General features: G+C 39.8%; 3 protein-coding genes and 1 long non-coding RNA gene across 4 annotated transcripts in view; 2 read left to right on the plus strand and 2 right to left on the minus strand.

The window, feature by feature from the left end:
* The window catches only part of LOC110773003 (FKBP-like peptidyl-prolyl cis-trans isomerase family protein), a 6,365-nt gene extending 2,813 nt beyond the window's left edge, over positions 1-3,552 (minus strand). The window contains exons 1-4 of the mRNA XM_021977493.2: positions 3,467-3,552; positions 2,201-2,481; positions 956-1,039; positions 1-7 (exon numbers count right to left, since the gene is read on the minus strand). The exon at positions 1-7 is cut by the window's left edge and continues 43 nt beyond it. Coding sequence (XP_021833185.1) covers positions 1-7; positions 956-1,039; positions 2,201-2,481; positions 3,467-3,503 — 409 coding nt within the window. The 5' untranslated portion in view covers positions 3,504-3,552. The remainder of the gene's footprint in view (positions 8-955; positions 1,040-2,200; positions 2,482-3,466) is intronic.
* A 9,891-nt stretch (positions 3,553-13,443) lies between these two features.
* Positions 13,444-20,358, plus strand: PTAC4 (plastid transcriptionally active 4). Its single transcript, XM_021977495.2, has 11 exons — positions 13,444-13,698; positions 14,817-14,941; positions 15,046-15,156; positions 15,566-15,630; positions 15,713-15,794; positions 16,068-16,142; positions 17,185-17,255; positions 17,380-17,462; positions 18,927-18,991; positions 19,405-19,479; positions 19,955-20,358. Exons 1-11 carry the CDS (start codon positions 13,560-13,562, stop codon positions 20,072-20,074), a joined length of 1,011 nt encoding a protein of 336 aa, XP_021833187.1. The 5' UTR covers positions 13,444-13,559; the 3' UTR covers positions 20,075-20,358.
* Positions 20,359-30,416: 10,058 nt separating this feature from the next.
* Positions 30,417-32,645, minus strand: LOC148297564 (uncharacterized). The gene is made up of 3 exons (XR_015834386.1): positions 32,356-32,645; positions 31,904-32,009; positions 30,417-30,736 (listed from the first exon to the last, which is right to left on the minus strand). It is a non-coding gene; the product is annotated as an uncharacterized LOC148297564 (long non-coding RNA).
* A 16,902-nt stretch (positions 32,646-49,547) lies between these two features.
* Positions 49,548-50,162, plus strand: LOC148297565 (uncharacterized). The gene has a single exon (XM_088247569.1). It carries the CDS (start codon positions 49,548-49,550, stop codon positions 50,160-50,162), a length of 615 nt encoding a protein of 204 aa, XP_088103695.1.
* The last annotated feature ends 21,927 nt before the right edge of the window (positions 50,163-72,089 follow it).

Below are 72,089 nucleotides of genomic sequence, written 5' to 3' on the forward strand. Positions count from 1 at the left end.
CCGCCACCTACACAAAAATTATACAAACTTTGTCACCGTATGAGAGTCAAAAACACAATAAACAATGTACATCTAATTACAAGTAGATAAATGTCTGTATAGAATTCTATCCCTCCCTCTCTCTCTCTGTGATAGAACCACCCACTATTTCCATATAGCTAAACCATAATATTAGCTAATTCACCTGGAGTGATATCAAGCTAGCTTGGTTCAGTCAAGCAAACAACACATATACGGAGATTAAGAAAGTATGAGGAAGGCTTATTCTCAGTAAGGAGATGCCACAAATTTGACGTAAAATATACATTGATACCATATCTAGGAAACCAGAAAGTAAAAGGAAGTAGAAAATTTATATTTGAACTTCTGGTACCCAAGACCTGTGGCTGCAGAGGCAATAAGTACTTATGAATTGTGATTATCTTAAGGACTGCTAAGAAGTGCATTTTACGGAGATTCACAAAGAAGCAGAGATGATGGTACAAGAGCCAATATCAAATATAGAAAATAACCTTTAAATTCTATTAACAATCAAGTGCTTGTTTGTGTCAGAGAAAACAAAAATCCAACATATTCCGAAAACTAGTTCTCCCAATATGGATTTCCCACCTGGATTTGCGGTTGGTTTAGGTGGTGAGAAAGTCAGTAAACTAAAGAAGGCTCTGTATGGCTTAAGCAATCTCCTAGAGCTTGGTTTGGGAGATTTACTTAGTCTATGGAGAAATTCGGAAAGAGCAATTCTGATCATACATTGTTCTTAAAGCACAAGGAAGGTAAAGTAATTGCTTTAATAGAAATAGGAAGTTTTTATTAGTAGAATTTTGTGTGTCAACTTTTCAACTTCTATGAGGTTCATTTGTTTCCTAGTTTGTATATCATTGTAGTCCCTTCGATACCTCCTAGATGGAGAAGAACCAACATTCAGAAATTTAACCTAAAATTTAACATTACACACCTGAAAACCAACTGGTGGGCTGGGGCCTTGACCAACTTTTATATCCTTGTACTGCAAACCGGACTCTGTAGTTACCGTAGGTATCTTCAACAAAGAGACAAATTTAGCATCCATTACCAATACGGTTGATAGTTCACATCAACAAAGAACATTCGTCACTGACATAAAATCAATGAACTTCCAGGGAAAACAAAATGATTATGATCATTTAAACCAGAAACAATGCATCCTTATTAACTGACAGCAACAGAGTGAATTGATCATATGAGCTGCTATAAAGTGGAGAAAACGTATCTCAAGTAAAAGACACAAATCATTACGTTTAAATAATGTCTTGGGAGGTTATGCTCAGGTTGCATAATGTAAAGTGAAAGCTAAAATAGTGCTAGCAGAGACGATTTGACCAACTTAACTTGAACTCCGATTCAGTTAATAGATATCTAGCTCTGGCACAAAACTTGGAGCTCATGCCACAACAAGAACCATATGAAGGGATTAAATAGATAGGCTCAAATTGGTGTGTATGCAAAGTTTCAGGGGAAAGAGATAAATAGAAATTCAGGATCATAAAAAAGTTTGTAGAGTGAACTACTCATCACAACGATTCTGAAATGGGCAACAAACATCCTTGGAAAATAAGGAGGAAAAAAGTAATAGAGTTGAAGACTCATAAATGGAAAAGGAATACATAAATAGAAATAAATTGGTGGAGTGAAATTGGGAGTGTCATGACATATAAGGCTGCACTAAAACTAGATTTTTCACAACGTGCATATCGCAGGTGTCCTTTCATTAATGTGAGAAAGCACTAATTACTTGGAAATAATTACTTATGTATATCTTTATATATTCTTGTCTATTTTGAATAAAAATATTGTTGTCTATTGTTGCACTAAACAGTATGCAAAGGGTTAAGCATAACTATGAACGAGCCTCACAGTTCTAGGTATTAACCCTTTTTCCTGAAAACCCCAAATAGAACCTTTCATTCGGGCAAGCTACATAAAACTGACTTGAAATCCTGTTAAGCATTACTTCCATTTTTCCAGTTTGAGAAATATTTCAAGTCCCCATAGTTGAATCACAATATTATTTGTAAACTTCATATTTTTTAAAGATTTAATGAACAAGCTAGAGATCAGTATTATGCAAGTTATAACTGCTATAAAATCTGCTAGAATTTTGGAGCGAGTAATATTTGAACTCCAAATATGCAGTTAAGGGATCCATGCAATCTCACCATACATTTTCAAGCTCTTTCTCACAAGAACCATCACATAGCCTAGGCTTTTCTTCTGGGGGTAAGCCAGCTCCCTCTGCTTCAAATGAGTCTATCACAAGGCTTGAAACTCCAAGAAGCAACCCAATCATATCTCTTCGTTTCGTTAAACAGAACTGATCCATATATCCTCTTGATCTTGCAGCTTTAACAGTAAGTTCTGAATTTGAACATCGCACAAGCACACCCCGAACTTTTGCGCAGGAAATGCCTTGATAATTTGCAGATATCCTTTTTCCAGAAGAACCTAACACAAGATGAGCTAATTTAAAGGAAAAACAGCATAACTAAAGCTGTGATATAGCATATAGGTAAAACTTGAAAGCAAAACAGAACATCTAAAGCTGTGGTACAGACACATACCAAGCTTCTTCGACAGGACCCCATGCCGTCCAAACAACCATTTTTTTTTTGGTTCATTACCTTAGGCTGTAGACTAAGGTTCAGGGCCTAGGATTAGCTGTAAGCCTTAGATCCTAAACCATTACCCAAAGCCCTAATTGTAAAATTTAAAAATAAATCTACAAGGGCCATGCTGTTCCTATCTAAGAAGCTGACTCTATTCCAACTGCCTGCTTTTCTATAGCACCAAAATTTCAAAGCTCCCTCCATTTATAGCCCATTTCTTGCAAAGCTGCAATACGATCTGGACAATGTTCAACCTTCACATTGCCACTCACTGCTCCCTCTCCTTCCAAAAAGAGAAACAATTGTTCCCGTCGCTAACTTCAGATTTGTACAGGCAAAACCCCATTTTAAATCTTTGACCTGAATCACACACAGTGGACCTGGTTCAAATTGTACAAATTAAACAACACCACTCACCGGCCTCAATAGCCAACTCCAAGAACTAGAGTTCACAGTCACCCCTGAAAGTGGATGAGGGCTATCTCAAATTCTATAGCCTAACTGCCGTTTGATTTAGAAATTAAAAGAAACTAACAGAATTTTACGAAGAACAGGATAATACAAAATAAAATAAAAATATAACATAATCATTCTGCTAACTAATTCGCAACATATGAATCCCACAAGTACATACTTAAATGGAAATTTTCAAAAAAATTCTGCCTTATAAATTATAATATTACCCAAGAGAGAGAAAAAGGCAAACACAGAATTTTTATTTTTATTTTTACTGAGTTTTCTAATTTTGAACATGCACATTGAGATTGATAAGAAGAGGGAAAAGTAATAAAAAGAAGGCTTTAATCAAGAAGAAAAGTGATTACCAAGTGGAAGGAGCAGAGTCGAGGAAGACGAAGCCATGCTCAAGTGGAAGTGAGGAGTTTGCAACGTCTACAAACGGATAACGAAATCAGCTTTAGTTTAGTATAAATAGAGCTTGTCCAAGTGCATACTTTTCTGCGGCTACGTGACATTGCCACCTCAGCGTTCACCGGATTTTTTTTGCTTTTTTTTTTTCTATAAAAAAGAAAGGCTTATTTTATTTATTTACTGATACATCATCTATGCTTGGCTTATTGTCTCACTTTCTCTCCTGAACTTTCAAGTGACTTAATTTCTCCTTCTACTTGCATTTCGTATCTCACGTTACTCCATTCCGTCAATTTCTTCGGTAAAATTGTTAAGTTGTTGATGTTGCATGAACATTTTAGTAATTTTATATTATAAAAGTTTAAAATCCAAATGACAATTAGGCTATTCTGTATTATCCAAAAGTCTAGGTATATTCAATTAAGATTTTAAAATTCTATTAGAAAGGCTAGGGCAATGGCAAGTAAGGGAAGATACTATTCATGTGAATGCTGACTGACCTAGCAATTTTTTTCATGCATTCTCACCCATTGTCATGGCACTCCAAGGGCAACTACTATTCACATGGGATATGAGAAGAGGAATTTGTATGGATTTTGGTGTGGGAAGTGAAAAACATGGCTAGGTACGTATTTATAGAAAAAAAATTTCTGAATTTTTTGGTATCATTTTTTTGGTATTTAAATTGGTCGCTGACGTCAACTTGCCCAGGCATTCAAGCTTGTCAAGTTTCATGGCCCACTTCTTGCCATGACAACTTTTCCTTGAGTGGAGGTTGTTTTTGGAGTCTAGGAGATGGGGTGGAAGTGAGCACTTCCACCCATTGTGCCATGGCAAAGGGTAGACACTATTCATGTGAATAGTGATTGCCCTATCCTTTTTATTTTGCTTTTCCACTCACTGTCAGGGCAAGTAAAGGCAAATACTATTCACATGAGATATGAGGAGAGAAATTTGTATGGAGTTTTGGTGTGAGAAGTGAATAATGTGGTTAGGTATTTATAGAGAAAAAAAAATTCTGGATTTTTTGGTCTTTTTTTCTTTTTTTTTTGTTGTATTTAAATTGGTTGCTGATGTCAGCATGAGATCAGCAAACCCAGGCAGCAGCTTAGGCAATTCTTGCCTTTGGGCTTGCCTGGGTAAATGGAGCCCATTTTTGCCAGGGCTGTCTTTCATTACTGGGGAGCTTAAACCCAACCTACACTCCCTTTTGCTCTAGGAAAACTAACATGCTGGAAGTGCTCTTAGGGAGGTGTGTTCAATTAAAACATAATAAAATGTTTAAATATTATATAAACATAAATAAATAAATAAAAAGTAAAAAAAACTTTATTAAAAAAAAAAAAAAAAAGGACCCAGCATCCCCTCCCCTTAACCCTTCCTCCCTCCCAAACCTAGCAACCTTTTACCCCCTCCTCCCTCCCTACCAGGGGTAGAGAAAATTTCAATAATATCAACGATTTTTCCCACATTGGGTTTCTAACCTCTGCCATTTCCTACTTCCTCCTGGTCCACCTTATTCAACACACTACTGTTGAGATTTTGATTATAGTCAACACGGTGTAATATTTATATAGTCAATATTTAATTACATTCTTTTCAATATTTTCGATTACCATAAAAAAAAAAGTCTGGTTTAGGAAAAGAAAGTAACTTACCATTTAATTACACCTATGAACATAAGGAATTCCTATGTAAATGTAAAAATACCAAAATAACTTACTCTTTTTTTTTTGGTCAATGTATTCCAACTTAGTAACTTATGTAAATGTAGTAACTTCCAATTTACTCATGGATCTTATAATGCAATTATATAGTGTAAAATATTGTAGTAAATTATTGTAAATAAAAAAAATAGTATGTTTAATATTCTTTCATTAATTACTACATATTTACGTATGGATTTGAATTATTAAGTAATTTGGTGTATTATGTTTGATGGTACAAATTGGTAACTTCATAACATCATTCTTGTGTAGTATGATTGTCGATAATGGATGACATCACATAACACAAGTTGACATGGAGTGTCTTGTCGATAATGGATGTCAATAGATCGTCGCAAAGGTATGAATACGGAAGCATGTTTATCATATACACAGTTGAATGAATTCTTCACTTGATCATTGTACTTACTTTTAGTAGGTGATAACAATGGTGATGACATGTCTCAAAGACCGGATTTCGTTCCTTGCTTCGTCTCAGTTTCATAAAGTAGGGATGTCAACCCACCAATCATTTTCAGCATCTTTGAAACAATTTTAGCTCTGACCTATAAACAGAAACAATAATATATGTTCCAACGTAAGCTTCAATATTAAAACCACATGGTTTATTGGATCACAAAAAACCAAATGCTTCAAAACCAAAACAACATTTTCATTGTTAATTGAAATTAAAATTAGGAGCTATGTATTGTTTAATGACTTATTGAGGTTTTGGTATAATTTGGTAAGGTGTTTTGAAGCCTTGTGGTATCTTAACAAATCCGGTACTATAATTTGGTCCCCATCCAGGCAAGTTAATAATCCACCTTGCCGTAGTGACAAACTCCGCGACAACACCCGCAAGGCGACCTCCTTAAGTTAGATAATGAGCAAAACTTAGTGGTATTATGATAAGTTTATGGTATTTTTAAGGCAAAAGTACTAGGCATATTATATATTAAAATTTATACCTCATGGCATTACATGGCTTACTCTTTGAGTATAGTTACATATCACCATTATGGTCAACAAATTTTAAATAGTTACCTCCCATCATTATGCATTTTGAAGATGATTCGCCTTTTAAGTATAAAGCAATTTGATCTCCCTTGAGTCTATAATCAGCTAACATAGAGTTGGGAGGTACCTTGGGGACGTTGGCAGTTATTATGTCAGAAGTCATGTGCAAAGATGGTTCAATTTCCTACAATGCTGGATTTTTTTTTTTTTTTTTTTGGGCGGCAAGTCACTTATTACGTTGTGTAGTGGATGGCAAAGATGTTGTTGTCATCGTCTTTAATGACCTAGTTGCCTTCCTTATTCTAATTTTCCCACAATACCAATAATGGAGAAGTAGGTGGTGTGTGCTTGAATCTATAGAGGGTTTTAGGGTTGATGGAGAGAATTTCAAAAACTTTTCGCACCTATTCAACTCCTACAAAAATGGAGAAGAAGAAGGTGGCCGATGTACTAAGTTGCAACTCAAAACAGAAGCTCACACCTTATTGTGTTGCAAATGCACCTGATGCCCTTATGGATTGCAACATGTAAGCCAAAATCTTATTCATCATAGCTTTATTATGAGGCAGAGGTTCAAGAAAGCTTAAGATTGATCATACTATCCCGAGGAAGAGGCTGGAGTTCAAGTAAACTCAAGATTGACCGCAACGGAGGAAGGGGTTTAAGAAAGCTCGGGATTGGCAACAATAACAGTAGATGTAGATCTCAATGTGCAACATCTCCTCTCAAAATGTTGCATAGTTGAGGTTTTCGTATTGTAGATGAAGTCCTTGTATTTTTTTTTTCTTAGGGTTAAACTAGAGTTGTTTCTGGTTATGAATACATCTCATATGTACATCATCTCCCCTTGTGATGATGTACATCTGAGATGTACTTAGAGCATTCCATGGAAATATTAGTGAAAATTATTGGAAATCAATTCTAGGCCTAGTGCAGCCAGTTTTTCAGAAACATAAGGGATGTCTAGTTATGCAAGCTACAAAAGGCAACATACTAAATGTATATTAGATAACAAAGTAGATAAAAAAACAACGGGATAAATAAAGGTTGTGAGTAAGGAAATTGAGTTCACACAATTAATTGAACTTGTCTTTCCCGAGTGAATCAGTCCATACATGCAAATAGGTTGTCCTAAACAATCACTACCCTTGATGACAATTGTACCACAATCAAGAACCAATGATCGTGCATTGGGAAGTACTTTAAAAGAAAGCGAGTCAAGGGGGTTATGGTCATTGTTTGAGTCTGGTCAGCCAAAAAGAAGGATAGAGGTCATATAACTTCACAATTTTGTAGAGGGAAATTAAATATCTAAACACTATAACAAACCCTTTTGATGTCGACCAGGAAATCTTCCATAAGTAGTTGTTTATCATTGAAAAACATGACAAATTGCTACAAGGAACCCAGTGACATTTATTGCAGGAAAACATTTAACCAGACATGGTAATGTACTCTATATTCAGAATAGCAATTGAAAGAAAACATTGAACCAGATAAGGTAATGTACCAAATAGTAGGTAGGGAAGAACCAACAAGAATTCACGACAAAATGAATGAACGTTCCACTCAAGCGCAACCTCTGTATCGCAGTGGGAATTGCCCGCCTTTATGAGTTTATTTTATTGTACAAATCTGTTATTGTAAACCAACATTGACATATCCCCCTGATTGATCGACCATATAGTCTAATGAATGACATATTCTGATCAATACTTTATGCATTGACTGTGTACTCTGTTATTGTGTCGATTCAGCTGCATCCTCAACTTGTGATACTCGCAAGTGCATGAGCCGTTCGGTAGTATAACATATGTAAGTGCGAGGTCGATTCCACGGGGATTGGTGATTGAATAATCCAATTCAGTTTTCCTATACAAAATAGAAAAACAAGAAAATAAATAAATAAAACAAGAAAGAAAGAAAAGAAAATAACTCAAGCAGATAAGTTCCCAAGTTCAACTAGATTAACGGATTGATTCTAGCTAAAGTATGATTAAGCCATGGTGTCTGGTCCTAACCTTGTATTCCTAATTCCCTAATTTGATCATCTGTTGTCTAACCTAAACTAAGCATTAGGAATCCATTAAGCATAGAAGAACATTTTAAACAACCAAGTATGTATCTAATCCCTGTTGTCAAATGTCCATACATACTCTTCCTATTCATAGTTCAATTCGAATTAAAGCATGGTGTCTACTCTTAATTCAAACCAAGATACCTAACATGCAAGCCTAAATGGTGATCAATCATTCAAACTAGCATATTAACTTATAAGCATAATGAATAAGAACAAAAACCATAATTGAAACTTGGAAACTAATCAAACTTGAAACTAAAGAAAAGAATTTACATAACAATGAAAAGTAAAGTGGAACTAAGAAAAACTTAAGGAGAATTTCAGCACAAAGATTTCATTACAACAATTGAAAACTAGAAAGAGAAACTAAGATAATTTGAGGGAGAGAAGGGAGGGGAGCTCTAGAGAAGTGTTTGAGAGCTCCCCCCTTTGGGGGTGTTTTATGAAGCTTGAAGACTTCTCTATTTATAGGGCTAAGAGGGAGGAACATCATGATGAATTCCAACACCACCATTCCTCTTTTAATACAATCAATAACTCCCACTTCATCTTGTCTATGTTAGTGTGGTTGGAAACAATTCCATCCCATACTTCTTTTGTTGCACCTCAAGCTTTCTTCACATGGGATTTCAAAGGTGTTCAATTGTGGCTGCCTTTTGCTGCCAACCCATGTGGGTTTTCTTTTGGTTGCTGGAAAAAACGATTCTTCTAAACCAAGCTTGGTGTAGGAAGGCCTGAGGTTTCAATATGTATCCAATGAGGCTCAAATTTGGATATGTCATAATAGACATCCATTGGAACAACGTTTATGAAGAATGTATTCCCATCTGAGTAGTACAAGTATACGTTTTGGGCCTTGCAAGTTGACTGCCGAAAATAGACTGGAATTGACTCATGGTGTGCATTTTGATGGGCCCACGGATTGGGCTTGGCTTCATCAATTGATATGTTTGAGCAGTCCATCTTGCAGTTCAGAATCTCTTCTTTCCAACCACATATTAATTGGGCCAATACAAGTTGGGAGGAGGAAGTCAAGGCCGAAACAAATTGCTAAAATCACTTTCAATTAGATTGAAGAGGAGGATGAAGAAGCAATTTGGTAAGTCGAAATGGTTGGAATGATTTTTGTATGATTTTTGTGTTTCGGTTAGGCAAACTTATATAAAAGCTAAGAAATAATGATTGGTAAGAAATAGTATTCAGAAATGGAATTGGGCTGTATAAAATAATGATGGCTAAGAAATATAACTAAGCAATTAAAATGCAATATTTATTATAGTTGGACAAACCTATACGAAGGGTTTGACATGTTAGTAGATCATTTGACGGTATGACATACCATGCCATTGGTCGTGTGCAATTGATTTTCGTAGCAAAGTATTAAAACATTAGTAAGTGAAAAAGTTGGAAAAATAATTGAATCAACTATTATGCATGGGAACTCCACATTGAATTGTTGAAGTTGAATTGGAGCATGAAATAAAAATTGAACATAATTTGAGAGTGAAGATGGTAGACAATAACTTTGTAGATATACAATTGTAAACAAAATTGTGAATATTACTTGTATGAAACGTTATTGTAGGCATGAATTACGAAGGAGGGACATCATACACGTACAAGGACCTTAGTGATGGTACAATCGATGACGGTTATCTTGATGAGGTTGAATCGATGTACCAAAATATTAATGTGACCCCAATTGGAGGTTCAAATATAGTTGGATGCAGTTTGGAGAAGAGGACTACTGCGGGATCTGAGATTCTATTCCCTTGCATTTTGACAGTATACACTTTTATAATTTGAGGGAAGAACATGTTTTATTGAAGGAGTTTAAAAGCGTACAAGAAACTAAATTTTTTTTTACACCAATTATTCAAAGGCAATTGATTTTGGTGTAAGAAAGAACATATGTAGATGGAACAAATTAACATCGCAAAAAAATGATACTACAATGAGTGTGTTCTAAACAAGGAGAAAGACATAAAAAATTAATGAACGTTCCACCGAGCTGTGATCGTAGGAAACAATGTTCACAAGAACTAATTGCTAGACTACTTTTTGTGTTATTTACGACAAGAAAGCATATTGCTACAATGTCACAAAATTCAAGCTGCAACAATATCATCCATTGGTCAATTGTGAAGAGGTTAGTTTTATATCATCACATCATTTTGTCACATCATTTTGTCACAGATCTTGATCAGTTCATAATTGTATATCATTTTGTACCACTCTAGCTTATGATTTGGTTATGTTATTGAGTTAAACTTGTGCTTTTAATCCCTTTTCTGTTTATCATTCAGTTCATTGGGCCTTAGGTAGCAATGGTGGCTTTGGATAGGAAAAGATGCAAAATGGTGCAAAAACGATTCAACATGAAAAACTCCTGGAATCGTATTGGTGTATCATAGCTAACAGCTTAAGGTTGGATCTTCTCAAAGACCCATTTGGTGCTTTCCAAATGGCCCAACCAACCATTAGGAGGATAACAAATTCGGGGGCGATTCAACACAGTGTAATACCTAGTCCTTTGCACATTACAAGGTATTGCTACCTTGTTTGTTTCGTAAAGGTACGAAACAACTGATAGGACTTAGAGCCAAAGCCGAAGGCTTCTAGCTCAAGTGGTTAAGAGCCTTTACCCTTGCATCCTACGTTCTAGGTTTGATTCTCCTCTCCCCCAACATTTCTTTGTAATAAAAAAATAAATAATAATAAAAGTCCAAGCCAAGTCAACTAAGTCCAACATTCAAAGTTCAATTCTAACCAATCTAGTCGAGTCCACCAAACAAGGCCTTAGTTCTAGTTGTAGTTTTTTTTTTAATGTAGAAATACGAAACAATATCCTCTACCATACGACACAATAATTACTCCAAGGGCATGCAAGCCCAAACTGGTCCAACTAGTTTCGATTTTTATTTGATCCTCACATGTACTAAGCACATAGCCATGGATAAGTGTTAGATTCAACTTTAATTGATCCAATGGTTCTGATTTCAAGACTTGTTAACCAGGTAACCAATTTAGTATAGCAAAACAATTCGACAAGTGGTAGTGTACTAATTTAAGCATACAAAGTGGCATGAATTATGGCATATACAAAGAAAGCTTTACAGAAACTGTAGATGTAGAGTTGGGTTATTTTTTATAGTGCAAGAGAATAAATTGGTGCAACAAGATATTGAACATTCCATCAAGCTAGCATGATGAGAGATAATGAAAACCTAAGATGCATCAATATGGAAGGGAGTCCATGAAACAATGAGATCTAGACACAACAGAACCATTCAAAGAAGATTATATGGATGGTGTTTGCAGTTGTGTTGTGTAATGAAATAAATCACGTTCAAGGAATCATGAGTCTGTTTCGATTTGCTGTGTTTCAGTCCATGTGTTGTTTTCTAAGGAAGAAATCACTTTCAATTAGATTGAAGAGGAGGATGAAGAAGCAATTTGGTAAGTCGAAATGGTTGGAATGATTTTTGTATGATTTTTGTGTTTCGGTTAGGCAAATTTATATAAAAGCTAAGAAATAATGATTGGTAAGAAATAGTATTCAGAAATGGAATTGGGCTGTATAAAATAATGATGGCTAAGAAATATAACTAAGCAATCAAAATGCAATATTTATTATAGTTGATTCTAGGAAGGATGTGGGTGACAAAGTGGCTACAATTCAAACTTAGTGTCGACCTGCAGATGGATTGTTATTCGTGACTCAAGGGGCAGTTTTGTGGCGGGAAGATCACTTAAATGTGATAATGTTTTTTTTGCTTTATAGGTTGAGTCTTTTGCGAATATTAATATCTTTATTTGGAGTGCCGAGAAGTGAGTATTTGTAGTTAATATTTTTAAGGTAAGTATTTTTTTGGACTAAGTTTTGTGTTTAATGAGCATGTAAGAGTATCTCCAACATTCTCTTCAACAACTTTGAAATTCTAAAATAGGTGAGTCACATCAGAAAAACTATCTCCAACAACCTCTTTCTTTCTCTTCAGGACTAGTAAGTTGACTTAGGCTCTTCAAACATATAATTTTACTTTGGAAAAACAAAACCTACCTTGAAAATGTTAAAAACATGCATTTTCATATATATAAATACATAGACATTTTTCACATGTTTTCATATTTTTCATTCTTTTCCATGTTATTGCATAAATTGAATTAAAGAGTTTGTTGGAGCAAAAATTATTCAAGTAGCAAATAAGGCTTTTCAAATTTCCACGTAGGTCAACAAACTTTAATTTGAAGAGTTTTATTTGCTACTACTGTTGGAGATGCTCTAAGTCAATTTTCCCATAGAGATATTTAGTCATATACCCATTCTTAGCACTAAAACTATAAATAAACCATACACCATTTAATTTCTATAAATAAACCCAAAAAAAACCCAAGAAATGACAGCTGGCCCTATTGAATTTAATTTTAATTATTAAATTACTTTAATACCCTATTGAATGTTTTGGGCTTTTTTTATGAGATTTTGGGGTTGAGTTTGTTTTAAGATTTTGTAATTTAAAAGAAATTAAAAGCCTTTTTTGTTATGTTGTAAATGAGCTTTGGGTGTGTTTCTAAAGTCCATTTCATATAGGATTTTTTTTAAAAAATTTGGGCTCCTATATCTATATATATAAAGCAAAAGGTAGAGAATGGTGAAACATTCAAAATACCGGAAAATGCCCTTGGTTAATGCAAACATTAGAAATTGAAATTATTAATTAAATGAGGATAATATGGTAAATTCACACTTTTTCATATTAAAAGAATTAAAATTAAAAGAAAATTCAGATAATGGTTCCTATTTTTATGGAACACAACTACTCATTATCTTTTTTAATTCTAAAATAAATTTTAAATTTTTTTCAAAAAAGCCTCTCGCAAGCGCGGAAGCACGTGCAGAGAGGCTAGTTGGGTATAATAGTGAATCTTCTTTTCCCATAATTTTTTCTATTTTTCTATTTTTAATTTGTTGGATAATGAAGCAAACTTTAGGCTGTCCGTACCCAATCAGAATTGATGGGCTTCAATGGCCAGGCCTGGATTAGCAGTACGGAACCATTGGCGCGTCGGGGTTAGCGGCCCAAACCGCTCAATACAAACAACTCCTAGAAAAATCACAAAGCCAAAGAAAAAAAAAAATTCAGAAAAAAGTGGTGATTGAGAGAGTGAGAAGTGATCAGTATCTTGTTCAATCCTATCTATTAAAATTGCAGCATTTGAACTAAGTTTTCCCAGAGAATGGCAACAAAATCGCAGATATTTACAGGATTCCCCATGGCATCAACGCCTGCCTCTTCGTTCCAAGCCTCTTCTTCAAGCTCCTACAGTCTCGCTATGGTCAGAAAACCTCTCACCACTTCCTTCTTTAATGGTGGAGGTTTGTGCCTTTTGCTTGACTCACTGTTTTAGTTACTGGGTATCTCTTAGATTTTCAATTGGTATTGAATTTCTCCGTTATGTATCTGGGTCGTTATTTGATTTGTGTTTGTGTGTGATTTTTCAACTTCATTTCATCAGTAGAAAAAAAAATAAAGTAAAATTTGTTGAATGTTATGGAACTTGTTAATTGGTTGGCAATCCAAATAGTTGCATTAAGCTTAGTAGAATTGATTTTCTTTCCTTCTACGGCTTTCAGTGGGCATTTCACAGGGAATTGAGTCTGTCGCTGGATACCTTCGTCTATTAATGGGGAAATGAGGAGAGAATTAGATGTTGGGAAGATAATTGGGTTGGGAATGTCCTTTGTGTATTTTTGTTTCTGAGTCTTTGTAGATTTACTTCTTCTCATAATGTGTCAATTGCCTCTTTATCAGATCATCCTCTTACTCCTTGGGTTGCAAAAGCATTACCTTGAACTAGTTTAGAAACTCCCATTTGAGACAACATTCATATGCAACAATAATATAAGTATGCAATGGAGTAGCTGATCTAGATAAGGCTAAATGAGCATTGCCTGTGTTCGTTGCCTTCTTTGATTGACATGACCATTTTACTAGCAGCGCTACTGTAATGGGAACATTTGAAACATGGGTTACTTAACAAATAATTCCCAACAAATCAGGAACTAGCCTCAACCCTGCTGTTTTTAGTTTAAAGATTACATGTAAATCTGAATATATTTTTAATTTATGGTTAAGCGCAAAGAAGATGTACCTATATTCATCTTATAAAAGAAATTTTTTTATTTTCAGAATCAAAGCCGAAGGATGTAAGCTTCTATCTTTTCTAAAAGGATCTTCAGCTCTATAAAAGGCATCTTAGTGTGTGTCAGATAGCATAAGTAATAACTATATGCAACAGTGAACCAAAATTTTTCTACTCTTGCAAATTTCTGAATGAAACAAGGCTAGCTTTCATTTGAAAAGAAAGATTTGCTCCTATTGGTTTGACTCAACAACCCCCCCGCCCTTTGAAAAATAAATCACCTCACATCCCCTCCCCCACCAAATCACTTACAAATAGTAATATCATGTCTTACAATTATTTTTCTTTCAGTGGGGGCTCTAAAAGTTGAAGTGATTAGGGTTGCTCCTTCCAATCGACCACATTATTCTAGGCAGCGTGGAGGTGCCCTTGGTGCCCGTATGAACCTATTTGACAGGTTTGCTAGAGTTGTCAAGGTGATATGTGTTATCAGTCTTTAGTGTATTCACATAATAATAATAATATGATTGTATTATTATAACTAATTGTACCTTTTCTTGCACAAATTTACTAATTGCAGTCATATGCAAATGCACTCATAAGTACTTTTGAAGATCCTGAGAAAATCTTGGAGCAAGCAGTTCTTGAAATGAATGATGACTTGACAAAGATGCGTCAAGCCACAGCACAAGTAAGCCTTATGTTCCCAAAATTTTTAAGTTCTTTTCTAATTTTTTTTCTTCAATAAAATCATTTTGGAAATTCTCAGAATCTCCTTGTTTTTTTTTGTCTTGTATGGTATAGTATGATTTCCTCATGTTCTTTGGATTTTATTGCATTTGTTTTTATCTCTTTTAGTTTTCATTTTTTCTTTGTATTCATAACTGACACAAACTGAAACTGTAAACATATCATCCATGAACGGTTATTGTGGTGTGCTCTAGATATACTTGGATATCTTATGATTTTCTCCTTTATGCATTGCCACTGTTTAATTTTTTTAACTGATATACGTCCAAAAAAAAAAAAAAAATTTTAACTGATTGATTGTATCTATGTTCATCTAGAATTGATCACACATATTCTCTCTGTGTGTGAAGGTGTTGGCATCTCAAAAGCGAATGGAAAATAAGTACAAAGCTGCTGAACAAGCTTCCGAGGACTGGTAATGTAGATGGGGTTGATATCTTATATTCGTAAGTATAGCGGTGAATAATTTTTAAAAATATGGTCCATGTTTGGAATAGGTACCGCAAAGCACAATTAGCTCTTCAAAAAGGAGAGGAGGATCTTGCACGTGAAGCTCTGAAGAGGCGTAAATCTTTTGCTGTAAGTCTAATTAGTTATATAAATTTGTTATGCTTCACTTATTTTCTTTCGTATTTTATTTTGAGAAATGTGTGTCATTCAACTGTCTTATTGAGCCGAACTTGCGTTTGGAATGTTCAGGAAAATTAAGCTCAGTCAACAGTGAAAAATTTCTAATTGAATTTATAGACATGGATCTAATGTTCCCTTGTTTCCTCGCAACCTAGTTTCTGCTTCATCGCCAGGCTGCCAAAGTGTTTATTGTAAAATTAATTGTTCTGTCATTGTTTCCAGGATAATGCTAATACTTTGAAAGCTCAACTTGATCAACAAAAGGGTGTTGTTGATAATCTTGTGTCTAATACCCGGGTAAGTGAATTTATATCTTTTTCCCATAATTTACTTCTTCGATGAGTAGCTTTATATATATATAAACACATATATATACACCTTGTGGGATCCACTAAGAAGTTTACATCAATGATTTGAACAGTGTATTTTTAAAGTCTTCATTCAAAGATCATCCTTGCAAAAAATTAGACAAACTGTAAATTGTTAAGACATCTAGTTGTGGCCAACAAAACTGACAAACTCATTTCAAGAAAACACTAAAATGACAACCATTCAAGTGAGTGGTTAAATAGTTTCCGATTTGAGTGATTTTTTGCAGAGATGTTCTTTGAGGGAATACCTAAAAAATAGACTGTTCAGATCATTAAAATACCATGCAGAGTGGGCTTTACAAGGGTTATTTGAGGGGTCCCTCTATTCATTAATCTGTATATATACATCTATCTATATTGTGGAAGGGTTTGTGTGAGCATTTTTGTGAAAATAAAGTGTAGAACTAGCATATGTATTTCCATTGCTTTTGCATGTTATGACTGTAAAATTTAGCATCTGTTGCCATGCCAGTTTTAGTTTGAAGCTTTAAAACCCAAATTTTCTATAGCGGTTATAAAAAAATTGATTTTACTAGTACATATATTTTTGGCTGAATCAAATTGCTATATTGTATGCTGTGTCAAAAGTAGTGTTATGAAGAGTTACAGATCTAGGAATAATCAGAAGGAGTTCTATGTTCTATGAGAGAAGCTGTGGTTTGAAACTATATCATAAGAAGGCAATAACTCTGACAGAAAATAAAAAGATCTTTTTCTTCTGTTTATGGAAAAACTGGCCAAAAGAGCAGTTATTCAGGTTTCTTGACCTCGGGGCTTAATTGAGGGTTATTGGTATCTAAAATAATAACTGTGCTTAGTGCTTGCTGTATTTTGCAGATTTTATCAGAAACCGACCTTGTCTCTTTTTTTCCTGGTTGCAATGGGCATTGACTCTTTTGATAAGTATAATTATGTAGATATCACCTGCATTTGTTACAACTGTATTCCATGAAATCCATTTTGTGTAGCTTTTAGAGAGCAAGATACAGGAGGCAAGGTCGAAAAAAGATACTCTTAAAGCACGTGCTCAGTCTGCAAAGTATGTTTCTACTACAATCTCTCACTTTCCTTTTTGTTTTTTTAACTGAGTCTGGTAACTCTTTTTTTTTTTTTTTTGCTATGTCCTTAATGTTGCCAGTAATGTTTCTTTTCTGTTGCTTCAGGACTGCAACTAAAGTGAGTGAGATGGTGGGGAATGTCAATACAAGTAGTGCTCTTTCAGCTTTTGAAAAGATGGAAGAGAAAGGTAAGCCAGCTGTCCATTATGGAAATACTAACAAGCTCTGTTTTGCATTTCCACTTGAGGGCCAATCTCTGTTTGGCACGAGGGAACGTTCTCCATTACATATTAAGTTTTAAATTAAATAATTACATTTTATTTTCTGCATTTTTTGTTACTGTGTGCTTAGAGGAATTGGTCAAAATGAGTTTTGGGCAGTAAACAGTAGCTCACATTGTGTTTTAAAAAATGATAGACTGTGTGCCATCTATGACTGAAAACTAGTTGACTATATATAAAAAGTGTAGGGGAGGTAGGCTGATCAAGTGGCTATATTGTATTATAACAAATAGATGTTTGGTTGCAACATTTTTTTTATGCTGCTTCATATGTGCAAAGGCAGTTGATTGTGTCTGACACTTGGAACAGAACAGTGGATGAAGTGATAAGAAAATGGTTGAATTTGCCAAAAACTCCATGAGTCACATTTTAAGAAAGATGGCTAAGTATTAGAAAAAGTAGAAACATTCTACCCAAAAGTCAACCATCCTAAGCTTAATTGATTGTGCATATGGAGTACATCTCTGGGTTGTGTTTGACTGAAGAAAGATATGAAGTCGGTCAAGTGTAAAGTCTGCTTCAAAATCCACTAAAAGAAACTTCATCACAATGTGCTTTTGTCTGTGTTGAGCATTCATGTGTTCAGGCAATGGTTGGCAAGCTTGTGATCAGTGAAATTTAATTCCTGGTCATTGTCACAAGTTGCAATAAAAGGTTTGTTTTTTGGAAAAAAAAATCGTAATTTCATTTATTACACATCCTTCCAATTTCCTTGTTGAGCATGTCTTAGATGTATGTTTCCTGGTAAGGCTGATAGAATAGGGATGTTGTCCGGACTAAATATGTCTGATTGGATGTAAGCAAGAAAGATCGTTCATCTCTTCTTTAAAGATTGGGATGAAATAATGTTGGGTGATGCTGTGAAAACCTGCCTAATATTGGCACCAGAAACAAAAAAAAGCATGCCTGATACTTGTTTGTGATTATAATTTTTCACTGATCTTGGCCTTTGTTTATTCTTTCACCAACTATACTTCTATGTTAAAATACTAGAATGTTTTCCAAATTGCTAAGCAGTGGATATGCAAATGAAATCATTTTTAGCTATCAGTCTTTTGATTCAGTTAATTAAATAAATAAAAGGGACAATGATATCTGGCTAGCTTGGCTTGGGATTATCATTGTGGTTGTGTACTGTATATGACTTATGTTGCAAAAAATTGATCGACTTTTAATCAAATTGTTTTGTGTGCATTACATGTTGTTTGTTTATCATTGATTGGAGGAAACCCAAACTTAATAAATTAGACAGACGCTATATGTATATATATATATATACACACACATTATATTCATATAATATTTTTACATATGTAGATATCTATATGCTATATGTATCCTAATTTTTCTATTTCCATTTCATTGAAATAGTCTTAGCAATGGAATCCCAAGCAGAAGCTATTGGCCAATTAACTACTGATGATCTAGAAGGAAAGGTAACACTTATTCTTTTCCCTTATTTATGCCCCATTTCATGTTAGATCCTATGCGTCTATATGATCTTTGGATTGATAAGAACAGGGGAGGGTGGGAAGATAAAACAACCTTCTATATTGGAAAATATGATGTGGAAACAAGTCAGAATAAAGCTCAGTAATCTGCTGAAAGTAGTGGCAAAATTCCAGACATATTAGTTAAGCATAATTTTGTCACAGATGTAAATACATACTTAAGTAACATGTGTATTACATATTTATACACTCAAAGTTTAGACATTGTCTATCAATAGTTTCAAACCATTTTCCAAGTTGCCATCACCATATAAGTATCAATCTATTTCGCTTGCTTTTGATGGTTTCTCTTCTGAAACTGGATTTCTTACCATTTCCAACCTACATCAAAATTGCAGTTTGCATTGCTAGAGAGCTCTTCAGTTGACGATGATCTTGCAAACTTGAAGAAAGAACTATCTGGTAGTTCAAAGGTATGCCTTATCATGCAGGACAACTATATATATATACATATATAATTTTAGATAATGCAACCAATTTTCTAATGACATAGCTCCCATGAACTTATGTTCTTATATTAAAGTTTCTGCCCATTATTTTTGTACTTATTAGCTATCTAATTTTCTTATAATTCCATCATGCTTTTTTTCTTTTGTTGAGCAAAGGAACATTAAGAGAAATTATGGAAGTCTAAATATCTGGTTTGTAATGGTTTTCCTTTCCTCTTTTCTGTTGTTTGGTACGAAGATGGATACGCACTGTACAATTAAAACTTAAAAATTCTCGTAGCTCAAAATTATGGAATTCTAAATATCCTTTCTGCTCATTGCTCTCTTTGTTAAAACAAAAAATAATATATATGTAATTAGCTTCCCGACATTTTTTTCTTAATGGTTTCTCAACAACCAGGTTCTTGACTTTTTTCCTCTTCTTTATTCCTCCAAACAGAAAGGAGAGCTCCCACCTGGAAGAACTGCTGCTCCGAGTTCGAACAAGGCATATCCATTTCGAGATTCTGAGATTGAGATGGAGCTTAATGAATTGAGAAGAAAAGCCAAGGACTTCTGAGTTTTGCTTTTCAGGCACAAATATTGCAATTCTTTATAGGCAAATATGAAGTTGTTTTCATTTTGAGAACTGGTTAGCATTTGTACAGCAGAAAGGCCAACAGATTAACGTTGTATAGCTAGAGCCCAGACTCGAATTGAAGTTGCTTCTTTGTGATTGTAGGCACCCTTTGCATGCTCTTATTGTAATTCACATCCGCTGCAGCAAAGCCAGTTTCTGGATTATGTACGAGCACCTACCTGTTAGTACATTTAGAATGATTTTTGTCTTTTCTTTTATCCTTACAGCACATTCCATGAAATCAATATTTCTGTCATTCTAAGTTAGTTGCTTTGAAGTTTATCAAAACGCTCCATTTAGGGCGTGCGATAACTCGTGTCCACGTGTTGTAATATAAGGAGATATTTAATGATATTATACCTGAAAATGTGGAAATTTCCCTCACCTTGACTAAAAAGAGTTGTAGTTTGGGATTATAGCTAAAAGCCTCTAAAGCACCAACTTGTTTATCCACATTCCGTGCTCAAAATGACAAAAACATATCCAACAATTTAACTTATCCTAGTCAGCATTCTATTACAACACCAAACGACATTTTATAACTGGACAACCTTACAAGTGTAAACCCAATTAACATATTTACAAGTTAGTTGGAAGAATATTATGCTCATTTTTTAGCAGCTGGTAGCATCTGGGTGGCTTCCTTTAAAATAATTTCAAATCTTTCTTGCTTGGTCCATTCAAAGCCGAGAACCAGATTGGGGGAACAGTCAATTCAAACTTTCCAAGTTTGGACTGAATTAATAACCAAATCTCTAAATAAAACAAAATAATCAAATCAACAAAACTATTCTATTTTTTTCTTTTCTTCTTACGTCTGGACCAAAACTAGTTTTTGCCCACAAGTTTGTGGCATGAACAAGGACAAATAAGATCAGATTCGAACCCCGATGACACCTCCTCCTCCTCCTCTCCGAATTTTGACAAAAAAGAAGAAAAAAAACGAAAGAACAAGGACAAATAAGTAAATTCAGTAAAATGTTTAAATATTCAGATTTGTTGACAAATTCAAACGTTAGAAACCACATCAGCTTTTCGTGTGCCATGACTGATATTGTCAAAACTCCTTGGTCAACACGTAAACCCTACACGTCCAACCAAAAACTCCACCAGTCCAACAAGAAGAGCACTTTTAATTAAAATAGTATACAAACTCTCACAATATAAATAGGTGAACACATCTGAAGCTTTTCACATCATCTTTCCATCCAGCACCCAAAAGCTCCTCTCAAAAAAGCACTGCTAGATCAAGCACTAGTAGTAGTCTTTGTAACGTCCACAAGAGCACCCTAACTCCTCATTTTCCATTTCCCATTTTATCTACTTTTTATTTTAAGAGAAACTTTGAAAAATGAATTTCCCCAAGATGAGTAGCATATTGATCATCTTTATGATATCCGTGGCCATCTGGGTCGGCAGTGCTCCGGTCGAAGCGAGCAGAGTTTTACCGGAGGACTTTGCTGGTGCAAATCACTTGGAGACATTCTCCTCCCCGTCCTTGTCTTCGTCATCGGTCTACGAGAAGGCTAAGTTTACCATGGAATGCTGGCTTGAACGTCTAGCTTCAGGACCTAGCCCCAAAGGGCCTGGTCACTAGAACTTCTCTCCACCTGCAGTGGAGAAACGCCTTGTTACATCGGTCGGTTGCAAGTTACAAGATCCCACAAGAAGCAAACAATAATATATTCTTTTCTTTTTTTTCCTTGATTTATCATTTTTTAATTCTGTTTTAGGGTGGTTGAGATGTAGTGTAATTTGGCGATATAGAATCCAAGGGAATAAGTGTAAATAGAAAATAATTGGCATTCTGTTGTTGAATCACATTGTCCACTGAATATGCGATGGGTCTTTTTTATTTATTTATTAAATGCGATGACAGTATAGCGGATTTCTGTGCATGGCCTTTAGTCCAATGTAACCAAAAATAATGTAGCTGTAAAAATATCCAGCAAAAAGATAAAAAAGAAATCCACCTTTAAAAATATCAACAATAAAATATTTCTATAAACTTCCAAACATAAAAAAGAAAAAGAAAAAGAACTACATTTAAATAAGGGGAGAGCATTTTTGGTCACCACTTCAACTTAATGCGTACAATCAGCACCATTTTCAACATTTGACACGTGTTTATAGACAACCATGGTTCCACAATACAAAGCAAAAAGTTATCTATGGTTATGTCTATGGGCACGTGTCAAGTGTTAAGAAAACTGATAAAGATACACATTGGATTAAAGTGTTGAGCAAAAATATTTCTAATTTCTTTATTAATTGATAGTAATCAAAGTCTCCATTGCACTACAATAAAGGTTTGCAGTATGTTAGAGTCATAAAATTCGCTCGTCAATTATTAATATGCATGCTAATAATAAATGAAGTTGAAAATAAATTAGACATTTTCCACATTTCTTGATTAACAAAATTTGGTAATAACAAACTTATAAATGAGCTAAACAATACTCTAAGTTCTGTTTAGAAAAATAAGGTTCCCTTTTTTTTTTTTCCTTAGTTGTACCCTTTTACCTTTTCTTGTTTATTTATCTATTTGGTTTTTGCCAGGTTTTTCTTTTGCCCTATTTTGCGTTTATTCACCTCTATTTTTTCTTTCTCTAATTCAGTTGTGGTTTTGCTTTTCTGATTTTCTTTTTCTTTTGTAGGGTGCTGCTTTTGGTCGCTAGCAATGCTTTTTTGGTGGGTCGGTGAAGAGGTGTCCCATATTCCTGTTTATTTTTTATATTTTTACATTTGGTTTCCTTGTGTTTGGTTCAAGTTACGAAATCTTTTTTAAGATTACGCTATTGTCCATGCCTCTCACATTTGGGTTTGAATAGTGTCCTTGCTATCTTTTGTACTCTTGTAAGGTGCTTCTATTTTATAGAGCATCCACACCAACAAAAAAGAAAACAAGTTTGATGCTTATAACATTACCCGAAGCTAGTAAAGTCATTAAGCGTATAACTAAGAGTGAGGAATTCGTAAGGAGTTAGGGTGGGCATCTCATCCGAATTATCCGCGTACCGACCGTACCGTACCGACGGTTTGGTTTGGTTTGGTTAAATAATTATTTTTTAATTTTAATTATTCCGATCCGATCCGTACCGAAACGTTTGGTTTGGTTAACGGTTAACAATATCCCTTATCCGACGGAAATCCGTACCGATCCGATATTTATAATTATTTAATTATTTAAGTACTTATATATGTATCTATTTATTAGTGGCTGGATATTAAGTTATTGTAGACTGCGAAACACTGAAACACTACCTACATTAACCCTAAAATTTGACTTTCCATCTTTTAGTTTCATCTAGCCGTCCTCTAACACCCAAACATCTTAACTTTCTCTTCTCTCTGTTAGCTTAGCCGCACAACCATCGCTCTCATCTCTCTGAGCAGGTATGTTGACTCAATATTTTGTAAGACCCAACCTCATTTCACATTGATTTGATAGGCAAGATAAGAACTCTTATCGTTTAAATTTTTTATTCACAGGGTATTTTGCATAAGAAGAACTCTTATCATTTCACACTGATTTCTACAGCAACCATCGCTCTCTTATCTTCTACAATCGCTCCAAAAGGTAATTTGCTTTTTAAATTTTTTTTTTTTTTCTTAGCCCAGCAGAAAAATAAAGAAGAAAAACAAAAAGGAGATGAGAAGTTGCAGACGGACCTGCAACTTTTCTTTCTTTTTTGGTACAAAACGTGGCAAATACAATGATTAAAGCTATATGAATTGGAACATGTTGACTATTCAAATGTGCACAAGGAATCTTAGTATTTAAATATTGTAAGGAATTGCTGATTGAGATTGAGATTTTTGTTGTTGTTTTAGTGGGGACTATTTGTTTTCTGGGTAGTTTTGGTGCTTGTTTGATTTGTGTTGTGTTGTGTTGAGAGAGAGAGAGAGAGAGAGAGAGAGAGAGAGAGTATGTTGATGATGAATAGCATGGAGAGTGGTGTAGTTCAAGACGGTGTGGTTTTTAATATTATGATTTTGATAAAGGATATGCATGTAGAAGCAATGGGTGTGGTTTTTAATATTATGCATTTTGATAAAGGTAGTTTTGGTAATTGTAGTTTGTTTTGGATATTATTTAAATAAATTTCTTTGTTTGCAAAGTCGATCTTTTAGTTTTCATATGTATATCAAGGGTCCTATGAAATTTTATTTGAAGTAAAGATTAAATATTGTGCTAGTTAAAGTTTACTTCATTAGGTGTTTTTAGCTATCCGAGTTAACATTGATTTTTAATCTTTAGTTTCAATTGCAGAAAGCCTTCAGTTCATCTACTAGTCCTATGTCAAACATAAGTTCAACTCCTACACCAACCTCTGCACAAACTGTGGATATTTCATCAAATGCTATTTCATCACTTCCACCACAGAATAACTTAAAAAGAAAAGCTGCAGCTCGGTCTAATGTGTGGGAACATTTTGATAAGATAAAGAAGGAAGAATGTACAAATGATGATGAACCTAGGTGCATATGTAAGTATTGTAAGCAAGATTATGGATGTGACTCCCGTAATGGTACGTCTTCCTTATGGTATCATTTAAAGACTATATGTAGGACATCTCCACTTAGAGAAGCCAAAAGTCAAAAAATCTTATCGTTTGGCAAGGAGGATAAGAGTAGTATAGTGAGTTGGTCCTTTAGTAAGGAGAGATCTAGACTTGCATGTGCACGGATGATTATTCGTGATGAGCTTCCATTTAGCCATGTAGAGAATGTGGGGTTTAGAGATTTAATGCAAGAAGTCCAACCAAAGTTTGATCCACCATCTCGTAGGACAATTGCTAGAGATGTGTGGAACCTTTTTCAATTAGAAAAGGGTAAACTCAAGAGTGTGTTAAGTCACCCATCACATAGAGTGTCTATTACCACCGACACATGGACATCTCTTCAAAAGATAAATTATATGGTTGTCACGGCTCACTTTATTGATGTTGATTGGCACTTGCACAAAAGGATTATAAGCTTTTGTGTCATTCCAAACCATAAGGGTGAAACTATTGGAAAGCTTTTGGATTATTGTTTGAATGATTGGGGTATAGAAAAAGTGTTTACTATTACTGTTGATAATGCTACTCCTAATGATAAAATGATAAGTTATATGAAGGGTAGGTTGACCAAGAGCAAGACACTTATGTTTGGTGGTGATTGTTTACATGTGCGATGTTGTGCACATATTCTGAATTTAATTGTGTTTGAAGGGATGAAAGAATTGGATAACTCCATTATGGCTATTACTAATTCGGTGAGGTACATCCACTCTTCACCCGCAAGGTTGGAGAGTTGGAGAAGATGTGTTGCTTTTGAGAAACTTGATATCAAAGGCCTTGTGCCCTTAGATGTGTGTACAAGATGGAATTCCACCTATTTATTGTTGGAAGGGGCATTGAAGTATCAAAAAGCTTTTGAAAGGATGTTGGAGGATGATGGAGACCCACACTTTGTGGGTTATTTTATGGATGATGATGTTGAGAAGAAGAAAAAAAGAGTGGGGCCTCCTACCTCAAATGATTGGGATTGTGCTAGAGTCTTGATCAAGTTCTTGAAGTTGTACTACGAAGCCACTTTGAAATTTAGTGGGTCAAAGGTAGTGACTTCTCACCAAGCTTTCCATCAAATGTGTGCTATTTTTGTTCAATTGCAAAAGTTTTGTAGAAGTGAGGATTCTCTCATGAAAAGCGTAGCAACATCAATGAAAAGAAAGTTTGACAAGTATTGGGGGAAGGTTGAGGACATTAACAAATTGTTGCTTATTGCAATTGTTCTTGATCCACGATACAAAATGGAGTATCTCTTATTTAGCCTTTCCGATATAGAATCCAATCCCTCCAAGGTTAATGAGTTACAAAAAGGAGTCAAGGATTTTTTAATCCACATGTATAATGTGTATAAAGTAGCTGACCCATTGGCTGCCCAAAGTTATAGTAATAGCAATTTGGAGAGAATTGGGGATACGATTATGGTAAATGATGAAGATGATGTTGAAGCGGAAAGATTGTCTAAATTTATGAAGTTGAGACAAGTGATGGATGTTGTTGAGATAAGAAATGAAGTGGATAAGTATTTGTTAGAGCCACCTGAAAATCTTAGAAATCCCAACTTTGACTTGTTGGCTTGGTGGCAAGAAAATAGTCCAAGGTTTCCAGTTATATCCCAAATGGCTAAGGATGTATTTGGCATTCCAATCTCTACTGTGGCTTCAGAATCTGCTTTTAGTTTGGGTGGTAGAATTGTAGATCCTTTTCGTGCTTCTTTGACTCCAAGAATGGTGGAGGCCTTGGTTTGCACAAGTGATTGGTTGAAAGCCGAGGAGTTTTCCTTGTACAAGGATCCAACTAAGGAGGAACTTGAGTTCTATGATGCTTTGGAGAAAATTGAGACTGGTAAGTAATTTTAATTTTTTATATTTCTTTTGGTTTTCAATTGCATTCATATGACATATGTTTATTTTCTCACTTTCATAATTTGTTTAATGATGTAGAGGTATATTCTAGTTCTCAAATGAAAGAGAAAGTGGTTGCTAGTCCATCTTGACTACATATTGAATGGTATAGTGATTAATAACCTTCCTTAATCTCAAATAACATGCCCATGTACTTTATATTTATTCTTTAACTTTGTTTTTCTTTGGCTACAGTACACAAATCAGATTTGGATTGAAGATTACTAGGCTTCTATGCTGCAATTTTTGGTTCTTTGAAGTGTTTAAACTAATTTCTTATTGTTTTGTAACGTTATTTGCTATTTTATTATGTAGTTTCAATGTCTGTTTGTAACTTTAAAATTAAGTTATTTGATTTTGTATTTTATAAGGATAATTTGGTGTATTTGTTCAAGAATTTATGTCATGTGAATTTATTATAAATTGTATTTTTATTAGTATGTTTTTATTACGGTAGTACCGGCCTACCGACCCGTTCCAAACCGAATGTTAGGTTAACCGATCCGAAGTCTACCGAAGTCTTTGGTTTGGTTAACGGAAGAGAAAATGGTCTACCGAAGTCTATGGTTTGGTTAATGGAAGAGCCCTCTACCGGTCCAAACCGATCCGCGCCCAGGCCTAGTAAGGAGCTTGTAACTCAAGTGGTTAAAAATACTCTTGTATTAGAATTCTCTATCGAATATCTCGATTGTATAAAAAGAAAAAAAGAAAAAAAGAAAAGTGAGGAATCGTGGGCTAATGATGAGGTACTTGTTGACGAGGCTAAGGCCATTTTAAGAAATCTCAAATCCGCGTGATGCCAATTCCAACCGCTATTACTTCATAAGTGCCTCATGCATTAACCAAGTAAGCATTATTTTGTTCAAAATTTACGGCCTAATGGAAAAGCAATCACTGTGCCATTTACGGCCATCCAAGTTAACAATGTTTTGACTCCAACGAGGATGTAGCTCCAATTTTCTGGGCGCTCCGGAATTTAGAGGTGTTTGGTTTTCATTGGAAACTGAAAGTATTTATAAAGTATTATTTAAAATTAGAGGTATCAAACGGACTACGTCAGTCTGTGAATATAACTCTGACATAACACAATTAGAATAAATGCAACAACACATATGAGAATGAAACGGGTCGTTTAGCAAATTCAATTATTCAAACTTTATACAGTCAAAAGTAGGAATTATGTATCCTATGGTCCTCAAAATGAAATTGGAATTTGAAACATGCTTTGAAATATTGTATTTTTTTTTTCTTGTATTTTTGAGAGGTGAGTTTTTTCTTTTCATACGGGGAGGGGTGGGACATTTTCCAACTAAAACTAATTATTAACCTATAGATTTTGAAAATTCTAAAGACAAATATTATTGTCCTCCTTATTTGTATGAACAATCAAATTTTGGGTTGAAATATTTCACTTCTAATCCTCACGCAAGTCCTAAGGTTCTCTCAAGACTACTTGGTCAACACGTTAGTCCTAAAAGGCTACCAAAAACACCAAATCGCACAAAGACAGATAAATACAATTAAGTTCTTGTGTTGTGGTGTCATTTCGGATTGATCTAAAGTATTGGTCCACTTTACTTCATCGTTATAGGGTCCTTGGCCGGCCGCGCCACCCTGTGCTCAACCCTCGAAGCTCTTTTATCTATTTTACAAGTCATTTTAAGAAATTTTTAGGGCTTGCAAATTTGTTTTCCAACAAGCAGAACCCCGTTTTGATCCAATGTTACATATTTGACTAGGAATCAAACCATCCACATATTCTCTTCCTCCAGTCATAAGATTGACGATATGATTTGACTTAATTATTCTCATCATGGACCAGTGTTGGGCACTAGTTGTGTACTAGTAAATTCATCACATCAATATTCAAATTTTATAGGCGTTGACAAATTCAAAGTTCAAACCACGGAATATTGAAATGATATGTGTGTACATTATATATATATATACACACAGACGTCAGGATATTATTGTGGACGCCATGTATTTTTCTATCATCCCTCCCTATTTTCGTCGTTGTTTACAGTGGCATCCGCATGATAATAATGTATGGACATTTGAATATAGAGAGCTTCAGTTGAGGGATCCCTTAAATAAGCTTATTTGAGGGACACTCTTGTAGGGTCAACTCTGCATTCTATTTCACTAATCCAAACCATCTATTTTTTAGATAATCATTTAAAGATCATCTCTACAAAAAATCACTTGAATCCGATATCATTTGACCACTCAATTGAGTTATTGAAATTTTAGTACTTTCTTGAAGCACCATGTTCATTACACAATTGGATGTCGAAACGGTTTCCTATTTGTCTAATTTTTTGCAAGGATGATATGTGAATTTGGACTTAAAAAATAGATGGTTTGAATCGTTGAAAAAAAAATTCGTAGGGAACCCGGGTGTCCCTCAAATAAAATTATTTAAAGGATCCCTTAATAAAGGGGACTATATATGTGTTAAGAAAAATTAGGTATTATACATAACAATCCTTACTAAAAGTAGTGTGTTCCACTCCCCCTCGGTCAACAAGTAATTAAACACCCATCTCACCAACCCTTACACACTCTCTCCGTATAAATTCTTGGTAACATTATTAATTCCACTAATTTGTATATCAATCATCCACAAGTATCTCCTAAACTTAACCTTCATCACCTTTATCTCCACATTTACAGAGAAAATTCGAGGCCATTTATTTTCATGAAGATGAATTTCCTAAAGAATAATAGCACCATTTTGATTGTTTTGGTGATCCTCTCGGTGGCCTTTTTGAGCAATTATGGGGTTGAGGCAACAAGAGTGTTGCAAGAGGACTTTGCTCATGCTAATCACCTTCAAACACACTACCCTCCCTCTGTCTACCAAACCGCAAAGAACACCATGGCCTGTTGGCTCCAAAGATTGGCTTCTGGTCCAAGCCCTAGAGGCAGTGGTCACTAGCTCTTTCAACTTGCAGACGTACGGCCTAATAACAGTACAAACCTAGCTTGTTGCTTGGTTATATGTTTTTTTTGAATATTTTTTGTTTGCCTTTTCTCTTCTTTACTTTACATTTGGGATATATGGGAACAGTGTATAATTTTTGCTTTAAAGATTCAAGCGAAACAAAGGTAACTGAGGACTATTTGAAACTCGTTTTTCTTGTCTTTTTTTCCAATATCTTTTGGGAGTATGGTACTTATGACTTCTAATTAATTGTTACTCATAAAGGATTACATTTTTTTTCTTTGTTAATTGACTTCTTCTAACAAGTTACGACCCAAATCATATGACTAAGCTCTCTTGAATTTGTTTGGTCATTTCAAAGGAGGTTCTTTTTTCAATACTTGACCTAAACGGTACAAAGGTGCTGGAATATTTGGTTTTGATAATCATCCAACGAACAATTGCAAACGATATAAATGGAGATTGAATAAAAAGCATAAACTTACACATGAACTCATAGTGGTTCACTAAATTGGAGTAATATCATGGGAAGAGTGTGTGTGTCTGCGGAAGAGTGGAGACTTATATTCCAATTAATCTGTTACTCTTTCAATTTTTTTAAAATAAATATATTAGTGGGCCCCGGAACTCTCTTAGTCTTTTAGCTGGAAACGGAAACCTGGACTTCTTTTTATTGTGGTGGGACCACAGGCTTATTTTATTACCCAATTTCTTTTTTATTAAACCTGTCCAATGCAAGCCCAAACACAGAATGGTTTGTTAAATTTTGGGAGCTTTAGTTTTAAACCACAATATAGTTTACTAATTTGGAAGATAGAAATACAATTTCATCTAATTAGCATAAGGCCAAAGACCAAAATGTGGTACCTAATTTACAAAAATATCATTACAAAATATCAAAATTACACATAATGCCACTCCTTCTAAGGCAAGCATACTATGCCACATGTCCATATCTATCCAACCACCATCGCTGGAATCTCGCCGATGGCCACCACTGCTGGCCACCACCGTCGGAATCCCGCCGCCGGCCACCACTGCCGGAATCCCGCCGCCGGCCACCTCCGACCACCTTTCGCCGCCGGTCACCTTTCGCCACCGGCCACCTACCACCGCCGGACTCCAGCGCCGTCAGCCAGCAACCGCTGTCACCGACCGCCACCGTCTGCATGGGACCAACTTCGTTGCCCCTTATTCACTTTTTTTTTAAAAAAGAAAATTTTGTGTCATTAAAGGGATTCGAACCTTGACCTTCAAAGGAAGAGGGCTCACTCACAAACCACTACACCAAACTTGATTTTGTAATATTTATTCAATTATACAATATTTATATAAACGATCAACGGTTTTAAAAATTAAAAAAAAAATCATTTCACCACATATTCACACAAAAACTGCAAATAAAAGCAGAAACTGCAACAAAAATACAATGTAGATATCAATTATATATATATATATAAATAAAATAAAATTTATAGAAGCAAAATGGAGGAACCAAGATGAAAGTACTAAAATGGAAACTGCGATGCAGAAACAGAAACTGCAATGCAGAAATAGAAACTGCGATGCAGAAACAGAAACTGCGATGCAGAAACAGAAACTGCGATGTAGAAAGAGAAACTGCAATACAAAAATAGAAACTGAAATGCTGAGCCTGGGCAAAAATGCTCAGCTCTAAAGTTAAACAAAACAAAACAATAGTTTTTTTTTATTCAAAACATGTTGGGAGAGAGGGAATCAGACTGAAAACCACCTAGAATGTAAAATAGGTTATTCATGTTTCTGTTTTTTGCATTGCAGTTTCCATTTTCTGCAATGCAGTTTCTGTTTTCTGCAATGCAGAAGAAAAGTTCAGAGTGTGGGTATGCAGAACCAAATACATGTACCAAACTGATAGTGATGCATGCACAAAGATGTCAAAGCCAAGTATTGAAAACCACCAAACCATCAGGTCTAGTCAATGTCAATGCAACCTAATTAATGTTCTCCACACAGAAAAAAGAAAAGATATGAGAAACCATTTGCTACAGCAGGTTTTCCTGGGAAATGTACAGAAGAGTCTTGATATTTGATCTTACCCAAACTATAGCAAGCAAAGAACACGCTGTCCTAAGATTAGTCTATTTTGTGCTTCAAATGTTAAGAGAAGACATGACAATAGATTTTTTTATAACTTTGTATTAAAGAAAATTAGAAACTGAAGAGAAAACCCTTGAAACAGAAAAAGATGAATTAATTGGCATATTCAATGCAAGTGCTTACATCATGGTTCCTTTGTGGCTCCACTGTTAAGAAAAAAAAAATGGCACAACCAAGAAAAGATAAATTAAAGAAGGGAGGTATCTGTTCTCTTCTGTTCTCTTACTCTTCCTCAATTTCAAGGCCTGGTACGTCACATCGAAAATGACCGGACTACTTGGAGCCACCCTTGGCCTTCCTGGAGCTGAATTGAGACCCTTGGGAAACACCAACTATCAAAACCAAAGTAAAAGCACAAAGGTTAGAGCTATCCTGCTGTGAATTCATAGAAGCACTTGCAATTGGTGGTTGGAAGATATCAAAGCCAATACAATCATGACTGTTAAAGTTTCAACTTAACCCCACAGAAGAAGCATAACACATAATGCCTCGAACAGGTTCAAGGTTTTTAAATACCATTTTTTTTCTTGTTCTTTTTTTACTGATAAAGAAATGATAATTGTCAGATTTTACAGTAGGCCAAAAAAAATAGGACTGCAAACAAACAGAGGCAAATAAACCAAAAAAATTATTAAAAAAAAATGAAGACGACAATGGAAACTAGCTAGAAAACCATACCTCAATCGAAGGATTTGAGGGCCGGAGGAGAGAGATCGAGGGATTGGAAAACCGAGTAAAAATCCGATCAAAATCGGGGTTTTCCGGCAAAACAGCAGCAGCAGAGGTAGGAGGAAGGTTGGAGCTGGCTTGGGGTGCGACGCCGGTCAAAACATGACCGGTCCGGTGGCTGGGTGGCCGACGTGACAGTGGCTGGGGGGTTTTGTCGGTGTCGATCGAAACACAGGGGAGGAGAAAGGGAGAAGACGCGAAGAGAGAGAGAGAGAGAGAGAGAGAGAGAGAGAGAGAGAGAGAGAGAGAGAGAGAGAGAGAGATCTGAGAAACTAACGAATTTGGGTTAGGTTTTTAAATGAAAAGGGTATAATTGTCTTTTTAATGACTAATGTAAGGTGGGTCAACAAATCTGGTCTTCCTTTTTGGCCTAATCCAAAATAACAATTCTTTTCTAGGTATTAAAACCCAAACCAAAATATCAAATGTCTTAAATACTAATAAGTAAAGTTATCTATGTCTAATACCTAATTTTCCTTTAAATTTTTTAGGGGGCAAGGCCACTATAGGCCTTAGTTTTATTCTTCTTATCTCATAGTATACATCATAATAAAAATCCTTTTCTCAAATTAGAAAGTACCCTTTCTATTCACTTGATTTGGATATGCATAATCTTTGGTCCTTCACTGCCGTGATGGATATGGGGATCTTTCATAGGGCCTCACTTGTCGGAAGTTTGCTACCCAAGATTTCTATAATGAGGACAATATAAGCCTTGATGGGCCATTTTCCTTATTAAGCTTTTAGGGACTTTGGGCCTCTTATTATCTTGACAGATTAAGGCCCCGTTTGGTTCACGGAATGGATTTGAGGGGAAATCAATTCCCATGTCATTTCCCAAGGAATGGGAATGAAAGATTCCTTTCCCACGTTTGGTAATGTTGGGAAAGTAATCGGGAGATTTCACTTTGTTTCCTTTCCCATGTTTGTTTTGAGTAGGAATGGAAAACAAAATTTGTATAATTTTCCAATTATACCCATATTAAATCAAATAAAAAAAGAATGCATTTAATGATATGTTGTAATTATAAATTGTTCATAGGGACAAAATAGTCATGAAAATTGTGCATTGAATGTTGGCACATTTTCCCAAACTTTCCCATGAGGAGGGAAAGCAAAACCCAAGTTAAGAGGGGGGCATCACTTTCCCCCCTACTTTCCCATGTGCCAGGAATCCGTTTCCCATTCCCGGACTTACCAAACATGGGAAAGCAATTGAATTCCCATTCCTATGCCTCCTTTCCCATGAACCAAACGGCCCCTAAGAGTCCTCTGCCAACCATGTGATATGATGTCACATGTATCTAATACGGGAGCTTCTATAATGAGGATGCTATTTAAGGAGTTTATTTGAGGAGGCCCATCTCACCATCAAAAGGGGTGTGGACCCCCCAATGCACCCCCCCCCCCCATGTGCTTTGTTTTTTGTTGTTGATGGTGAGATTTCACCTCCTCAAATAACCTCCTCATTCTAGCCTTTCCGATCTAGTACATGCTTGATTAAGTGCGTACCTTCTTTCTTCTTGTTTTAAATTAGGCATTTCTACCGAGATACCAATTTGGTCTCATTTTTCGATATTTCTTTTATGCAAAATCTGTGTTAATTAGAATTGGTCTGATATGGGGTTTGAGATTGTACTCTTTCTGGTTTAACCAAACCAAATTGGATAATAATTATCATTATTATTTTCAAAATCCAACATGTGGTCTCTCTCGAGAATTCTCGTGACTCTCTCTCTCTCTCTCTCACATTCTCATACTCTCTCCTTTTTTTTGGGCTTGTTACGTGTGAATTGAATGAAATGAAATAAAAAGACTAAAAAAATTGATTAAAATACATTTCCCTTACAGAAATAAAAATAATCTTACAAGTGTACAAGATATAAATAAAACTTTATCACTCTCAACTAATCCAACTTCTCCGATTTAGTTTTTGTCTTGCCCACTAATTGATTTGAAAAACAAAATAGGTGAGAGTTGAGCAAACCACCGTTCAGTTAGTAGATTATGTAATATGCCAGTCAAAGAATGTCATTTTACACTCTAGAAATAAAAAGATACATAATCCAAATCATATCACATCATTACTTCATATCTCGGTTATCCTTCAAAAATTGTACGTAGAACGTAACCCCTATCGACCTCCCTGCCCTATGTCCTCGTCTGGTACATTTATCGTTTGGATACCCCGTCATTGAAGTTTTCATGTTCCGTGAATAATATGTATTTCACAACAACTCCAAATAATATATATTAGGTGAAATATTGCACAAATAAGACATGCTTGACTTGAAAATAGAGAGAGATTTGTAAAAAGAATAAATCCATGATAATTTATGATTTTCACATTTATCACAAAATAAGAACTTTTAGAACACATTACATAATTCACTCACCATGATAATGATAATTATAAAATCTTGCAAGACAAACCCACACGTTCTCCATCTTGTTTCTTTTTCTTCACTACTACAAAAATTGAAATAGACGACGGGAATCCACCGTTGTCTAGAAGGTTTTCAAACCGTCATGAAATTGACCGCCATCTCTTGTTATATAAAACAATGACGGTAAATAACCGACGACTTTAAGACGTACGACATTAAACGAAAACACAAACCGACGTCTATTTACTATATAAAGAGCAAAAAAGGAAAACCTCGACAACCTTAGACGACGGGTTTAGGAAAATAGAGACGTCTAAAGACTGTTACATGTCAAAAACTACATACATGCTGACTTAAAAAAAGTTATCCACGTCTCTCTTTGAAAAACTACCACCGTTTATAAAGTAGAAACAATCGTGGTTAATATATGCTACGTTCACTAAATAAAAAAAACTGACGTCTAAAATATATAAAAACTTAAAAAAAGAAAACTTCGACAACTTTATACGATGCTTACAGAAAAGAACAGATGTCTGAAGGATGTTACATGTCAAGAATCAATCCGTAACCGACGTAACAAGAACTAACCACGACATAGACGTAGAAAGACCGACGCATATAACATATTTCACCTCGCTACATTGGTAAACACCGCCTTGTTAATGTTATTCCACGTCTGACTCTTGTGAGAATCGAGGTTTAAATGACACTTGGACAAAGTTAGACAACGCTTTTTTTAAAAATTGACGTTTTAAGATTTTAACATGGCACCACTTTATTAAAAACGTACGTAAAAAGTAATAACCACGACCCTAGTGTTTACCGCAGTCGGTAAAAATGATTTTGACGGCTTGGACAGGAAATAAAATGCCGTGGATAATAGTTTCAACGGTAGGTGAAGTAAAATAGCCGTCGTGGTTAACCAATTCACTACGTCACAAGAATCCAATATTTCACCGTTGTTATGTGACTTACCACGTCGGTATGTGTATAGGACTTGACGTGGTTACTCTTTTAAAAGTCACTTTAATAAACCACATTGACGTGTATACTCTCCGAGACATCAATTGTTTTGGTCTAACCGACATTCAAAAGAGCTGTCACGACAATTAATTGAACTGAGTTGACTTATTGTGCACTTTAGACGACGGTAATTGTTTATATGTGGAAGTAGTGTTTTCCGAAGATTCGACGGTTGAAGCACTGTTCCGTCGTGTTATTCAAAAATCTACGACGAGCATTATTTTCCTGACCGTCGTTGTTATTATTTATTAGCTGTGTATAGTAATATTAATTAACCGACGTATTTTCTTTTTCAAATGAAGGTTTTTATTTCTTTACGACTTTTGCATTTCCATTCCACGCCGTTTTTAAAAATACGACGCTGGTTATGTTTTAGATGTCAGTTTTTGTGATTTTTAAACTCGGCCGTCCTATTTTACACCTTAAACCTAGTGTTTTTAGTTTTGGATTTGTCGTGCCCAAAGCCTGCATAATGAAAATGTGATCAGAATAAAATCAAACATTGAAATTTATTGCAAAATTGATGTCATACAGAGCTATTAATTAATGTCATACAATTAACTGCATAACTAATGTCATACATTACAACAATCAACGAATCCATATATCTTCACACCCATCTCTAATATTTTCACTCCCAAACTCACCCACTAGGTCATCAAATGTGTCAACATTGGGTATCCCTCTAGTAAATGGCTCACACTCAATTCTAATATCACCAAGCACATCATCACCAATAACATCATTATATTCTCTATTAGGCATTGATAACACTACCGACCAACCACGATGCACTGGGTCGTCAACAAAAAATACTTGTTTGACTTGAGAAGCCATAACAAATTGGTCATTCCTATGTCCAATTTTACTCAGATCTACAAGGGTAAATCCAAGTTCGTCGACTACAAGACCCGAAGTGTTATCTAACCAATCACACCTGAAGACTGGGATTCTAAACTTTTGGTAGTCAAGGTCCCAAATTTCTTGAATGACCCCATAAAAATCCATATTGGAGACAATAGGGTTTTTATCCTTGGCACTAGCAACTTGCATAGTATGTGCAAGTAAATAAACTCCACTATTTTGGACGGTTTGCACATCATCTTGTGCCTTGGTGTTAAATTTAACACCATTAATAAGATAGCTCCTATATGATGGCACTGCCATGCTTGGACTAGCTGCTAGCCACCTCAAATTTTCTGATACGCTATTATTGTCTTCCCCATTAAGTTCATTTTGAACCTGCAAATTAATCACATATCTTAATTCAATCTAACATAGAAAGAAGAAAATTAAAATTCCAATATGTTATTCAATAACATATACCTTAAAGCGTAGCCATTGAATGAAAGTGCTATTGTACTTATCTTGCAACCACTTTGTTCTATTTCTAAATTTTGAATAAGTGGTCTTGATGTGGATCATATGTTCCCTACATTGACATGAAAAAATCAAGCATTACGGTCCCTTGTATATAAGATAATAACATAAGGAATAATTTAAAATGGCTACTTAAAGAATAAAACTCATACTCGATATAAGATAAGACTTCCTCCGTATTCTCTAAGACATATAGATGTGCATGGTTCAACAGGTCCCGATCAACTAAGCTCACTGTGCAACCTGATAATGGCTTTGAAACTCCCACCTTCTGGCTTGATGGCACTCCAACTGTTCTAACATTAGATAAATGCTCGGTGCAAAACTCTACAGCTTCTTCAGCTATATACCGCTTAGCAATGCAACCTTTGAGACGAGTACGGTTTTAAACATACCCCTTTATCTAGCTTGGAAACATCTACCGTCTTTGCACATATAGCATTGAAGAAGAAGCACAATCGAGTTATTTCATACCTTGCAGGCTTCTCCAAAACAGAATGAATTGCCACAGGGAGCAATTGTTGTATCAAGGTATGACAATCATGAGATTTAAGACTAAGAAGTCTTGAATCTTTTAAAGATACAAGATGTTTTATATTTGAAGAATAACCTTTAGGGACCTTCATACCATAGAAAGGATTGCAAACCCCTCTCTTCTCTGCTCTTGACAAATTCCAAGGCCCTGGAGGCAAGCATGTACGTTTTTCTCCATACTCGGGTTGCAAATCAGTTTTGACCTCCATGTTTAATAAATCTAACCAAGCAGCAATCCCATCTTTATTTTTTCCAAGGATCTCTAGCAATGTACCAATGATATTACCACAAACATTTTTCTCAATGTGCATAACATCTAGGACATGCCTCACAGGAAGGTATTTCCAATACTCGATATCAAAGAATTTTGATTTCTTCTTCCAACAAACTCTGTCACCATCATTCTCACCAACACTTCCCCCATTTTTCGAGCCCCATTTGTAATTAATACCTTCAACCATATGCAACACTTCTTCTTCGGTTAATGGCTTAGGAGGCGTGTCATATTCAGGTTTCCCATTAAAAGCTGCACGCTGCCTCTGATATGGATGATATGTTGGTAACCATTTTCTATGCCCAATGTAACAAATTTTGTGACCATTTTTCAACGTGTGACTAGGGGTATCATCACCGCATATTGGACAAGCTTTATATCCTTTAACGACACAACCAGATAAGTTACCATAGACATGAAAATCATTAATTGTCCACAGTAATACACCTCTGAGTGTAAAGTGTTATCCTATGTGTGCATCATACACTCCTCTAATCCCATCCCACAAAGATTTTAAATAATCAATCAAAGGCTCTAAGTAGACGTCTATATCATTTCCGGGTTGTTTATGACCGGAAATCAATAAGGTCAACATCATGAATTTTCGTTTCATGCATAGCCATGGTGGGAGATTTTATGTAACTAAGATAATTGGCCAACAACTGTATTTGCTACTTAAAGAACTATGGGGATTGAATCCATTTGTCTTTTGAGATGACGTTGTATGCCTTAACGACGTCGGTTATTTGCCGTCGTTGTTTTATTTATCAAAATATGGCGGTTGATTTCATGATAGTTTAAAAACCTTCTAGATGATAGTGGATTCCTGTCATTTATTTTGATTTTTGTAGTAGTGATGAACCTCTATAAATTCTTGTGTTCTTTGTGTACATTTTTACTTTTTGGTTTATGTGTTCTTTATCTTTGCGTGGCTTGTATGTGATAGTTACATAGTCCATGAATGATAAGGTCTTGGAGTGTTTTCGCCCAACAAACTTCTTTATTAAGGTTTCTCTTAGAAGTGATTTTTAATGGACATGTGGAAGGAAGCCATTTTGACCTAATGATGATCATCTGCAATGCCAAATAATCAACCTTAACCAGAGATCATCCCCGTTTCAAAGTCGAGGATAATCCACCTTAACCAGGGGTTGACGAGCTAGAAGATTTGAATCTTTATGATGAACATTGGGATTGATATGAGTAGCTTTAGAGTTGTGCTCTTGGCGTGCAGAATCACGATGACCACTGAAATCTTTGCGAATACTTGGAACCCTCAAAGTTCATCAATTTGAGTTGACCCAAAATCTCAAATAGAGCTTCTTCAAGCTTGGAACCCTCAAAGTTCATCTTATGACCTCTGTGGTTGCATGAGTCATACAAGGAAGGGAAGCTTAAATTTTATTCCATAGTCTAAAATATCGAGGCTATTATCATTTTTTCGAGTCAAGGATATTTTAGAATGTATCCATACACATATCGTATAAATATCGATAATATCAGAAAATATCTATGTCAATAATTTCTCACACTTCATGACAGGACTCGCACAGTTTCCCCCTTGGAATATGTGACGAACCCTACTTCCCGTCTGCCAACTAACTTTTGACGATCCCACCTTACTAAAAAGCTCTTTAACCCCAATTTTTTTTTTGGTGAGTAGGGGGGGCAGGGCCCCAACAACAAACAAAACTAACTATTATCAAAACAAATCCAGCGGGTCTTAGAGACCCCCATCACGTCGTCAGTTAATAAGGTGCCAATCCAAGCTGGAGTAGAGTCAAGAAGCCATACGCCCAGATCACCGTTGTAGCTCGCCTGGGCTAGACTGTTAGCCACACAGTTTTGTTCACGGTAAACATGATTTACACCACAATTTCCAAGTTGTTCAACAAACTTTCTGTAGTCTGAGAGCACTCGAGCAAGAGGATGAAATCTAGGGGTCTCAGACCATTGGAGAAGCTGAATTGCAATTGCAGAATCCATCTCTACCACAAGGTTAGAGATACCTCTTTCTGCTACCAATTTAAGACCTAAGAATAGCCCCCGTATCTCAGCATCTAAGAACTGCCCTTTGCCCAGATTAACTGTAAAACCTGTGACTCAATCCCCTAAAGAGTTTCGAATCACACCTCCAGCGCCAATAGCTTCAACGTAATTTTTCCGAGACCCATCCACATTCAATTTGAAGCCACCAACAGCAGGGGGCTCCCAAGCTAGAGAAACCTGAGTCTTGAGAGTTTTGGACTAGGGAGCATAAGCATTAGAGAACCATTCTCTTGCAGCATTTAAAATAACAATCAACGGGCTAAAGGGAAGGGGTTCCTCCTCATTAAACACATATTGATTCCTCCATTTCCATATATACCAGCAAGTAAAGACAAACCGAATGCTCCATGGCATCCCAGCACTCCAACTAGTTTTAGATAGCAGATTACTATAGATCTAGGCTTTGAGATCAGCGTGGAAAAACTGTGTGTTTGGTGAATAGGCTAGCACAATATTCCAGATACTCTGAGCTCTGGGGCAATCTCTAAGAATATGGAGGACAGATTCCGAAGCCCAACCACAGATACCATAGGAGGGGTCAGAAGTGAGATTTCTTTTTGGCCTTTGTTCATTGGAAGAGATTTTATTGTGGTAAGCCAACCATAAGAAAATCTGTAGCTTGGGGGGAATCTTCAGTTTCCAAATGAGTTTCCAGAAGGGATCAACCCAATAATTATTAGCAAATAGTAGCTCATAAGCAGTTTTGACAGTGAAGATTCCATTGGCAGCATGCTTCCAGATCTGGGAATCCTGCAGATCGCTATTAAAGCTAACAGGGGAGCTGATGATCTGTTGCACTAGGTCCTCGCTAAGCATAGAGCGTAGCTTTCCAATATCCCACCAACCATCAATGACAAAGCTGTTGATATTGCAATTTAATTGCTCTAGGGTCAAGGTGTTTGTATGATTCAACAAAGGCTCGGCAAAAATCCAGTGGTCCTTCCAGAAACGAACAGTATCCCCCTTACCAATTCGCCATTGCATTCCTCTACCAAGGAGATAAGCACCATGAAGAACCCCTTTGCAAGTGGTGGAGCAGCCTTGTTTTTCTTTCAGGGAAGGGTCAAACATGGTCTTCCCCTTTCAATATTTGGTTCCGAATTTTTTTACCCATAGGCCTTCATCCTTACAATGAAGGCACCATCCAATTTTCCCAAGCAACGCCTGGTTCATGTTGGAGGTTTTTTTGAAACCTAAGCCACCTTTGGATTTGGGTCTACATACCAAATCCCATTGGCAAAGGTGCACTTTCTGTTTATTTGCACTTCCTCCCCAAAAGAAATTTCTGTTTACACGGTCCAAGTCTTTACAGGTAGACATAGGGAGTTTAGCTGTTTGCATAGCATACACAAGGATTGCAGCAGTTACAGCTTGAATCAGAGTAGCTCTTCCTACCATAGACAAAAGGTTACTCTTCCAAGAGGCCAATCTTTGATGGACCTTATCCACCAATTTCTATGAGTGTTATGGGAGACTCTTGAGTATAACAGAGGCATCCCTAGGTATTGCCCAAGGTTTTCAGTAAGGGGGGACCCGCATATACAGCTTATTTCAGTAGCCAAAGTATTACCGGTGTTGGGAGAGCAGTAGATTGCAGACTTTTCAAAGTTAACAGTTTGGCTAGAAGCTCTACAGAATTTCTCTAGGCAATCTTTCATCACTCGAGCTTGTTGGGCGCTTGCTTCAGTAAATAAGATCAAGTCATCAGCAAATTTGGACCCTTGACCTTTGCCTCCAGAGATCCTGCCTTTTCCTTCTACAGCTATAGGTTTAGGTTTCCTTCGGGGGGGGCACATTCATCCATGGCCCTCTCAACCCCTCATTTCCCTCCAAAGAGTTCTCGTTTTCCACCTCAGCAGGTTATCCCATTGCATCTGCCCCTACTACATTTAGGGTTTCACTACTTTGACTAGCAGAAGCAGTCTTAAGGCTACAAGCCTCTTTCTTATGCCCATAGTGCCCACACAAGGAGCAAATTTATGGGAGGCCCTCATACTCAATGTTGTACCAAATGTGGTTAATCTGGAAAAAGGAATCTAAGGGTTTGGTTTGATCGAGTTCCAGACATAATCTAGCAAATTTTCCCTTGTTCTGAGCAGTGGTGAAGGCGTCAATTTTCAGTAGTTTCCCTAACAGGTTTCCAATCCGTTTCAAAGCCCATATATCAAAACATTCTAATTGAATAGCTGACACTCAGATCCAAGCTGCCATCTTGGTAATGTGGGCAGTTGCCCCAGCTCACCACTTTTGCATCACTAGATACTGACCTGAGATTATCCACGGTCATCCTGTAAGTACATAGTTAAGATCTTCCTCCAAGTCAAATTTGACAACAAACTAATCATTGACAAGGTCAATTAATTTCCATCCCACCTTCAGATTCCATTTCTATTGTAATCGTGCATGAAGAAAATTGTAGGTGTGTGGTCTGCCAAGGGGCTTGATTATAAGCGCATTCTGCCAAGGCTCACATAAACAAGTCATAGCTTTCTTAGAGAACTGGATACAAGGCCCACGCTCTTCACAAGAAGTCACAATATCTTCCTCGTCATTCAAATCATCATAGTCGGCCTCCAAAGAATTCACGTCAACCCCAAAATTCTTTGCCATGCTCATATTGTTCAGTAGTTTATCCTTGAAACTACACGAGAACGTAGAGGGATTTGGTACCTGTGCTAGTTCAATATGAGTCATTGGCGGCTGTTCGTGAGACATCTCACAGTCAGCAACTGGCTCCGTTGAGGGTCTGCTTCTTTTGGTCATCCGATAGTTTTGAAGGAAAGCTCCAGGCGAGCCCTCTTCCATGTCACCACGAAGGTAAGGCCACACTGAGCCCACGGAGCCGGTCGATCTGGTCCTGGGAGAGCAAGTTTCTTCGCGGCGGCTGACACAAGACTTGAATTAACGTGCTTAAGTGAAAAGCATCTTTTCTTTTTAACCCCAATTTAAACGAATAACTCGTTTGACTCCTGCCAAAAACCAAAAAAAAATCAGCAAAGTCTCCTCTGTAACTGGAATGATTCCCACTTTTAACATGTAGAAAAACATTAAAATAACTTCCCAACTTTCAGCATACAAAAACTACGAACCAAGCACAAACGCAAGTAGTTCTAAAGACTCAGACCAAAAATCCAACATCAATCCAAAACAGGTTTCAGACCCATCATAGCCACAACCAAACAATAAAGATGGAATATAAATAAACATTTAATCTCACCTAAGTTTCAATCAGGCTTCAGGCCCACTGAAAAATTCAAAACCAAACTCAACAAAAAGTAACTATTTCGCGGCTGCACCTAAGTTAACCCAGGTTGCTTACGTACCCTTGCAGAGGGATCAAGCCACATGTAGTTCTTCCAAATAAAAGGATAACATTTCAAAAACATACAGATATTGTCCAAGCATCATAACCAAGATCACACTTGCGCAGAGCTCTCACCAAGCACATGCTCAAGAAAATCCCACTGTTGTTCCCATTATACCTTTATCTTTACATAAAACTCACCCTTTCCTTCTCCTAATTTTGTACCCATTATCTATATATGTATATATATATCTATACTGCACAACCCACACCATCATTATGTATCAGGGGAAAACAATCCAACATGGAGATTGTTTTTAACTAGACCACACGGCAGAACCCTCAATACTCATGTGGCTAGGGAATGAGTAGTCCAACTGGGGGATTATTGCTCCTCAGACACGCCGATCGAGGCCTTTGGTACACTCGGTCAAGGGTGCCCGGTATCCCGACACACCTCTGAAGAGTTACCATGTGTCTAATATATCAAGTATCAAAATCAGGGGAGGTACATATGATAGTGCACATCATATACCGGGAGGAAACAATCCAATACGGGGATTGTTTTACTAGACCAAATGGCAGAATCCTCAATACTCATGTGGCTAGGGAATGAGCAGTCCAACCGGGGGACTATTGCTCCCCAAACACGCACAGTAGAATTCTCAATACACGTGTGACTGAAATAAGTCTTACGCGCGTAGAATGTGTGTCAAGGCCTACTGCACACCCTGCCAATGGTGCCCAGATGTAGATATGAATGCATTGATTTCAGTACGAGTATAAATAAGAAAATGATTTAGTTCTCATAATTGTTTTTATAGTGGGGTTAGTACGTTCTTATGTACTTTCAGAAAACTTTGTTTTTGGTCCACTCACCCTTTTTTTATTGTTTTGGGCCCCCAGGCAGTAATCGTGCATAGTGAGCCACCATCAGGCCGAGTTTTCCTTCCGCCACATCTTTTGCCAATGTAGGGTTGTGTATAATTATATTATACTTGTAACTTATTATGTGTAGAGCTTTGATATTGCCCTAGAACACATGTTTAACTGTTAGAATGTAATTATTTGCATGCCAGCAGTTGGTGTACATATTTATATGCTTGTTTGACAAGTGTAATTTTTGGGAATGGTTAGTTTACAATGGAGACAGGTAGAACAGTCTCAGGTAGGAGGTCAGACAGGGGCCATATCGGCGACGGTTCTCCCACACCTGGACCCTAATTTCCAGTAGACCTTGGAGATGTTGACTCAAGCGCTATCCAGGATTGGGCAACCCAGAGATCCCTCTCTGAGCTATGCAGATCAGGCTAAGAGGATAGGGGCCATCGATTTTGATGGTGATGGTGACCCAGCTGTAGCCGAGGAGTGGATAGAGAGGATGGAGCGGATTATGGAGGTGATGGCTATCCCATAGGATCGCAGAGTGACCTTGGCCACTTTCTTTTTGGCCAGGAATGCTAGACGTTGGTGGGAGTCGTTCAGGAGACGATACCACGATTCGTCAGCCGTCACATGGCCAGTTTTTAGAGCAGAGTTTGATGCATAGTTCTATCCACTCACATATCAGAATATGAAGATGGAAGAGTTTCTGCAGCTAGAACAGGGTGTGATGAAGGTACTGGAGTACGAAAAGAAATTCAATGAGTTATCCAAGTATTGTATTCCACTGGTAACGGATGAAAGAAAGAAGTGCCAACTGTTCACCAGAGGATTGAAGGCTTCGATAAGAGATATTGTGATTAGTCAGCGGCTGACTAATTTTGCAGATTTGGTTTTGTCTGCCTCACTGATTGAGAGCCCAGATGATTCCCACATGCGACAGTTCGAGGTGGGTGGTCCCAGTCAGGGGTCATCCAAAAGGGGCAGTTTCAGTTTCGGGATCATCTAGCGGCCGCAACTATGGAGGTTTTCGACATGGAGTTAGTTCCAGTGGAGGATCTAACCAGAGTGGTAGTTCTAGGAACCGCTCTGGAGGTGGTATAGCTAGACGTGCTGGGGGACAGTGTTGTATTCATAATTGACACAAATAAATGTCCAAACAACCAATTAAAAATACCCGCAAGTGCACGAATCTATTGAGGTATAGATTATGTAAGTACGGGGTCGATCCCACGAAGAACTATCGGCTTCCTACAAGTTCTAATTTGAGTACGTAAAGAAAACTTATTTAACACAACATAAAAGCACAATACAAATTGGAAACTAAAAATGAGTAAAGAAAGGTAAAAGAAAAGAAACAAAACAAGAAACCAAAGAAAAACACAAACAGCACTTTCTATCACCCTTTTATCACCATTTGGACAGATTCGTTTCTCTGTTTTTCAACTTCGACCTCTGACCAGTTTTTTACCTATAACTTTTCAACCGTTTGTCCAAATTTCAAGTTCTTTATACGGTTGGATTCAGCATAGAAAAACAAAGAACACAAAGAGGACCAAAAGTCAAAAACAGTTACGAAAATAAACAAAATTCAAAGAAGAAAACACATAACGTTTCCAACAACACAAACACACACAAATTTTGGGGGGGGGGGGTGGGGTTTGAGTTGATTCAAGTGACCTAATTCTAATGCATCAAAGTAAATGTACTTTAAATTTAACAAGAATGACAAGAATGAAAATCAAAATGTGAAAGTAAAATGTAACAAACACTAGGGTTTCGGAATCCACCTTAAACAATTCTACCAATGTTCATGAATACTCAAGTGATGAACTCTAAACAAATTGATGAAGATGTTCGCAATCAAGACCGGGATTAGTGGCTCAAGACGCATTGATTCTCTCTAATATACGTAGAGTGCAGGGTTCGTGCTACAATACTTGTGCCTTCCCTATAACCAAATCTAGGTATGGTTCGTACTTCGATTCAATTACAAGAAAAACCCATTAAGTTCAAAGAGAATATGAACATCACAAAAACCCTAAAGCATGATGTTTACATTAGGTATTCAAGAAACCAATTCACATGGATGATTCTTACTTCATCCATTTATTGCTTAGGACAATATGAAGATACACATAATCCCAACAATCTCAAGAAGCATGTTTTCAAAGATGGCCAACCAAGGAAAAACATACATCAAGGATAGATTATTTTAGTGAAGAGGAATTCATCAATTGTTGTCAAGAAACCAATTCACATGATGTTCACTTTTCCTACAAGTTCTCCCCCCTCCTTGGTTGCTCCTTGCTCTCCTCCTTCTAGCTCTCTCAAGCTCTCAAAATCTCTGCCAAATTCTGAATGAATGATCTGTTCCTCCTTCTTACAATCTGCCCAAGCCAATTGCCTAAATGAAGATGCCTTCTCTATGCTCTCATCTCTCTCCTCCTTTCATCATGGTACTTTTGACTTTGTTTCCTCCTTGTCTCCTTGCCATGATGATTTTTTGTCTTCACAAAGATGCTCTTTGTCTCAGAAATTACACTCAATCAAAGTAATTTCTTGTTACCAAATGGTATGGTAACAAGAAGAATCAACATAACATTATGAAGGTAAAACTGGCCCAAGATAAATTTCCAGAGCTGTTGTAACACATAAGATCGGTTGGATGGGCTATACTTGTCCAATTGAGCTCAAATTTGGATATGTTGTAGTTAACATCCATTGGAACAAGTTTCATGAAGATCTTCACCTCATCTGAGCACCAGAGCATGCTGATCCAAGGCCAAGTAGTTGACCTACGAAAATGAACAAAAACAGAATTTATAACCAATAATGCACTTTTAGCTCATTTTCATTTTAACCAAGTTAAAATCTATGAAAACACAAAAAGAAAGTAAAAAGCTATAAAATGTCAAGAACTAACTCAAAATAATGGGTGAACAACATGATAAATCATGTGTAAAAATGAACCCAACAAACTTCCCAAACTTATCTTTTGCTAGTCCTCGAGCAAAACAGAAACCAAAACAAGACTTGAAACAATCTTTCCGAACACTTTCCAAAGAGAGAGCGACTCATGTAAACGACTCAAAAGTTTTCACAAGGAAAGCTCAGTTTATACATCATTCACAAGGCAGCAAAGTTCAAAACACAACATGCTCAAAGTGTAGTAGTGTGATGGCCAAGTTCAACTCATTCTCCAATTTCAGTTTTCACACAACTTTGAAAATCATACCAAGCACAAATGTAACTTCAAATCTCACTAAAGTTGTCCTCTCACAAATGAATCACTCGGAAGAGGGTTACAATGCGTCACTCTATAATAAATATGAGAATAGAGTTAAACCATAAGGGACTTAACTCACAGTAGAAGGATGAAAAACATGCATGACTATGATCTCAAAAAGGTTGCCAAACACTTAAAAGTTGAAAAATGTGTGCAATTTAACCACATGACATTTAGGATCAATTTAGGTCTTTACCATGGGTTGTAATGGGGCTAAGAGTGTAAGGTGAGTGAGAAATGAAGGATATGGATACAACAAAGTCCAAGGAACTCACAATGTAAGAGCATATAACAGTTGATTATAAGACTTTGAATCATCATGGTTAAGATTTTCATTTTTTTTTAACGTGCTGAATTAGATCACAAAGCCTTATACCTCCACTTATTTTGATTCACACTCCTTTCTTCTATTTGAACACCCATCAATTTATTTTGTGGCCAATAACAAAACTTGGAATTGAAATTTGAATCCATTGTCACTTAACCACAACTTTTCTCTTTTCTTTCACCAATTGAGTGAAGTTCTCTTTTTTTTTTTTTTTTCGAAATGTAATATCCCTTCCCAAACTTAGCATGAAAAACACATCCAAAATAAAGCTCATGAGTTCCTTAGAAAGGTAAATTCTTGTTTTTCAGGCTAAGGCTAGGAATAATAATTGGTTAAATGAAAGAAAAAGGCTTACATGTAGGCTCAAAGTGGTTACAATGGAAAATCATACTTAAGCATGCATACGGTTAGCTTGAAAGGCACAAACGGTCCAAAGAGGGCCTTAATATCATTTCTCAAATGTCATGTAATCAAATTGCACAAGAATGAATGTCTTTTAAGTGCTCAACCAAGTCAATGAATAATGAGATCAAACAACAACTCGGATGACAAGAAAATAAGAATATGTGTATAACACTCATGAATTGAAGCACAAGGCGCAAAGCTCACATTATATGGTTATACAAGTCTAATTCATGCTTGATACAATTCTTTGGATCATGCAAGTCCCTCAACTATAGAATTATGAAACAAATGGCAAGTGCATAGAAGGTTTCAAACATATCATGCTAGAACGATGCCATTTAGTGAATAATAATTATATATATATATATATATATATATATATATTTAGCATTTTCAATAAAGTCATGTAAACATTCATCACAATCTCATCATATATGTCCGGAAAGTGACTTGAAAACAAAAAGACTCAAAACTGAAAAGAAAACAAAATAAAAGAAAGCAAGAAATTAAGTGAAACGAAAAAGACTTGCTATCCCTTCCCAAACTTAGAAATAAACATTGTCCTCAATGTTGAAGAATTTAGGCATCAACAATGTTAAAACAAAAAAAATGAAAGAGATTAAAGCAAGTAAATACAAGAACAAACAAGAATTAAAACTACACACAGTTGCAAAAAAAATAAAAATAAAAACAAAACAAAACCAAACAAAACCAAACAAAACAGTAAGCCCTAACAACAGTCCTACGCATGCAGAAATCCAACCCAATGGAACGCCCAAACCAATTAAAACAAAGAAACGTTGTTAGAAGCACAAAGAGCGAGAATTCTGAAAAAAAAAAAAAAAAAAAGTGGGCCCTGATGTCTCGGCTCCTGTAAGTCACGGGATACAAAGTGAGAGACGTGTCGACAAGCAGAGGTCCCTCTCACATTCCCAAGCCATAATTATTGGCTTCTTAGGAAGGCGTGACGACTTTTGTTTCTTGAAAGCGCTGAAAGGCAGAAATGCAATTAAAGGGGTTGGGGAATAGGTGAGGTGACAGAGGGGGATAGGCCGTAAGGGCCGCGCGAAACTCAGAAGTACAGTGGCTAGGGTTAAGCTGAAACTAAGTCTATAAAAGAGGAAAAGAAAGAGGGGGAAAAACACACAAACTCATAAACACACAAAAGAGAAAAGAAAGAAGAAAAGAAAGTGAGAAATCAAATGGCCTCTTCCTACCCATTTTCGTTGGATCTCAACCTAGCTCCACCGACTTAGACATGGGGCCAAGCTGCGGCACCAGTATGGATGCCCTACTTTGCCTCTGCACGGGGGCCCGTGACAGTAAATGACTCAATACTCCTGGACAACGATGTTGCCCTTGGAGTGGCTAGAAATTTAGTGACTCCCAAAGATATACGTGTGCTAGGGACAAGGGATGACAACCGGGTCGTGAGCGATGCCCTGGCACTAAGCGTGCAAAGTACGGAAACAGTCGCAACTGTGGGTCATCGCTTACTTGCGAAGTCCCATGAGGTGGAGGTACTGAAGGGTCAGTTGGTGGCGGAGCGGAGTTTGGTTGAGGAATATCAGAGTATTATAAAAAGCCTGAAAAGGGAGAGGGCAAGGATAGTAGAGGTGAATCGACATCAGTTGGAAACGTTGCGGGAAGAGAATAAAAACCTATCAAAGATGGTAAGTTTTTACTCTCATGACATGAGAAAGCAGCTGGAGGACCTAGACCGACCGGGTAAACGCAAGCAACTAGATCGTGAGAGAAGTTACGCTCAAGCTAAGAGTGCGATTTTTGGGAGCTCGAGTGATGAGCCCCAAGAGGCTGTGCTTGAAAACCCAGAAGAGGACAACCATAGGGCCAAACTCAAAGCTCCTATGGTCGAGACACCAAGCACTGTGAAAAAGTGATTCTAATGTATTATTGGTGTGCCTGTTTGTTTTGCCCTTCCTTTGTATATTTTTTTTTCACTCGGAAATAAAAGAAAATAAAGTTGCAAAAGACAAAGACAAAGACAAAGACAAAGTAAACACACTTCCCAAACTTAAAACGAAAGAAAGGCGACAACTGGAAAAGAAATGCAAAACACAATGCACCAGAAAATAGGGAGAAAAAGAAAACAAAAGTAAAGTGAAAGTAGAAATGCTCCCCTCTAAATGCATGCGACCACAAAATGCTCCGGAAATCTAAAGTGGTGTCGGCTCCCTCATCAGCAGATGTTTATTTAAGCCACCCCTCGGTAAGCTGATGATACTGATCGGTTCATAATTGTATATCATTTTGTACCCTTCTAGCTTATGATTTGGTTATGTTTTTGAGTTAAACTTGTGCTTTTAATTCATTTTCTATTTTGATAAGTCCATAATTTCATACACTTGCATGCCTTCTTTACTTAGTGATTTTGCTTAGTTTCTCTTTATTTTGAGTCACTTACCTATGTTTGTGTGTTTTGTAGGTTAAGATAGCAAGAGATAACATTTGATGCAATCTATGCATGTTAAGGGCTGATTGGCATATGAGGAATATGAGCTTAAAGACAAACACATTTTGGCTACAACCCCTTTCCAGCCCAATTTCGTAGGTCAACTTCTTGGCCTTGGATCAGCATCCTATGGGGCTCGAATGAGGTGAAGATCTTCATGAAACGTGTTCCAATGGGTGTCTACTACAACATATCCAAATTTCAGCCCAATTGGACATTTGTGGAGTGCTCAGCCCGTCCAACACCCAACCTTGCTCAGCAGGATTTGCAGCTGCCAGCTTTGAGCCTTGTCTCCTCCTTTAAGCCATGTGCCTCACCCATGCTGCAACTGACTTTGGATCCAACATAATGAGTGAAGTGGGGAGGCATTCCAGCAATGAAATTCTAAAGGAGCAAGTTGGTACATAATGGAGCTATTAAAGAGAAAGCATGTGCATGCATGTAAAGCATAAATGAAATGAAGTCAATTCCAGTCTCTGTTCGGCAGCCAAATTACAAGGCCTAAAACGCACAATTCTACTGCTCCGATGGGAATACTTTCTTCATAGAAGTTGTTCCAATGGGTGTCTAGTATAACATATCCAAATATGAGCCCCATTGGATACGTTTTGAAACCTCTGGCCTTCCTACACCAAGACTGGTTCAGAAAACTCGTTTTTCAGCAACCAAAAGGAAGACCACATGGGTTGGCAGCAAAAGGCAGCCACAATTGATCACCTTTGATCCCATGTGAAGAAAGCTTGAGGTGCAGCAAAATAAGTATGGGATGAGATTGATTCCAACCACACTAACATAGACAAGATGAAGTGTGAGTTATGGGTTGTATTAAAAGATGAAGGATGGTGTGGGAATTCATCATGTTGTTCCTCCCTCTTAGCCCTATAAATAGAGAAGCCTTCAAGCTTCAAAACACACCCCAAGGGGGGGAGCTCTCAAACACTTCTCTAGAGCTCCCTTCCCTTCTCTCCCTCAAATTCTCTTAGTTTCCTTTCAAGTTGTCAATTGTTGTAACAAAATGAGTTTACTAAATTTTCCTTCAAGTTTTCTTAGTTCTACTTTACTTTTATTTGTAATGTACATTCTTTCTTAAGTATTCAAGTTTAATTAGTTTCCAAGTTTCAATTATGGTTTTTGTTCTTATTCATTATGCTTATAAGTTAATAGGCTAGTTTGAATGATTGATCACCATTTAGGCTTGCATGTTAGCTATCTTGGTTTGAATTAAGAGTAGACACCATGCTTTAATTCGAATTGAACTATGAATAAGAAGAGTATGTATGGACATTCGACAACAGGGATTAGATACATGCTTGGTTGTTTAAATTGTTCTTCTATGCTTAATGGGTTCCTAATGCTTAGTTTTAGGTTAGACAACAAATGATCAAATTAGGGAATTAGGAACACAAGGTTATGACCAAACACCATGGCTTAATCATACTTTAGCTAGAATCAATCCGTTAATCTAATTGAACTTGGGAACTTATTTGCTTGAGTTATTTCCTTTGTTCTTGTTTTATTTATTTTCTTTTTCATTTCTGTTTTGTGTAGGGGAAATGAATTGGATCATTCAATCACCAATCCTCGTGGGATCGACCTCGCACTTACATATGCTATACTACCAAACGGCTCGTGCACTTGCGAGTATCACAAGTTGAGGATGCAGCTGAATCTATTTTGGTGCAGCTGAATCGAAGCAACAGATACCCTGCATTTCTTCCTGCAAACTCAAGGAAAACCATCAAAAAAATCCAGAAGCAAAACAATGGCATCCTCAGCTACTCCCATTGATGACCTCAACCTTGAGTTATCACTTGCACTACCAAATGCCCAAATAAGGGCTCCTCCAAACCTTGTCTTCCCAAATTCCTCTTATCACCATGGCTCGGCCTCAAATTTCTCTGAGGCAGTGCCGTGTAGAGTAGTACTTCCGGAAGGCATGACTATCAGCAAACTCACACCAGCAGATCATCTGCATGTGGCACAGAGGTCTAACAAGGTGGCAGTGGAAGAGTCCCACACTTTAACCATGCTCCACGCGATCTCGGCCACAAATCTGGGCTTGCGCCTACTAGCACGAACGCGAGAGTGTGCAGCTCTAACCGAGGAAGTGGCTGCCTTGAAGGCTCAGGTGGCAGACTTGCAGAGGCAGCTCTACTGTGCCAACCAGCAAGTAGACACACTGCAAATGAACCCAACAGACAGCTGCAGTTAAGTTCTAGCAAGAGGAGTCGTCCCCAGTGCGCAGAGTGTGGCAGGTACCATTATGGGCCTTGCTAACAGGGCGCTACTGGATGCTATCATTGTGGACAGTCTGGACATTTTCAGAGGGAATGCTTGATGCTTCTTCAGGGCGGGGAGATGACAGTTGTATCGACTCAGGGAACTGGCGCCCTGGGCAGATCTCAGTGGACACCACAGTTTGGAGGGGCCTCATCTAGCAGTTGGGCCCAGACCAATGTTGCCAGGAGAGGCTGTAGCAAGCAAAGGGGATGAGGTGGACATTCTAGGGCTACATGCAGAGTTTATAATGTGTCGCAGTACGAGGCACAAGCATCACCTGACGTGATTATAGGTATTTTACCAGTCTTCGGGATTCCTGCTAGAGTTTTGATTGACCCTGGGGCTACGCATTCATTTGTCACGCCTAGTTTTGCCCACAATGCAAATGTGAGACTCTCAACTCTGCGGAATGAGCTGGCGATCTCCGTACCTACATGAGAGGTCTTTATGGTGGGTACAGTGTATAGAGATAGTATGGTGCTTGTAGGAGATGTGTTTCTGGAGGCGGATTTGATTCCCCTGGATATGGTAAACTTAGATGTCATTCTGGGCATGGATTGGTTAGTCAAACATCATGCCTCAGTCGATTGTTTCAGGAAGGAGTTTCCCTTGTACTTCCATCTTGCCTCATTTCAAATATGACGGCAAAATGGTTGCTCAGGACAGGATGTTCAGGATATTTGGCGCATGTTATCGACACCCGGGATAATGGATTGAGGTTGGAGGATATTCCAGTGGTACAAGAATTTCAAGATGTGTTTCCGGAGGATCTTTAGGGTTTACCACCTCACCGAGAGATTGAGTTCACTATTGAGCTCGTTCCGAGTACGAACCCCATTTCTCAGGCGCTGTACAGAATGGGACCAGCAGAGTTAAGGGAGTTAAAGACTTAGTTACAGGAGCTGGTGGATAAGGGTTTCATTCGACCTAGTTTCTTACCATAGGGCTCTCCAGTATTGTTTGTTAAGAAGAAGGATGGCACCATGAGATTGTGTATTGACTACAGGTAGCTGAATAAGGTCACGGTGCAGAACAGGTATCCGTTGCCACGGATAGATGATCTGTTTGATCAACTGAAGGGTGCCAAGGAACTTTCTAAGATTGATTTGAGATCTGGGTATCATCAGCTACGGATCTGAGAGGAAGATGTGCCTAAGACAGCTTTTCGGACGAGGTATGGGCACTATGGGTTCCTGGTGATGCCATTTGGATTGAGTAAAGTGCTAGCTGCGTTTATGGATCTCATGAATAGAGTGTTCCGACGTTACTTGGATCGTTTTGTGATTGTGTTCATAGACGACATCTTGGTATACTCCAAAAGTCAGCAAGTGTCAGTTTTTGTTGGATAGAGTGAGTTTCTTGGGGCACGTGATATCTGCAGAGGGTATTTATGTGGATCTCCAAAAAGTGGAGGCGGTAATGAATTGGCCACGACCAACCAATGTTACTGAGATACAGAGTTTCCTTGGGTTAGCCGGGTATTATCGTCGCTTTGTGGAGGGTTTCTCTACCATAACTGCGCCTCTCACTCGTTTGACAAGGAAAGGCGTCAAATTTGAATGGTCAGATGAGTGTGAAGAGAGTTTCAACTAACTCAAGACCAGGTTGACCATTGCTCTGGTGTTAACACTTCTAGATGATACGGGGAACTTCGTAATATACAGTGATGCATCCCGACAAGGATTAGGTTGTGCGCTGATGCAGCATGGTAGGGTAATCTCTTATGCTTCCAGTCAACTTAAGAAGCATGAGTTGAACTATCCTACTTATGATTTGGAACTTGCCGCGGTAGTGTTCGCCCTGAAGATTTGGCGACACTATCTTTATGGGGAAACATGCCAGATTTTCACGGATCATAAGAGTTTGAAGTACCTGTTCACCCAGAAGGAACTGAATTTGAGGCAAAGAAGATGGCTAGAGTTGATTAAAGATTATGAATGTACCATTGAGCATCATCTAGGTAGAGCTAATGTGGTAGCTGATGCCCTCAGCAGGAAGTCCTCGGGATCTGTAGCTCATCTTCGAGGGAGGTATTTGCCATTGTTAGTGGAGATGAGGAAACTAAGAATTGGGCTAGGTATTGATGATCAAGGAGCACTATTAACTACTCTCTATGTGAGACCAGTGCTAGTGGAGCGAATAATTGAAGCCCAGTCTTAAGATCCTTTAGTTTGTACATTGAAATTAGAGGTTGAGAATGGCACAAGAACAGATTATTCAGTGAGGAATGATGGAGCCTTGATGGTAGGCACAAGGTTGTATGTCCCTAATGATGAGGCACTAAAAAGGGAAATTCTTGAGAAGGTTCACGGTTCAGCTTTTGCTATGCACCCCGACAGCACCAAGATATATCGTACTCTGAGGGAACACTACTGATGGCCTTTCATGAAGACACAGATAGCAGAATATGTCAGGAGGTGTTTGGTGTGTCAACAGGTTAAGGCATAGCGACAGAAACCATCGGGATACAGAATAAACACGATGGAGGTGTTTGGTGTGTCACTACGGATTTTGTGTTCAAGCTTCCTCGGATACAGAGTAAACACGATGGAGTATGGGTGATTGTAGAACGACTCACTAAGTCCGCTCATTTTCTACCAGTAAAGGCGACGTATACTTTGAATAAGCTGGCCAAGATCTTTATAGATGAGATAGTGAGACTTCACGGGGTGCCAGTATCCATTGTATCGGATAGAGATCCTTGTTTTACATCCCGTTTTTGGACGAAGTTACATGAGGCATTTAGGACTCAGTTGCGGTTCAGTACTGCATTTCACCCCTAGACTGTTTGTGCCTAATAAATCACGGCCATGAACTGACCGAAGGAATCCCTTTTTCGCGGCCCAAGCACTTCCTCGAGAAGCTAAAGCGCAGCGTTTTGCCAAGGTGTTTTGCCTTCCTGAAAACAAAGGAAAAGTTGCCAAGGCATGATCATCTCGGCCTCGATTTTAAGCCGAGGCCGAGGCCGAGCTAAATCACGGCCAGAGATATCAGAATCAAATCATCACGTGATAGCAGGGTCCCATGCTTCATTTAATGAAGTAATGCCTCTGTTTATTGCAGCAAACCCACTGGCCACGACTAAGCATTTAATGCATGAGGGAAGGTGGGAAGTGACTGAAGTCAGGGTTTGGCGACAGGAAACAGAGTGATTAGACGTGGACATTCTCACAAGAATTCTTGCAGCTTGAGAGATTAGGTCACCAGCTATTAGAACAATAAATGCGTCTCCACGGCCAGAAGCGCAGAACCCACTATCAGGGCGGCGGCCGAGATTCACTAGGATTTATGGGGTCGCAACACCATACTTCACGATCCCAAATGTTGATTGGACTACCCACTTGCTCTAATCAGGCTCCACTATGCAGGATTTCAGCCTCGATTACTCCTCCAAGAAACTCCTATAAATACAGGGCTCAAAATACATTCAAAAGGTTCAAACACCAAACCAAAGCCTCCCACGGAGCAACTTATATTTTCCTGTAATGCACTTTCAATATCTTTACTTGTTTTCCTAGGAGTAGTGTTAGACTGTAAGGAAAATTCATTCATCAATATATCATACGACCCTTGATTTTCAAGGCGCCGGCGCATCATCCTTGTTATTCGCTCATTCACCCCATATATCATACGACCGTCGCTCCCTGAGCAGCGCGCCGGAGCACCGCCCAAAACCCACCAACACCATCACTAAACGGCCTTGTAGCTCAGGCCGTGAACCTAACAGCCGAGATTAGTTCCTCTCTCGGCTACAATCGTTTGATTAGAAGACGAGTCCAAACAGGCGCACCACTTAACCATCCTATCCACATCAACCATCTTGACGCACGGTAGACCGTGCTAGCATGCCCGCGCACAACCGCACCGCACCCAAAAGCAGGAAGCCGCGTGTTAACGCATATTCCCTCGGCCCGGAAACCCAGGCCGTGAGATCTGCGCGGTAGACACAGACAGATGGTTAATTTGAGAGGACGATTCAGACTTTAGAAGATATGTTGAGAGCATGTGCATTGCAGTTCTGGGGTGACTGGAATGAGAAATTGCCACTCAAGGAGTTTGCTTATAATAACAACTTCCAGGCGAGCATTGGGATGTCGCCATTTGACGCCTTGTACGGGAAATAATGTCGAACACCCTTGTATTGGGATGAAGTGGGCGAGCACAAGTTAGAGGTATCTGAGGATGTCGAAAGAACAAAGAAACATGTAGAATTAATCAGAGAAAGGCTGAAGGCGGCCCAGGATCGACAAAAAAGTTATGCAGATAATAGGAGGAAAGATCTTCAATTCGAGGTTGGTGACTGGGTATTTCTAAAATTGTCGCCTTGGAAAGGCGTAGTGAGATTGGAAAGCGGGGAAAACTAAGCCCTCACTATATTGGGCCGTACGAGATTGTAAAGCGTGTGGAGCCAACAGATCTTTCCCAATTGCACGATGTGTTTCATATATCTATGCTCCGGAAGTACATTTCGGATCCAACGCATGTTTTGGAAGAGCAACCCATAGAGTTGAGGGAGGATTTGAGCTATGTGGAGCAGCCTGTCTAGATTTTGGATTGGAAGATGCAAGTGCTTCGATCCAGAGAGATTCCACTTGCAAAGGTATTGTGGAGGAGTCACGACGTGGAGGAGGCCACTTGGGAACCCGAAGAGCAAATGCGGGCCTAGTATCCTCACCTCTTTGAGTGACAGGTACGCAAATTTCGAGGACAAAATTTTTAGAAAGGGGGTAGATTGTAATAACCCAAACCTTAATTAATTTTTAACTATTAATTTATTAGAGGAAAAGACAATTTTGCCCATAGAATATTTTATTAGGTTTAAAGTTGACTTTTTGACTAGGAAGGAATTTGAAAATTTCGACTGCACCGTTGCGTGGAGCGCAACGAAATGAATCCGTAGACACGTCTTGGACTCAAATCGGAGCCGAAATGAAGAAAATACGATAAAAAATAGGTCAGGGGCAAAATGGTAATTTGGCAAGTCATATGTTTTTTTTAAACCCTTTCTCTCTTCTCTCTCCTCCCTCCTTCTTCCTCGTGCGACACCCCCTCCCCTGTTTTTGTCTGACCATTCCAAACCTCCATAACAACCCAGCCGCCGCCACACCCCACTGGACCAGACCTAACCGCACTGGCCAGCTCCTGCCGTCATAGCCGACGCCTTCCCTCGCCTCCGCCGACGCAACAACCACTGGAAACTGGATCTCTCGATCTCTCTCCTCCGGCGTCCAAATCAATCGATTGAGGTATGGATTTGTAGCTATTTTTCACGTTCTAGCTGATGGTTGGGTAGGATTTTAGAGATTTCAAAGTTTGAGAGGTTAAATTTCGAGTTAGGTTTAGGCCGGTTTTGGAAGCTCGATTCTGATCACTTCCGGCCACTTTCTGGCAGTAGTCCAAGAACAAAAGTGGTTCCAAATTAGGTGTTTTAGGTAGAGTAGAGTTTGGGCTGACAGTTTGGAGAATTTTTAGCCACCAAAATTTACTATGCACACCCATTTTCGGTCCTAGAACAATCCTCGTGTCTGTTGAGGGATTTGAATCTCACGGCCTGGTGCTCCCGACCGAGGGGATCCGCGGCGTGCCAGCACGTTCTACCGTGCATTTGAGGATGAGGTGAATGAATGGATGGATGAGTTGCGCGCCTGTTTGAGTCTCTTTTACAAAAAGATAAATGACAGAAGATAAATGACAAGAAAATATGATTTGCTCCGTGGGAGGATTGTGTTTTTGGTGTCGACCTCGTAAATGTAGTTGGAGCTTGGTATTTATAGAAGAGACTCTGGGAGGAAAGTGAGGCTGATATCTGCATGACGTGGTCGATTAGAGATAGTGGGTAATCTAGACAACATTTGGGAATGTGAAGTATGGTGGTGTGACCCCCATAAATCTCAGTCTCCACCTTGATCGTTGGCTCTGCGTCTTGGGCCTTGGAGGAGCATTTAATGTTCGGTCTGATGGTTGGTGACTTAGTCTTACAAGTCACAAGATTTCGCGCCTAATCATCCTGATTTTAGTCACCATATATCAACTCCAATCACTTCCGTTACGCATTAAATGCTGGTGGGTCCTCTGCTGCAGTCAGGATCATTACCTCATTAAATGAAGCGTGGGACCTTAATGACACGTGGAAACGCCCCTTGACTTTTCCACTTTGGCCGTGATGATTTCGCCTTCATAGATCTCCCTTATTTTATGAGGAAAAGCGAATGACAACCTTCTGGGCAGGTGCTTTGGCCGAGAGGTTGTTCCTTCGGTCGGCCTTACAGGCCGAGATTTTTAGTTACAAACATTACCCCCACATTCCCAGATTCTTCGGTCACGGTATGAGCAAAGGCCAAATGGATTTCAGAGAATGGACCCTTTGTATTCATTATTGCCTTGATTCGCGCGAGCCGTCGTTTCTTCTCATCAACTGAAACAACGGACTCTAGGGCTTTGACACGTCACCGCATGCTTGAGTAAGCTGTCAGGCCGTTACGTTGTTCGAGAAAGCCACGCTCGTTCGTGTCGAATTCGAGCGCCAATATAAAAACCCAGCCTTCTTCGTTCCTTCTCATGCTTTCAAAACTCTCAGACGCCCAAGCTCTGCCAAAACTTTCTCTCCCAAATTTCCAAATTCCTTGGACTCGAATCCCAGCACTACCCTCCTTTCGCTCAACGATTTTTTGTTTGTAACACGAGTTTTTAGCTGATTCCTGGGTTTCCAGTTCCTCGGTGTTCTTTGTGTTCATCATTCCTCCTCAAACTTTTCCTTCAAACACCCAACTTTCATCGGTTCTAATGGCTCTCAACACCTCTTCGTCTGTTGAAGCTCAGTCCCAGACCTTCCATACCGAATTCGAGGAAATCTGCCGAGAAATCCAAGGTTCGGTCCAGCCCAACATTATCGTTCCTTGGTTCAAGGATGGTGCCACCACCGAGTCTTGCCTCCTCGGCCCTCTTCTGGAGGGTGGCATGCCAGAGAGGCTGGCAGTCCACCTCAGAGACAATTTGGTGAATCTCTCAGCCTTCGACAAGGGAGATTACCAAGATTGGAATGCCACTCGGCCGTAACCACAATGGCTAACCTTGACCCCAGATTGGGAGAAATGGCTGCTGAGGATGGAACACTTCTTCGGCCAACAGTGGAAAGATCAAGGAATCTACCACTTGATAAAGTTGTTCGATCGGCCAATCATCATGGACCGGTTGCTCCTAGCCACAGCCTTGAGTTTATGGTCTTCGGCCACGAACACGATGAATTTTCGGTTCGGCATGATGATGCTGACCGTTCTTGATATGGCCGCTCTGTTCGGTCTTTCTCCCATCAGCATGGAGGTGAAAGCCGCACTGCCCATGGTCGCCAAACTTGCTGGGGGCAAGGCGAAGAACATGCTCAAGTACTCCAGCTTTTACAACAATTTTGGCATGGAGGACAGCGCCGAAGATGACTCCATCGCCCCCCTCAGCGAAGTTGAACACGCCGCGTTCTTGCTATACTTGCTATACTTGCTATGCAAGTTCGTGTTTTGTACGCATGCGAATAAGGTGACTCTGGAGTTTGCCCACCTGGCCGATTAGCGCTTGGCCCATTCCTTCTCGGCCATATATACCGGACGCTTCACGATGTCGTAACCGATGGGATGAAGCCGAAGCATGACGGTCCGCTCTGGGCCTTTCAATTTTGGCTCCAGGCCTACTTCTAGGAGCTAAGGGGGAATGCAATGATCGTTGATACGGAGCCGCTGGCCAACGCATTCGCTCGGTCCTCCAGAAAATGTAACACAACGACCCTCTGCTTCAAGTTCTTCTACAACTTGGCCGAGAGGACTGGGTCACAATTTCGCGTGTGCCTCACTCAGCCATTCCCTCTGTTCCTGGCACGACACCTCTCCATAACCCCTGATGGCGAAACAGAGAACAATTTGAAGGAGATCTGGGGCTTCTTCTTGGTCGCGCGCGACCTTCAATGTGGTCTCTCCAAGGCTGGGGCTGAAGTTTATCTGCCGAACTGTGTGGCGAGGCAGTTCGATCTAGTCCAGACGGTTCCCTTCCCTCCACTGTCAATCAATCGGCTTTCGTCCTGGAGGGCTGACGTCAGTCAAAAGGGGATGACCTTCCTTACTCTTACACCGTGGAGACGTCACAATGCGATAGACAAGGACAGAAGGGCTTGGTACGAGGATTACATTTCGGCCAAGTTTATTCGGCGAATTCAGATTGGGCCCCCTCCCCCTTATAACCAATAGGGGAAAGAAGGCACCGGTTGTGGCCGCGGTCATCTTGTCTCATCTTGGCTCGTAGTGGACGACCGTGCACCCAGACCGTAACCCGGCCGAAGACGTCAGCTACGGCATCAACTCCAAACCTAACCCCAAGGGCAATGGCCGCGGTGACAACGCCAAGGACTTTGGCGCTCAGGACCGTACAATCCCCCCCACGGTCTGGCCGAGTGATGTTGACGGTAAACACTTGGCTCCATGTGCTTTTTCAATGTTTTTGCCTGTGCCTGACCGTCTATTTGTTTTACAGCTCAAGGCTGCAAGAGGAGCAGTGGGTCACGGATAACGAGGCAGCTCATGAAGCGAAGGTAGCGGAGACCGCGGCCGAAGTAGGAGGTACCAGAGCTGCCGAGGAAAAGGCTCCTACTCGTTCTCTCAGAAGGCAAAGACGAGGGGGAAGCCCCCCTTATGGTAGTAAGTGAATGCCCTCATTTCTTCTTATTTTCTTCAACCTGCATGGCCTGTTACCTCGGCAGGGCCTCCACTGGTTTGCAACGACCGTGCCTGCCTTGGCCGCCACAGCCCTAGCCGAGTCACCCCCGGCTGTCCTCCACCGCCCTGGTGGCGTCGTGATCCGCTCGGTGAGTGTTTGTTCATGTTATAACATGTTAGTCTCCTTTTAGATTTCTCTCTATCTTCTTAACTAACGAACTTTGCCTCCACCATGCCGTCGGCTGTTGAATTGAGTGTTTGTTCTTAACTAACATGTTAGTCATTGAGGCCTCCACCATGCCGTCGGCTGTTGAATTGAGTGTTCTTCTAGTGGTTCTTACTTTTTTACTTACTTGGCCGCTTCATACTTAACTGTTTTACTTCCTCAGGAGCCCGCTTCTTCCGACGACCTTGCCGAGATATACGCTAGCCTTCATGAGGAAGGAGGCAGCTCGCCCTCGGCCGCCCCCTTGGACGATGATTCTAAGGCTACCATTGAGCGGCTTCGAGAATTTCTATTCATGGGGGTCAACGATATGGCCAACGCCGAAACTTTTGGGGAGTTCAGGTCCTGTCTGGATACGGCCATGGCTATTGGTCTATTGGATTTGGCCCAATTGGACGAGTTGCAAGTTCGTCTGGCCAAGGGGGAGGAGATGATCAGTCGGTATGCTGAAGCCAGGATGAGGATGACCGAAGGGTGCTTACTAGACCAAGAACTGGTGGAGATAAAGCAATAGACCCAACCTGCCCTGGCTCTATTGAAGGAAAACGAACTCATTGTCTAAAGGGAGAATGAGGGGCTTGCTCAGGTTGAGGCCAAGATTGTCGAGCTCCAAGCCCGTCGCAAACTCATCCTCGAGCTCCAAAATCATGCGGTCGCAGCCGGTGCAGAACTGAAGTCTTCGGCCAAGCAGCTCTTGAAGGGGGCGGCCGAGAAGAAAAAAGCGCTGGCTGAGAGGAAACTGATCAGGGCGAGGTGGCTGGCGGACATCGACAATAGAGACATTGCTTGGAGAAAGATTACCTGCTTGATCTGGGGGATGTTTAGTAAGGGAATCTAGGCGCTTGTACATAGACTTTCTATATGTAGCACTTCATATTTTTCAATCGGCCCCTAATGGCCGTTCTTTGTAAAGAAAAAACCCCTTTCTAAATTAAGTGAAGTACATATCTTTGCTTTCTTCTTTCTTTATCTGTCTTGACAAACTGCCATCCAACCCGTTCATCTACGGCAATCTTCACAAATCAATCTTGGTTGTCTCCCATAACGATGGGACGTACTTTTTTAAGTAATGGTCGTTAATCGGTAAGTTATGTCGCTCTCCGTCCCTATCCTCTAGCTAAAACGCTCCCTAGCCAAGGATTCGATTAATGATAAACGATCCTTCCCAATTCGGCGAAAACTTACTGAACCGTGGATCCTTAGTTCCAATAGGAAGCACAGCACGCCACACAAGGTCTTCTTCGGTAAAAGTCCTTTGCTTAACCCTTTTGTTATAAGCATTCGCCGTGATTTGCTTCTGAGCTTACATCAGATTGTATGCATCAAGCCTTGCCTGTTCCACATCTTCCAACTCCTGGGCCATGGCTTGCGTGTAATCTTTTTCATCCTGCCTAGGACGTTCGGTAACACGAAGAGACCGAACCTTTAATTCCATTGGTACGATAGCATCGTGGCCGTAGGTTAAGGCGTAGGGAGACGTGCCGGTAGCCAAGCGTTTTGAGGTCCGATAAGCCCAAAGGGTTTCAGGCAGCAAGTCATGCCAAACTTTAGGTTTTTCCTTAATCATCTTTTCAAGGATGCCCTTGATCACCTTATTGCTTGCCTCGGCCTAACCATTGGACTGGTGGTAATAAGGTGTCGAATGAATCAATTTGATGCCCATCCTCTCGATATATTCCTGGGTTTCGGCCGAAGCGAACACCGGGCCGTTATCAGCTGTGATAGTCTTAAGAATACCGAACCTGTGGACAATGCGGCTCTAAAAGAATTTAACTACCTGTGCACTAGAGATTGACCGATAGGATTTCGCCTCAACCCACTTGGTAAAATAGTCAGTCGTCACCAGAATCCATGCATAATGGTTGGATGCAGCTGGGTAGATTTTACCAATGATATCCACGGCCCATCCTCTGAACGGCCACAGTTTGGTAATCAGGTGAAGGACTTCAGCTAGTACCTTTTGTATGGGGCCGTAGATTTGACACTTAATGCACCCTCTTGCATACTCTATGCAATCCTTCAAAATGGTTGGCCAATAATAACCATGCCTTCGAACCAACCACCTCATCTTGATGCCCGACTGATGAGCGCCACAAATCCCTTCATGAGACTTGGCCATGATCACTCGGGTGTCCTTGGCACTGGGACATAAGAGTAAGAGGCCGTCGGATCTCTTTCGGTACTGTTCGTTTTGGTAAATTAAATACCACTGAGCTCAAGAACTTAGTTGGTGATTTCAGCCGAAGACACTCGCGTCGGCATTCCCCGTTTGGCCAAAGCTGGCAAGGTGCGCCTCTCGATCTTTATCACGCGGTCACGGTCGCCATCAGGAATGTTCACACCTGACGCCACCTGGGCCATCTCATTGGCCTCATAGTTTTCGGCACGCGGCACATGGACAAAGGAAATTCTAGAAACTCGTCAGCTGTGTTGAGGGCTGTTACATAATACATAGTGAAATTCTTGCTCGTGCATTGATATTCCCCAGTCAGCTGGTTGATCACCAATTGAGAATCACCGTAGACTAAAACCCGAGCGGCCTTCATTTCTTTTAATATTTCGAGGCCGATGATGACTGCCTCATACTCAACCTGATTATTGGTGCATTTGAAATCAAGCTGGAAAGCAAACTGCCACCTTTGCCCCTAAGGGGACTCAACCACAACTCTGACGAGGGTCTCGGTGCTTGAGCCGTCGAAGTATATGGTCCAGTAGTTCATTTCCATGTGGGCCATGCCAATCTTGACTTCTATCCCCTCCTCCCCTCCTTGAGTTGGGTGATGAGCCAAAAAATGGCCAAAGCCTGACCCTTGACCGACTTTTGAGCCACATATTGGAAATTGAATTCTGATAATGCCATCGTCCATTTTCCAATTCGGTTGCGGATGATCGGCCTAGTGAGCATGTATTTGATGAGATCGGTCTTAGAGATGATCTGAACGACCGAAGGAAGCATGTAATGACCCAATTTGGTAGCCACAAATAGAGCGCTAGGCACAACTTTTCGACAGGTGAATAGTGCACAGCCTATTCACGCTCGGACTCGTTATTTTGTGCAAGTAGATAACCGATAGAGCTCTCAGGGGCCGAAATGTAGAGCCTTAGGGGTTTCCCTCTCCTCGGTGGCATAAGGACCAGCGGTTGGGATAAGTATCTTTTGACTTCGTCGAAGGCCGTCTAATGCTCGGCCCTCCAAACGAATTGCTCCACGTCTTTTAATTTGAGCTGGGGAGCCAATGGCCGGATTTTACTTGCCAAGTTGGATATGAAACGCCTCAAAAAGTTGACTTTGCCGAGGAAGGACTGGAGCTCCTTCTTAGTTCTTGGTGGAGGCGCTGCCATGATGGCCTTGGCTTTATTCTTATCTATCTCGATTCCTCGTTGATGGACCAAGAAACCGAGGAAGTTCCCTGCCGTGACACCAAAAGCACACTTCTTTGGGTTCATCTTCAAGTTGTGAACTCTCATTCGGTCGAATGCCTGACGAAGGTGTCCTATACGGTCAGCCTTGGAAGGGGATTTGATGACCACGTTGTCGATGTAGACTTCAACGGTTCGGCAGATAAGGTCGTGGAAGATAAGGTTCATAGCCCATTGGTATGTTGCGCCAGCGTTCTTTAGGCCGAACGACATGACTACCCACTCGTAGGTCCCGATAGCTCCCGGACATCTGAACGCCGTCTTGTGGACATCACTCTCGGGGATGAAGATTTGGTTGTAACCAGCATGGCCGTCCATAAAGGAAAGGAGATCGTGCTTTGGGGGTCGCAAGGTTTAGATTTCTATAATCAGTGCAAACCCTCAAAGCTCCAGTCTTTTTCAAAACCTGTACGATGTTAGCCAGCCATTCAACGTACCGATCCGTACTGATAAAGCCGGCTTTAAGGAGCTGTTCAATCTCTTCCTTGACTATTAGTTGTACATCGGTCGAGAATCGCCTCGGTGGTTATTGGGAAGGTTTAAACCCCTCCTTAATTTTCAGCTCATGCTCAACCAAACTCCTTGGCAATCCAAGCATCTCATGATAATCCCAAGTAAAACAGTCCTTATATTCATGGAGTAGGCCGATAATCTCGGCCTTTAACTCTGAACTTAAAAGTTGGCTTACAAAAAGAGGCCGTGGTTCGGCCTCTGTCCCTATATTTATTTCTAACAGGAGGTCCTAGACCTCAGGGTAATTGTCCTCCATTTCAGCAGGTGCCGTCTCCAAGTCATTGATGGTCAAAATGTCGACGTCATCTGATTCGTGTAAGAACTCGATTAGGTTGATTGGTTAGTTTGGCCGTAAAGATTTTCCCGCCCAGTGCTCTAGTAGCCTTTCCAGCAAGTCGGTCACGGTCGCTGCCCCTTCTTCTTTGGTTGCTTTGTCTGTCGGACATTTTCGGCGCCTAACTCCAGGACTTTCTGGGCCGTCGTCCTGGTTGGTCGGCCGCTTGCATCGTGGCCAGTGTCGTCATAAATTTGTGCTTGTACGGCACTGGCCTCGAACGGTCTTTCGTAGGCCGGGTGTATGGATACTTTCTGGCCGTTCCAGAATAACAACAATTGGAAAAGGGAGGACGGTATGCACCCGAACTGATGAATCCTATCATGGCCAAGCAGTATATTGTAGTCTACACTAGATTCGACTACATAGAAGGCCGCGACTCTCGTCTAATCAGTCACGATTATTCTCAATGGCAATACCCCAATGGTTTTAGATTTATCGCCGACGAAGCTGCTTATAACCACATCGCTAGGGATGAGATCCTCCTTTGATTTATTCAGCTTTCTCATCAAGGAATAGGGGAGAATATTGACTGTTGCACCACAGTCAACGAAGACTTTAAACACGGGTATCCCCTCTACATGAGCCGAGATGTATAAAGGCTTCAGGTGCCGGTATTTGTTTGGCTCACCCTTGGGTATGACCTCGTTAAAGGCTACGACCAGCAACTCCGCCTTCGTCTTCGGTATCTGATCAAGCTGCCCTTCGAGCACGTCATTGTCAAGGCCGCTACTCTGACCAACTGGGGCTAAAAACTCGGCAGGTAAAACCAAGACCATGTTTATGTTCATTTCACTTGGTCCACGCAGGTTTCCTTTGCCAGCTTCTTCTTTAGTCGTGCAGTCATCCTTGGCTAAACCCCTCTCTTCAACTACCCCGAGAGGCCACCATCCCTTTTTCCCCTGGCCTCACAGTTTGCTTGGTACACGACTTTAATGGCCAAGTCGAAGGCCTTGGTAATGAGGAGCCCTTCTGCCTTGGCGTTCTTAAGGGCCAACTCTACGATCTCCTGGTTCTCAGGCACCATGCCATATAGGTGAGTGGCAGAGTAATCTTTGTCAAACTCCAGGAGGAAGGATAAATCATTGGTCGAGAACGGGGGGTCCCTTCTGCGGTAAACATCGACGATACCCTCGTTAGACTTCTCTGGGGTCACAGCCTTCGGCTCTTTGGAAGCGGTCGTTGCTTCGCGGGAGTCTACGTCTTGCCGAGGATGCCGCACCCTTGGGTCCTTAGTGCCAAGCTCTTTGGTCGTGGAAGGTGTTGGCTAGAACAGATGGCCGTACGCCTACAACCATCATTTTCTTCTGGCGCTTAGAGCCTTCGACCTGGGCCGACTGCGCCTTGGTCTGCTGAATTTGCCTCTGCATTCTCCTCAGCTGGGTATTCGTCAACGGTTCGGCCCTGCCTCGAGGTAGAGTGTGGTACCAGCAATCATCTTGCACCGCCGGAGGTCTGAAAGTTTTGATTTACCTCGGGACGACCTTCTCCTCTTGCCTGAACGATCAAAAACGGCCCTGCTAACCGTACGGTGACCGTATTGGCCGGCAGACTTATTCATGGTCGGTTGAGAGGGCTCGACGGCCTTCCTCTTATTCTCCTGTGGCCTTGGTTGGACGATCTCATTCTTGCATCAATCCCTTTCCTCTTGCCGACTTCGGCGTTGCCGACCCTCCTACCGCGACCTCACTAGGCTGCTGAACTTCCCCTTATTCGGCCCGAAACTGGGCATTGACCACGTTGATGATGGGTGGAGGGAATGGCTCGGTGTCAACCTTCATGCTGGAGTTTCTTCTCGTCTTTCAGTTTCTGAATAACGTCCCGCAGGACGATACAGTTGTTGGTGCTGTGAGACCAAGAGTTCTGGTATTTGCAAAAAGTCTTCCCTTTGAGCTCCTCGGCTTTTGGAATCTTATGACCGAAGGAAAATTTGACCTACTTCTCGGCCTGTTGGCTCTGTTCACAAATCTCACGGCCTGGTACTCCAGGCCGAGGGGGTCTGTGCCAACACAGGTCGTCCTTCTTTGGTGCTGTGCGATTGTGCACGGGCGTGCCAGCACGGTCTACTGTGCGTTCGAGGATGATGAGAGTGAACCCCTTAAATGTAGTTAGAGCCCATTATTTATAGGAGAGGTCCTGAGAGGATGATAAGGCTGAAAATATGCATGATGAGGTTGATCAGAGATAGCAGGTAGTCGAGTCGACATCTGGGAACATGAAATATGGTGGTGTGACTGCCATAAATCCCGGCCGCATTCCTGATCGTGGGTTTTGCGTCTCGGGCCTTGGAGGAGCATTCAATGCTCTGGTCTGATGGTTGGTGAGTTAATCTCACAAGTCATAAGATTTTTGCACCTAATCACCCTGATTTTACTCACCATACTCTGACTTCAATCACTCCCCCTCTTCCCTCGCACATTAAATGCTCTTACATGGATCGTGGGTCTTCTACTGTAGTCAAGGGCGTTACTTCATTAAATGAAGCGTGGGACCTTGATGCCACGTCGCGACTTGCCTTTCCTATTCTGGCCATGCATTTGAAGGGTTGTTATTTTCTTTGCTTAGGCTTACCAAGGCTGTGATGGTTTCACCTTTCACAACTCACCCTTGTCCTGCGAGAAAAATGAATAACAACTTGCCGTGTTCGGCTTTTGGGCAGGTGTCGTGGCCGAGAGTAAGCCCCTTCGGTCAGCCTTATCGACCGAGATTTATTAGGCATGAACACGGCCAATAATAGATAAAAAATCCCTTCGGCCGCAAACTTGGCGTTGGGAATCTTTGTTCAGCTGTTGTCGGCCTTGACAAGTTCTTTGCAGACAAAAGGTTTGTCGATGCTGACTTCCGCCGAGCTTACCTCAACTTCAGCGTTCTCGGTCTCGTTGGGCTGTCCGCCTTGGCACAACCGACGACGGGATTCTTGTAATATGTCCCTTTTGTGGCCGTTTTCAACAGGGAGGCGTACCTATCCACTTTGTTGGTTAGGTCGTGCATGTCCCAGAATTCGATCCCCTGGAACTTCTTTCGGTACTCGAATTCCAGCCCTTCTCCGGTAGGTTAGTCCGGCACCAATTCTTGCATGTCTTAAACCACTGCAGGTAATTGCGGGGCATCTCGCCTGATGCCTGGCTCATCCTTGCCAGCTCGGCGATAGTTATCTCTCAATTGGTCTGGTAGAAGTGTTCATGGAATATCATCTCCATGTCAGACTAGTCCCTTATCGAATTCGGTAAAAGGTTTATGAACCAAGAGAATGCCGCACCAGTCAGGGAGTGAACATACAAATGGAGCTTTTGGGTGTCTGAGTCGGCCTCCCCACATTGGGCCGTGAAACGGCCTATGTGTTCGATAGAGGAGGTGTGCCCATCTCCGAAAATAGCATGAATTCTGGCAGTCGATAGTTCCAGGGAAGGGGAGTACGGTCAATCTCTTGTGGGTAAGGCTTGGTATACCTCGGTGCCTCGGGCCGTCTTTGACCTAGGCCGTCCTCGATCATTCGCCGAATGTCTTCGACCTGAAGCCCCTGAGGGGGCGGTTCCAACCGGGCTGCAAACAGCTGCTGGACCTGCTGCGCATCGTTTTGTGGTCTCACCTGCTGGGCTGTTTGAGCGAAGGTGTTCGTGCCTAACAAATCTCGGCCGATAAGGCCGACTAAAGGAGCTTCCTCTCGGCCACGACACCTGCCCAAAAGCCGAACGCGGCAAGTTGTTATTTATTTTTCTCGCAGGACAAGGGTGAGCTGAGAAAGGCGAAACCATCACGGCCTTGGTGAGATTGAGGAAAGAAAATGACAACCCCTTAAATACACGCCCAATATAAAGAAAGTCAAGTCGCCCTGTGGCATCAAGGCCCCACGCTTCATTTAATGAAGTAACGCCCCTGACTGCAGCAGAGAACCCACGAGCAGAGCATTAAATGCTCCTCCAAGGCCCCAGACGCAGAACCCACGATCAGGACGGCGCCCGAGATTTATGGCAGTCACACCACCATATTTCACGTTCCCAAATGTCGACTCGACTGTGTACTATCTTTGATGAACCTCACCATACAGATTTTCAGCCTTATTATCCTCTCAGGACCTCTCCTATAAATACTGGGCTCCAACTACGTTTAAGGGGTTCAACACCAAACACAAGCCTCAACGGAGCATATTATATTTTCCTGTCATGTACCTTCTGTCATTTATCTTCTTGTAATGCATTTTCAATACTTTCACTTGCTTTCTTAGGAGTAGTGACAGCTTGTAGGAAAATCCATTCATCAATATATCATACGACCCTTGGTTTTCAAGGCATCGGAGCACCATCCTTGTTGTTTTTCTTTCGTTCATCTCATATATCATACGACCGTTGCAATCCAGCAACGCGCCGGAGCACCGCCCAAAAATCCACCAGTTACGCCATCATTTAACGGCCTTGTAGTTCAGGCCGTGAACCTGACAACCGAGATCAGTTCCTCTCTCGGCCACAATCGCACAGAGTAGAAGTTACACTCAAACAAGCACGCAACTCATCCACCCATCCACTCTCATCATCCTTGAATGCACGGTAGACCGTGTTGGCACGCCCGCGCACAATCGCATCACACCAAAGAAGGATGACCTGTGTTGGCACAGACCCCCTCGGCCCGGAGCACCAGGGCGTGAGATTTGTGAATCGCCAACATCTTTAGCATGCCCGGTGGGAGATAGATTGTCAAAACCTTATGGTGGAAACTAGGTCACAGTCAAAGCTCAAGAACAAGAGAATCGAAATGACTTCCGAGACTCTTGAGTCAACTTCGCCAATAATGCCGGCTGAGGCTTAGCAGACGGTCAACACTTTGGCTAGCGTCCCAACAACGACGGCCTTCATAGCCGAGTTCGTACAAATGCGATCCCAGATGGAAGACCCGATGGCTAGGTAGACCTACAGGATAGAAACGTCCTTTATGGCCGCAATGGGCAAGATCTTGTCAGACCTACAAGCATCCTTTCAAGAGAGGATGCCCATTACCTCACCTTCGACGGCCCCCAGAGTTGGACAAAGAGGCCAAGGCTGCGAGAGAGTTGAACCCACGTGGAAGGCAGCAGTCTCGGGGCTGCTAGCTACGCATCGACGTCAAATTATGGCCAGCGTTCTCAACTACCAACGAACAGCTGGGGGCAGTCCCAACAAACATGGGCGTATCCTGGCCCTGGAGGCGCTGCGCAACCAATCCCAGATAACTGTGTTATTAGGACAGAATAGCCCCATATATTCCACTGTCCAGGAGTCTGGCCCGGTCCATAGTCTGGCCATGCAAACGCAGGCTGCCCCAAACAGCACGACCACAATACCATCACCGCAATACGATCAGAATGGTCTTGCCATCGTGCAACCATTGCAGGCGCCAATCTTTCCATTTGGTTCCCAGTTTCAGAGCGGCCGCTACTTCATGAGGATTTCTATCTTGCCGAGGAGACCACGCCTTTGGAGCCTTGGTGCCGGCCCCTTTTGTTGTAGAGAGGTCCGTTGTTGCGTGTGGTCGTTCGTCTGCAGCCGTCATTTTCTTCTGGCATTTAGAGCCTTCAACTTGGGCTGACGGCGCTCTGGCTTGCTGAACTTGCCTCTGCATTCTCCTCAATTGGGTCTTTTGTTAACGGCTCGGCCCTGCCACCAGGCTGTGTGTGGTACCAACGATCATCTTGCACTGTCGGTGGCCTGAAGATTTTGATTCGCCTTGGGACGACCTTCTCCTCTCGGCTGTACGGGACATTGGGAATCCGTGCACCTAACCGATCAAAAATGGCTCCGCCCCCCGGTCGATGACTGTATTGGTTGGCAGAGGGCTCGACGGCCTTCCTCTTGTTATCCTGTAACCTAGGGTGGCCGATCTCATTCTTGCGTCGGTCGCAAAACACCAATTCTG

The sequence above is a fragment of the Prunus avium genome, chromosome 1 (assembly GCF_965620075.1).
Source record: "Prunus avium chromosome 1, drPruAviu1.hap1.1, whole genome shotgun sequence".
In the NCBI taxonomy this organism is placed as follows: domain Eukaryota; kingdom Viridiplantae; phylum Streptophyta; class Magnoliopsida; order Rosales; family Rosaceae; genus Prunus; species Prunus avium.

Coding starts and splice junctions, on each gene's coding strand:
- PTAC4 (XM_021977495.2), top strand. CDS start 13,560: ATGGCAACAAAATCGCAGATATTTACAGGATTCCCCATGGCATCAACG. Junction 16,143..17,184: donor ATCTTGTGTCTAATACCCGG/GTAAGTGAATTT, acceptor CATTTTGTGTAG/CTTTTAGAGAGCAAGATACA. Junction 17,256..17,379: donor GCACGTGCTCAGTCTGCAAA/GTATGTTTCTAC, acceptor CTGTTGCTTCAG/GACTGCAACTAAAGTGAGTG.
- LOC148297565 (XM_088247569.1), top strand. CDS start 49,548: ATGCCCTACTTTGCCTCTGCACGGGGGCCCGTGACAGTAAATGACTCA.